This window comes from Callospermophilus lateralis, unplaced genomic scaffold (assembly GCF_048772815.1).
Source record: "Callospermophilus lateralis isolate mCalLat2 unplaced genomic scaffold, mCalLat2.hap1 Scaffold_124, whole genome shotgun sequence".
Lineage (NCBI taxonomy): Eukaryota > Metazoa > Chordata > Mammalia > Rodentia > Sciuridae > Callospermophilus > Callospermophilus lateralis.
Window position 1 is genome coordinate 1446365 of NW_027512424.1, and position 72089 is coordinate 1518453.

General features: G+C 35.0%; 1 protein-coding gene across 1 annotated transcript; it reads left to right on the forward strand.

Annotated features, from left to right (window-relative positions):
* The first annotated feature begins 22311 nt into the window (after nucleotides 1-22311).
* On the forward strand, nucleotides 22312-55361 carry LOC143640151 (transport and Golgi organization protein 1 homolog). The gene is made up of 17 exons (XM_077108055.1): nucleotides 22312-22472; nucleotides 23840-23864; nucleotides 42177-42281; nucleotides 43144-43252; nucleotides 44289-44344; nucleotides 44433-44523; nucleotides 44695-44833; nucleotides 49393-49494; nucleotides 50357-50417; nucleotides 50532-50567; nucleotides 50644-50711; nucleotides 50822-50922; nucleotides 51106-51243; nucleotides 52019-52087; nucleotides 52191-52267; nucleotides 53875-54037; nucleotides 55048-55361. The coding sequence occupies exons 1-17, from the start codon at nucleotides 22312-22314 to the stop codon at nucleotides 55359-55361; spliced, it is 1815 nt and encodes a 604-aa protein (XP_076964170.1).
* Nucleotides 55362-72089: the final 16728 nt, after the last annotated feature.

The following is a 72089-nucleotide window of genomic DNA, read 5'->3' on the forward strand; positions in this document are numbered from 1 at the left end:
TTCTAATAGTCTGATTTTCTCCCTAGTTGTTCTGTTAATTGTTGGGAGAAGAGAGTTAACATCTCTAACTGCTATTGCAGATTTGTCTATTTATCCTTTCAGTGCTGCTTTTTTTTTTCCTTCGCATAAATTCTCAGTTGTTGTTGGGGTGTACACATTCAGAACTGCTGTGTGTTCTTGGAGATTCGTCATTTTATCACTATTGTCTCCTTCTGCCTCTGGTGATTTTCTTATGTCTGAATTTTGTTGTATCCACTTTCTTTTGGTTGCTTGCTATATTTTCCCATCATCTTATTTTCAATGTGCTTAAAGCATCAGATTTGAAGTGAGCTTCTTGTAGACAGGTTATGATTAAGTCATGTTCTACCAATTGTCTTTTAATTGGTACATTAGGAACATTTATATTAATATAATTTGATATGTTTGGGCTTAGGTCTGTCATTTTATTCATTTTTCTATTCCTTTTGTTTTTGTATTTTTTCTTGCATTCCTGGGAATTAAGATGTTTTAATAGTTTATATTAATCTATCCATGGTATTTTTAGTGTATCTCTTTGTAAAGCTTTTTAGTGACTTCTCTTGGTAGTATAACTGTTACAGTTTGGTGTCATGTCATTTTACTAGTTTGATTCAACTGTGGAAATTTTACTTACATATATGTTCCTTAGCTGTCCTTGTATGACTACCTTAAATATTTCTTCCATATGCACTTAAAACTATACTAGGCAGTTTTATATTTTTTTTTGCTTTGACCTTCAAAAATGATTTAGAAAACTTAAAAAAGGGGAAAAAAGATTATTATAATTACCCAGAAAAAAAGACTATCATAATTTTCCCCCAGAAGGTCAAGAATGGGAATTTATTCTTATTTACATATTTTTCTGGGTTGAACCCAGGGCCTGGAGCATGCTAACCAATTGCTTTACCACTGAGCCACATTCCCAGCATAAAAAAATCATTTTTACATAAGAGATGCTACGGAATTGCAAACAATAATTTTATTATGCCTTCTGCCTAATTAAGACCTATTCAACATTTAAAAAGGTGTAGCAAGGCAAGGTGGCACAGGCCTGTAATTCCAACAACTCCAGAGGCTGAGGCTGAAGGATCAGAAGTTCAAGGCCAACCTTGACAATTTGGGGAGACCCAGTCTCAAAAAAAAAAAATAAAATAAAAAGAGCTGGGGATGTAGTTGAGCTGTAGCCTGCAATTGCGAGGCTCTGGATTCAATCCGCAAAACCAAAATAAACCAAACAAAACCAAACACAAAATGCCCTACTTTCCTCATTGAGTGAAAGACGGAAAGAAGATCGACAGTGCGCACGAGCACAAGGGTGCTCCAGAAAAGGAGGTCTGGATGCCAAAGAGAGGGAAGGCGTGGCTCCATCCTGGCCTCTCACTGGCTCCGCCCCTCGACGCAAATTGCAAATAACGTCACGAAAAGTCTGTACTTCCGTTTCCGGCAACTCACGTTTCTCTTTCTTCCTGTCTGGCTGGAAAGATGGCGTCCCGTAAGGAAGGCGCCGGCTCTACCGCCACCTCTTGCAGCTCCACCACCGGCGTAGTAGGGAAGGGCAAAGGCAAAGGCGGCCCTGGAGATTCGGCCGTGAAGCAAGTACAGATCGATGGCTTGGTGAGTGGACTTCTGTCACCACAGGCCCACGTGCGGAGCGCAGTTCCCAGCCTGATCCCGCTCGCCCTGTCCTCGCTGCTTTCCCTTTGGGTTTCGTGAGGCCGGTCCCAGATTTTCCCCTAGTTCCCTGCTCTTACCTTTCCACTTTTTGTTCGGGAGACAATACAGCCATCTCTGGCTTCTGATGGGGCAGTTGGGGACAGATAAGAAGTGTGAGGGTGTATGTGTGTGACACATACTTGGTCTTATTTTGAGATGTCTGGGAGAGAAGATTTGGAAAACAGGCTTCTGGGTGCCAGCAGTTGACGGAAGGTGTGGAGAAGGATTTAATACCCTAGTTTAGGGCTTTGAAAAGGGGAGAGTGATGGGAACAATATTGTTTCCTTGCCTGGGCTTCTGACACCTGTAGCTTCTCAAGAGATTTACCTTGTAGTCACTGTAGTGTAGTTCAGCACTTACCTGTAACCGAATAATCATAATGAAGTCTTTTGTGGTGGTAATTCTGAACTATATAAAATGCCTCGGAGAATAGCCTAAAATGTATTTAGTCGTTAGGATTTATGAACTAGGACATTTATGGAAATCTTGGTTAAGGAATTGGACAGATCTAGAATCATGAAATTTTATTTCTATTGTTATAACAAAAGTGCATTTGTAGGACTTTTTAGCTTTAAAAACATTCTTCCTGATTTTCTTAAAAAGAAACTTCCTCTCTTGGCTTCCTTCGTATTAGGTAACTTTCATGTTTTTAAAGGTTTGTTATTTTCTATTAGACATTTATAATAAGGAAGGGTTTTTAAATTCATGTGCAAGTTGTAATTTCAGGGGCTATGTTTGAGGAAATTACTGATCATTTCGATCCAGCATACAGCTGAAATTTTGAACTGACATAAGTAAACTGGTTTAAAAAAGGTGGCCTGGTTTTGAGAGTTCATTCAGTCTTCTCATCTCTGTCATCCACTAGCTCTGCGACCTTGGCAAGGTTAACTTTTCTAAGCCTCACTTTCTTCATTTGTCTAGTGGGGATGAGAACTATCTATGACAGGGTTCTTGTTTGGATTAAGTGAAAAAGAGTGATCTTCACTAATCACTTAAACTAGTTAGTTGTGGTTATCATTGAGTTCAGTGTCTTTGGAGGGCAGAGTTTGAAAGATGCAGGCAAAAGGATTACTTTGGAATGTTTCTTCATTTCCATAATATTTTGAATAATATATCTTCTACTTACTGATATCTTGGGCTTTCACTGCTTATTGGAGGAGAGATGCATGTTCTGGAATAAATGACATTTAAAAAATTTTTTTAGATGTTGATGAACCTTTATTTTATTCATTTATTTATATGTGGTGCTGAGAATCGAACCCTGCGCCTTTACATGCTAGGCAAGTGCTCTGCCACTGAGCTACAACCCCAGCCCCTAAATGACATATCTTTAGAGACTTCAAATTATTGGGTGGACTTGAATTATACCTGCAAAAGTAAATACCACTTATTCACTAGAGAAATGTTTAAGTCATTTCTTAAGAACTTATTTCTTAGTAAATTTTCTTATGCTTCAAAATAATCCTTTTAATTATTTAGTTTCCTGAGTTGAAAAAGGCAACAATATGTGGCATGAATCTATTTATTGGAGGTAATTTATTCAGCAAATATTTTAGAACATTCTTCTAAGTGCTAAGCACTTCTATTGAAGTCAAAGAGCCATCTGAATTTGTAATGTTTTATTCTTTTCATTTCACTGTTAGTAGAATCTGCCATCACCAGTTCCCTGAATTAATTAAAAAAAAGATCAATGATAACATTAGCAAGAGCTGTCAATGACATAAAAATATCAGATAGGCTAAATAATGTTTATATATATATAATTTAAATATTTACAAATAAACATTGCTAACTAATTTTCAACTTGGAAAATATAATATTGAGAGTATCTTTGAATCCCTTTTCATCTCTTCCTCTCCTTTCTCTTCATTTTATGTGAATCACCATTGTGAGCTTTCTTTGATTTTTTTACAACTTCACCAGATTATTTCTAAACAAATTAAGTTTTGACTATTAATATAAATAAAAGAATAAAGTATGAATTGAGTTGCATAGTTTCTCTTTCTCATGTTTTGAGTCTTGAGATATGTCTGTTTCATATCATGATTGTTAAGTTTTAGGATGCTTCTAGTTAGCTTTACTTTACTTGGTAGTGTCGTATTATTTTCCTAAGCAGTTTTACCACTTCACATTTGTCCCCAGTAGTATATGAGGAGACCCAGTGTTCTACACCTCTTTTACCTTTGGTGGCTAGACTTCTGTCCTTTCTACTATAATAAATTAGAATAGTATCACTCTCAGTTTTTCATTCCAGTAGACTTTTTGTGTCTCTTATTGTCTCCTGAAAGGGTCTCGTGTTTGGTATAGTGTTGTGGAATAGAAGAGTGGATTTTTATTCTAGTTAAGTGCTCTCTATGTAGACAAGATCAAGCTCCTTCCTGTTGAACTTTCCATGTAAAACCCACTTACTTTCTCAGAATGATTTGAATCTTATCCTTTTTCAGTTCATTAGCTCCTCTGTACTCCTAAGTGTGGTTCATGCACCAGTAAGATGCAGAACAGCATTGGCCTGACCTGAGAAGTTGTTAGAAATGCAGACAAAAAATATCATAAATTCTCAACCTCCTCTCTCGACCTGAATCAGGTTATATGTGGGATATTTTTGAGAAACACTTGGTCTGGTCCATATTGACTTCCTTTCATTGAACTTTTTATAAATTGATAGCAGCATGTATTCATCTTTGTATGTGATCAGACATGTCAGTTACTTCTTCAGTTGAATGATAATAACTCTTTTGTAGGCTGAGGTGTAAGACATTTGTATCCTCCATCTTTCCAGTGCTAAAAACCCATTGCCATTAAAAATTGTTACCTTTTAAAATGATAGGTTTGATGATGGAATATTTCTGGAAAACAGATTGAATAGTCCTGCTGTCAAGCACAAAGAGATTGTTGGAGTTCTTTTGTTGCGATCCTTCATTCTCTCATTTATCATGTGGTACCCAGTAACAGATTTTATTGTTTGTTAACACTTTTTATTTTGCAAGTAAAAAAGTCTGTCATGAATTAAAAAAAAATTATTACCTTTTAGGCTTTATTTTCCTATATTTGTAAGAAGTTATTTTACCATTTTAGTATATTGTTAGCTTATTGTTAGTGTCTCTTCCTGTGGGTTTGTAAATAAAGTCAAGTATATTATTAATTAATGGGAAAGCCTGAGTTACATATATCTCTGTTGTCATTTAGTTGTCAACTCATGTCTTCTCATTTGAGCCCTTGTTATTTTCTGAACCTCTCATTTGTTGCTTGTTTGTTTCCTCATAGTAGAATATCGTCTTCGTGAGAGCAGAATCTGTTTCAGGTGTGTTCACTGCAGTATTTCCAAGTGTCTAGAACAGTGCTTGACATATAGGAGGCATCCAAACACTGAATGAATTAATATAATTCTGTTGTGGTAGTTTTATTGAAAATGAATCATGAGAGCAAACTGAGTAAGTCCTTTGTAGGATAATACGGCTAATAGAATATTGGTGAGAAAGGAGCACACAATTGAGAATATTCAGAAACTAGTTAGTTTTATGAGCTTTGTTCATATTTCATCTTTTTATTCGTTGGACTTTCATCTTCAAAAAAGTCACTCATGTTAATTGAGTACCCAGTTTTTATAAGACCCTGCACAAGAATGTTTAACAGTATTTTTAATCTGGCTTTAGTGGAGAATAAATAGGTTATTTCACATATGAATTTTTCAGTCAGATAACTTGAAAGTCTTTCAAACACCAAAGCTTTTACATTTTAACCATTTTAATTATAAATCTTTCTGATGTATATTATGTAATTTTCTACTACTATAGGTGGAGAATATTGAACATAATCTCACGTTTTTGTGAGTTAGTATAATCATTAAGAATGTAAATTATTGACCCATGTTGGACAGTATTTCTCAAAAATAGGGTGGACCAAAGGGGAGGCAGGAGGGGCCGGTGGGAAGGAGAAAAACTGGGTAATGAAGTTGACCAAATTATACTAGGAGCAGGTATGATGTATTACAGTGAATTCCAGTTTAATAGATAAGTAATGCGTTGATTAAAAAATAATGAAATAGAAGGAAGACCAGTAGAGTAGAGATGGTGATCAGGGGGAGGGAGGAAGAGAAGGAAGAAGGTCATCTTGGTAATTAACATGGAGAAAACTATATCATATGCATTTATGAATATGTCAAAATGAACCTCAATATTATGTGTAACTATAATGCAATAAAAATTAAAAAAGAAGAAAAAATTCCAAAGGGTAGTCCTAGTCTTTGTATTTATATAATGATTGTCCTATGTCATTGAGTTTAGGTTGGATGCTTTTTGTTTGTTAAATTTATCTCTTATGACCTTGACTTCTAGCTTTTTATTTACTGTAGATGAAAAACCAGTTAAGCATTCTTGTTAGGATTATTTCTAACCTTAGAGTAAGTACACTCTTGAATGAGGGTTAAATTAAGTACACAGCCTGACGTCTTGACTGCTTAGTTTTATTATTTGCTCAGACAAGGAAGATGTTATTACTTGTAAATAATAACTATTTTATTTTATAAAAAGGCATTTGACATATATTATTGTATCTTGGTGTACCTCCATTAACTGATAGGACTAGTATTATTTGGATTATACATATGATTCATCCTCTTACAGAAGCTGAGTGCTTTTCAAAGTCATAATGCAGCCTATCCTAGAGCTTGAATTCAGATCACATCTTGTTATCCTTGATTCATTTTTCTTCTATTATTTCATCTGTTTCATACATTTTAAGGACTTGATGTTTATTTTTATGTAATAGGTACTTTATAAAGTGCTTCTTGACTTACAGGGGTATTTTCTCCTGGTAAACCCATTGTAAGTTGAAAATATGTTAAGCCCAAATTGCATTTAATAACACCCATTATACTGAACATTTGGATTAGCAACATAGCATACTGTAGCCTATTTGTTTATGCTCTCATGGCTGGCTGGCTGGCTGGCTGGCTGACTGGCAGTAGGGCTCACTGCTGCTACCCAGCATTGTGAGAAAGTGTCTCACCACATATCTCTAACTTGTGAAAAGATAAAAATTAGAAGTTTGAAACCAAACTGCTATCACTTTTTTTACACCATTGTACAATCGAAGATTTATAAGTAGAACCATCATAAATCAAGACTGTAGATTACATAGCATTGATGTCTTAAGAGCTCTGATGTAAAGAACCATTATTCCCATTCTATAAATGAGGAAATGCTGATAAACAGATTTATGCGACTGATTAATGTCAAAATGAAAGAAATAGAAACTAAGTTGAAGACAAATAATCCAGTGTTCCTTTTTTGGTCAGAACATATATTTTCTAAATTTAGGTTTCTTAAATCTGGTCGTATTTCTCACTTTTTATTGTGTCTGCCAAGCTTTCTTGGATGAAAGCTTCTGATTTTAGTATTTACATGAAAATTTGGGTGCATTTGCTTTCAATTCAAAATTAACTCATAATTTTGTTTTGGTAAAATATTTAATCTATCATGCTTGCGTATTATTTTATTTGGAAAGGTATGAGATACAGTTTCAAGGGAAGATAGCTTTGTTTTTTTTCCTGTAAATTACTTTTAGAAGATCATTCTATAAAGTGTTATACCCAGTGCAGTTTGAGTACCAGAGTACAGTGTAACATACATACTAATCTATTTGATGGTAAAGTGTACTGTTTAATCAAAATTAAAAAGGCTGAAATGGATACCTGAATATATTGGAGTAGTGTGCTGTATTTTTGTTAATATTGGTATCAAGCCCAAGCATACAAGAAAAAAATGTGATTCAGAAAAGTAGTGGTAACTTAGTATTAACTTAGTGAAAATAATGAATTATTTTTTTTTACTCTTGAGACTGAACATCCCCTGTATTTTTTCATCACCTTTATTTTTGATAAACTTTAAAAAATCTTGTTTTATCCCAAAATAATAAATAAACTAATCCCTAAATGGCACAGGTATGCAGGTATCCTGATGATTATATAAAAATTTTCTAGCCTATACTTTGTATAATTCTATCCCTGTCCACAACTAGTTTCATTGGATGTAAATGCAAATGTTTGCCTTTGATACAATACATATATGCTAAATAAATTTTTAGAAAGAAAAATGTACATCTATATTGTAAGAAAACTTAGGGAAAGCACAAAAATCCATAAGGAAGAAAGTTTTAAAGCTTTTAACATGAAATTAGGTAGCACCATTATGATTTGGTGGTTTATCTTTCTGGTGTTTTTCCTGTGCTTAACAAATACATAGACTAGAAAGTCTTTGTTTTAAAATTAAGTGTGCATGTTTGTATGCTTATTGTAGTGATTTAATTCAGTAAATATTTCCTTTTTCTTAGTGTTACCCCTATCTGGAAAAGTCTCAAGCTTCTGGCTTCATCTTTGATTGTTCCTTGGGGTTTTACTTAGATTCTCCTAAGATCACTTTTTTTTTTGTTCTTAAATTTATCATTGTATTGTCTGTGCTATTCATTTCTAGCTCTCCTTAACTATTGCAAAAGCCTTATGTTACTGGCCTCATAGGCTTGATTTTGTACTGAACCATCACACACAATACTACTGAGTAAATTATCCAATAGGAATAGCTGTAGCCCTAAATCTCAAAAACTCTTTGGAAAATCAGCATTCTATACAAAATAAAACCAAGTGTTATTGCCTGATATTCTAGGTGTTTTCAACCATCAATTGAGGAATTATAGGCACTATTTTTTAAAAATATATTGTTTTAGTTGTTGATAGACCTTTATTTATTTACATATGGTGCTGAGAATTGAATCCAGTGCCTCACACATGCAAGGCAAGTGTGCTACTGCTGAGCCCCAGCCTCAGCCCCTGTAGCCATTATTTTTAGGTCTGTTTTACTGGTAGCCCTTCAAACAGTTAAACTCATGATATTTTCCTTTTGGAGGACCCCCGCCATTTTATATTTTATACAGAAGTGTATAATCTTTTTTTTTTTTTGCATATAAGTATAAACTTTTTTATTTTTTATTTTATTTTTTTTTTTTCTGACTTCTTTTTTTTTTTAATTAATTTTCATTGTAGGTTGTTCAAAACATTACATAGTTCTTGATATATCATATTTCACACTTTGATTCAAGTGGGATATGAGAAATGTATAATCTTAAGTATACATTCTGAAGGATTTTTTGACCAGAAAGATGAATAGACCTTATGGACTTACTATATAGTGTCCTTTGTTTTTGTTTTTGAACCCAGAGTCGCTTAACCACTGAGACGCATCCCCAGCCTTTTTAAAATATTTTATTTAGAGCTAGGATGTTGCTGAGTTCCTTAGGGCTTCACTAAGTTGCTGAGGCTGGCAGGGATTACAGGCATGCACCACCATGCCTGGCTATAAACAGTTTTAATACTGGAAAGTAGAAGCCCTTTTAATCTATTAAGTCTGTCTTTAATTATAAAGACAATACACTGGGCAATATGGGCACATACTACACAAATCAAAATACAGAAGACAAGATGGTAAAAAGAAACTCCTACTGACTGTCATCCCTGTTTTCCAGCTACCTCTTCTCAGTCACAGTTTGTTTATGTATGTTAAGTATGAATTTATTTATTTATTTATTGTGGAACTGGGGATTGAACTTGGGACCCTTTACCACTGAGATATACTCTCACCCTTTTAAATTTTTTTTTTTTTTTTTTTGTATTTAGACAGGATCTTGCTAAATTGCCAAGGCTGGCGTCAAACTTGGGATTCTCCTACTTCAGCCTCCCGAGCAGCTTGGAAATTACAGGTGTACACTACAACAGCCCATAGTTATTCTTTTTTTTTTTTTTTTTTTTTTTTTTAGAGAGAGAGAGAGAGAGAGAGAGAGAGGGAATTTTAATATTTATTTATTTTTGGTTTTCGGCAGATACAACATCTTTGTTTGTATATGGTGCTGAGGATCGAACCTGGGCCGCACGCATGCCAGGCAAGCCCACTACCGCTTGAGCCACATCCCCAGCCCCATAGTTATTCTTTTTTAGCCCCCTGCATCTATTTTAGCAAATTCTGCCTGCTTAAAAGGCCTCCAAATCACCTAAAGGTTTTCTATTTAAGCAGTTGTCAGTGCTCCTGGATATAATAAAATCAAATGTGTTAGGAAATACATAATTTATAGCAGTTACGTTTTTTTTTTTTTTTTTGGAGAGGAAAATTTGTAGGTTGGTTTTCTTGTGTGTGTGTGTGTGTGTGTGTGTGTGTGGATAATAAACATGGAAACTTAAACATCTTTAGCAGTTAACTTTAAATTGTGATTGTGTATTTGTACATTTAATTGCATCATTATACTTTTCCTAAGTTGAATTTTTATGAGACAAGTGGTGTTCTTTTGAATTTCATTTTTTTTAAGAGAGAGAGAGAGAGAGAGAGAGAGAGAGAGAGAGAAATTTTTTTTAATATTTATCTTTTAGTTTTTGGCGGGCAGAACATCTTTGTATGTGGTGCTGAGGATCGAACCCAGGCCGCACGCATGCCAGGTGAGCGCGCTACCACTTGAGCCACATCCCCAGCCCACTTTTGAATTTCTTGAAACTGTGTTTCCCTTCTCCCTCTTTTCCCAACAATTATTAGTTGATTAAACTTTAAAAACGTGGAGCATCAGTGATCATTAGGTTCAAGAAAATAATAATGAAATGTGTTCTTTCCAAAATGAAATAATATAGAAGTGATATTGATTAAGCATACTGGAGCATTGTACCTAGTCCCATGTGTGTCATGGGCTAAATATCTTTTTTTTTCTCCTATTAAAGTTACTTAAATTTCTTTCACATCAAAACTTAGCAGCAGTGATTTAAATCCAATTTATTATTTGACTCAGCCAGTTATGAAATGGAACCCCTATCCCACTTGATCCATAAAATGTGTTAATTTAAGACTAATGCAGTTTTCTGCTTTTTGAATTTACATTTTGACGAAAACTACCTTCTTTGTTCAGTATTAGAAAAAATGATCTAGGCTTAACCAAATAAGAAAACTGCCAAGTTCACAGATCAGTCAAAAAAAAGAAGCCAGAATTAAATGAAAGTCTAGATATTGACTTTACACAATATGCTAAAGGGAGATTTTGTGGTATCACATTTTCTTTGAGAATAAAATTTATTTTTCTATAGTAATAGCTATTTTCTGACGATGATTGATGTGAGAAATTCATGCTATGGACCTTACTTCCCAGAAGCTATAAAACTGGAGTAAAACCAACTATGAATTGTGTATCCTGTCTGACCCCTTCTTCAACTAGCAAGCAACTGGTGCAGTTTGGGCTTTGATTTTTATTTCAAAAAGAAATAAGAAGAGGATCTTGGAATGGACCTTGCTCTTTCTTTTGAGATAATGATCTTTTAAAGGGAAATTATATACACATCCATATAGAATATTTTAAGTAAATCAGTTTAATTGCATTCTTTATCATTTTTTTATTTAATTATTTTGTTTATTTTTATGTGGTGCTAAGGATCAAACCACTGCCTCATCACACATGCTAGGCAAGTGCTCTGCCACTGAGCTACATATAGCCCATCCCAGTTTAATTCTATTCTTGACTTTTTTTTTAATGCAGATTTTAAAAATCTTGTTCTGACACTTTCTGGCATTAGTCTTTATAAGATTGTTATAAGAGATAACTCTAGGATAATTTTGTGTTAGGTGATTGACTTTTTTTTTTCCCTTTTTTCAGGGAGGGGGGTGCCTTGTACCAGGGTTTGAACTCGAGCACTACACCACTGAGCCACATCTCCAGCTCTATTTTGTATTTAGAGACAGGGTCTCACTGAGTTGCTTAGTGCCTGGCTTTTGCTGAGACTGGCTTTAAACTCTCAATCTTCCTGCTTCAGCCTCCCAAGTTGCTGGGATTACAGGGATGCACCATCATTCCAGGATAGGTGATTGCTTTTTAAATTTTTTTTTTTAAAAAATATTTTTAAATTTTGATTTGGTGCCGAGGATTGAACCATGTGCCAGGTGAGCACTCTACCACAGAGCCACAACTCCAGCCCATGGTGATTGATTTTTAATGTTATAATTTACATTTTAGTAGGCTGAAAATCTCTGAGGAATGGATAGTAAACATTCCAGTTAGTACCCCACATATCAGTATCCTGAATGTACTTAGCATATTTTAGTCACTTTTAAAATATTTATTGGATGGGCAAATGAATGGATAGTGAATGAGAATAGGTGCACTGTTTGTTGTAATAATAGCAGTTATTATGGTGGTAGTTAATATTTACTGAATACTTCTTAGGCATTGTATGCAAGGTACTTTGGATTTATTAGGTTTTAATCTGTGCAACAGTGCTAAGAGATAGATATTGTCTGCTTTATTCTATAGGAAGGAGGTGAGGCTAGGATAGATAATGTATTCTTAAGCCACAGAGCTGTCACTCAGGCTTTATTTTGTATTCTGGTATCCAGTTTCTTAACTTTGCTACTAGTTTTTACTGTATTTATGGACCAGAGGGCACAGTTGTATAGATAGAAGATTTTATTTTTAAGCTTTTAGCTAAAGATTTTTCTTTACTCAAACATTATTTTCACAAATAAATAAGAATTTCTAGAATTACTGTGTACTACACAACAAAGGTAGGATAGTGCTTAGAGGCTTGAATGCTAGGCTTTCAGCTGGGCTACTCCCTGGATGAATATTTTACCCTTTGTCTTAGCTGATAATTCAAAGGGATGCTCTGCTGCAGAAATAAAATTGTTTTTACTCCTTATAAATTAAAAATTTAAAATAGTATTAGAGCTGGGCTAGGGTTGTAGTTTAGTGGTGGAGCACTTGCCTAGTATGTGTGAGGCACTGGGCTCGATTCTCAGTACCACATAAAAATAAATTAATAAATAAAGTGAAGGTCCATCACCAATTTAAAAATTATTTAAAAAATAGTATTAGAGCTAAGGAAGTAATGGTCTTACCCTGTGGAGAGGTGTATGCCTGTCATCTCATAGAAATGCAGAAATATTAATCTCAGTTCTTCAGGAGGCTGTGGCAGGAGGATCTCAAGTTCTGCGCCAGCCTGGGCCCAACTTAATGAGATTGTCTAAAAAAATACGAAAGGGCTGTGGGTATAGCTCAGTGTAGAGCATCCCTGGGTTCAGTAATCAGTTACCCTCCCACACCCTCCCCCCAAATAAAGGTCAGAGAGAAAAACATGAGCTTGGTAGTAAAAACAATTTGATGTTCCCGTCTATTGATAATGGTGTATTTGAGAAACTTCATATTTGTGACATAAATTAAGATAAGTAAGAATTATTTACTTACTAATGTTGTAGGTTTTGTGGTATTCAGTGTGTGGGTTATGGTTTGTGAATGCTGGTCTGCAAGATAAGCATAGGATTGAAACTGAGTCATTAGAAACTTTCATAGCAGTTTCATACTGCTGTAATAGCCTAGTGTGACTGTTGCACACTGTTTCTTTAAAAATTTTTACTTTTCTAATAAATGACTTAAAACAAAATAAACTGAAGTATTGGTCTGTGATGGACTGGGGGAAAATAGCTTATTTACTGATAGCTTGGAAGCATTATTATAAATGATTTTTATACACTGTTTTAGTAATAGCTTCTTCCTGTAACTAGTGTAATAATATTTATAGAACCATATAAAAAATAAGCAGTTTCATGAGCCAGGGGTGGTACTTGCCTGCAATGTCAACAGTTTGGGATGGTAAGGCAGGAGGATCCTAAATTCAAGGTGAGTCTTGGTAAACTTGGCCAGATCCTGTTACTAAATAAAAAGAGAAAAGAGCAATGTTAGAATGCTTCTGTGTTCAGTCCCCTGTACTACTTCCAAAAATAAAGCAAAACAAAACACACAAAACTGACTAAAGTAGTAGTGTGGTCACTAAATACCACTAGATTTACTTAATTTTAGTTTTAGCATCTTAATTTGAGCTTTAAAAAAAAATCTGTGAACTATCTAAAAAGATGAACAAGTAGTTCAGTGCTTTGTTTGCTATAGCTATACCACACAGGTTGCACCTCTCAACATTCACAATGAGTTCAGTTTTATAAAAGCAGATTTAAAATAACAGTATAGCTTTGACAGTTTTAACTCAAGTCTAATTATTTTAGTTGGTTTTTCAACAAATCTTTTTTATGTCTATTACAGAGACAATAGCAAACCTGCTGCTTTTCCTAATGGAGGTTTAATATAAATAGTTTCATACAAAGTTGAATTGCTGTGTTGTTTAGAATTGGCACATTATATGCTTCTTCTGAACAGTTCTCTTGGCTTGTTGAAAACTGACTGCTACTAAGAGTTATGTCTTTTACATTGGTGGTATGTACAGTTACAGATTATGTGATAATTTGGAGATATATGTTCATTAACATCTGCAGTGGAATTGAAGAGCAACCACAGCAATAAGAGATTTGAATTCAGAGTTAACAGGTGTTGAAGATGATGTTTGTTCACATGAACAAACAACAGATTTTTATTGCTGGTTTTTAAATTTTTGAACTTTTTAGTGTTAAGGATCTCTGGACATTAGAGGAATGTCAGGGAACTTTGTTTCTGTCCTCAGAAAAAAGCCTTTAAATACATAGACACAAAATAATGCTGATGATTTTAAGAAATTCATAGATATCTTTAAGCTCACCCATGACCTTTAAGTGTGAATTTCTTTTTAGGGCTTTGAGTTTTTGATGTAGAGTTAATGGCTATTTTGAATTTATTTTAAAGCATTTTTTTGATGCGAGAAGGTAAATACTTGAATATCCAATTTCTTTGATAAACCAGTTTTACATCAGCAGCAGGTTTTTCTAGAAGCTGATTATTAGTTTCATTAAGCATTAAAATACTGTTTTTAGGTATCCTAATATAATTTAATATATTCTTGATTATCTAGTCTTATAAACTTGAGTGTGTATACATATGTATATGTGTGTATGTATGCATTATATATAATGTAGGGATATAATAGTGATTCTTAACTTACATTCTTGGACCTTAAAGCATTTTAGGGATCTTTGAACTCAGAGAGTAAAATTGGGAGTGGGTGCATATTTGAATTATTTCAGACTTTTTAAAGTCTTCATTTTTAAGTTAAAGTAATACATACAAATGTACAGTTTGATTGTAAATAGCTGTGTAACTGCCACCACAGTACTCTTCTGCATTCAGTATCTTTCTTCTCATCTTAGCCCCAGGCAACCACTTATATCCACTTTCTGTCACTATTGTTTGGCCTTTTCTTTTTTTTTTTAATATTTTTTAGTTATACATGGACACAATATCTTTATTTTGCTTATTTATTTTTACATGGTGCTGAGGATTTGAACTCAGTGCCTCACATGTGAGAGGCAAGCTCTCTGCCACTGAGCCATAACCCCAGCCCTGTTTTGCCTTTTCTAGAATTCCTTATAATGAGATCATATAGTACATAACATTTTGTTTGACCCCTTTTTTTGTGAAGTAGTATTCTCTAGCATGGATAAGCCAAAATTTGTTTATAGTTCCGCATTTGGTGAACTTTTGGGTTGCTTCTGGTTTTAGGCTACTGTGAGTAATGCTGTTAGGAACATTTGTAAACATGGCTTTATGTGGGTATATATTTTTATTTCTCTTGGGTACATTCTTAGGAGGAGGTGTTTGTCTCATGTGATAAGTTTATTTTTAACTATAAGATACTGTACAATTGCTGTTTTCTACCTTCTCACCAACAGTTTTTATAGAATTCAAGCTTTTGAGAAAGGTGTTAGTTCTTGAACCTTTTTGAAAAGATTTTAGTTTCCCCTTACTCAAGATGAATTCAAGACTCATTGGGCCCAGGCGCAGAGATTGGGGTACAACTCGTTCCTTGGCTCTTGTGGATTGTATGTGGACTTGCCTTTGGACATTGCTGCATTTAACTTGCAGGGTTTACATGTTCTGATTGTATTTCCTTTTCTAGCTTGGCTATGTATTTAAACTTTTAAAACACAGTTTATTCAACATTTCTACATGTATGTAGGGGTAGAGTAGGTTTGAGGTACTTCACATGGGCATATTACTAGGCCTGAAATTCTCAGATTCATTTTAGAATGGTTTCCTTTTTACTTCTGAACCTTACCAGAGTTATTGTCTTTTAGAAGAATGTTAGATCTTATCTTCATAGGTGTGTTTAGCAGGGAAAGATTAACCTTGACACCAGTCTTAGAAATATTGCTAATTAAAAGCCATACTAAATTTTTCTTGAAAGGATTTCATGAATATATTGTTTCATAACTCACTAATAAAATTATATGAAATTGATAATTATGAATTTATAATGTTATCTTAAGATATGACTGCTTCTGCCAACAGATTAGGTTTATTATTATCTATTGGTGCTTTTAGAAAAACATGAAAGAGTGCCATCCTTGTCCCAGTCCTTATCCATCTCTACGTCTTTTTGTTTCCAGAAAATAACAACTTGTGTACTTTATGAAAAGTAAATATTAAATTTTATTTAAACAATTTAAAATTCATAGTTGTTAAGTAATATCTGCATCCAGCTCTTCACAGTGCTGACTACTTGTTCTCTTTTGGGGTTTCATGACTAAGAGGTCTTTTCCTGGATCCCCTAGTTAAGGCTACTTAACTCCTCATTACATTCTCTCCTTTCTTTTCTTCCTAGCACTTTTCACAACTGTAATCACATCAGTTTTCTTTATTGTCATTTTAGAAGTTTTTTTTTTTTTTAATTTGAATACTGTAGTTTATTTAACCCTGTATAACCAAATAGTATCATGTCACCATGTAACCAAATAAAAGTATTAAGGTGATATTTTGCAATTTTTTTTAAAAATTTAATATATTTTTTATTCTAATTAGTTATACATGACAGTAGAATGCATTTTGACACATCATTTGTAAAGGGAGTATAACTTCTCATTCGTCTGGTTGCATATGATGTGGAGTTACACAGATCATATAATCATATATGCACATAGTATAATAATGTCCGATTCATTCTACTATCATTCCTATCCCAGTGCCACCTTCTCTCCCTTCCCTCTCCTCTGTCTAGTCCAAGAATAGAAGTTCTTAAAATGTGGGCATTTTGGACATTATCTTAAAGAATTTCCAATGTTCAGACTATTTTAATAATAATATGTAAGCATTTTTTTGCCAATTTTACTTTGATTCTTTTTCCAGTGTTTAATGGAGGTTTCCAGATGATCTGTGATTTGTGACATCAAAAAGATGAAATGCAAAAACAGATGATACCTGTTTTCTATTAAGCCATACATTAAAAAGATATACAAAACTGTAAAACATTGGGATTCTTCTGATTAATTTTTTAAATTTAATATTTATGAAACTTTGAACTCAGTTTGGAATCCTGATTATTTTTGTTTGAAAAATAGTTATTTTCATTAAAATGTAGTGTATTAGTATGTAATATGTTTGCTTTTATTTTTAAGAACTATTTTGAACATATTTCAGTTTGAGTTTCTTTTTGTGGGGGGGCGGTATTGCATTGAACCTAGGGGTACTTAACTACTGAGGATAGCATTTGTTGCTAAAGATTAAAAACTGAAACTGCATTTTATTTTGGAAATACTGGCAGTCTGTTTTTGATTTTATTTTACTTTCAGAGACCAGGGCACAGCAGTATGACCATGAGCACCATTCCCTCTTGGCCACTAGTCCTACACTGAGTTTTTCCTATTCTATGCATGAATCCCTTCTGCAGCCCCGATTACAAGGACTTTACAGAGCTGTTGACACTGCATCTTATGTGTTTCAACTTTGTTATAAACATGTTTGAAGCAGTTGAAGGTAATAGCAATTGTGAAGGTAACTAAAAATACCCACGGGGGTATGAGGTTTTATTTTTTCCCCCTTTTGTTTTGGTGCTTTATTGTAACAGCGGTGGCGGCTTGGGGAGTGGCGCGTGGAGTGGAGCCTGGGGCTGCAGCAGCTCGGGGGGCCTCGGAGTAGAAAGCCCCGGGGACAAGGAAGGAAGGCCAGGCCGCCAAGTCTCCCAGCGGCCATTCTCCTTGGATCTGGGGGAAGCCTGCCCCAACACCTCTCAGACGTCCCCCTTCCCCCCTGCCAGCCCCTGCCGCTGACGGGAGGAGGCAGAGGCTTCGGCGGGGCGGGGCGGGGGGGGGGGGGGCTGAGGGGCCCCGCCACGCCTCTGCCGCGGTGAAGCGCCCGGTGAAGCGCCCGTCCGTCCGGTGAGGAGCAGCTGGGTCTCCCCGGTGATGTCCCCCAGGCGAGCCCTGGGGTATAGGCCTAGCTTATCCAGCTTCCTTCCTCCTCCTCCTCCTCCACCCCTCCCCCTTCTCCTCCCCCCCTTTCGTCCTCCCCTCCCCGTCTCTTCCCTCACCCTTCCCCGCGCCCCCCATCTTCCCTCCCTCCCTCTACCCCACCCCTCCAGCAGTGATGGCAGAGGAACAACAGCAGCCGCCACCACAGGAGCCTGATGCCCATCAGCGGCTTCCCCCCACCGCCCCCAACTCGGGTGTGGCTCTGCAGGCCTTGTGCCCGGCCGGCCAGGACAGAGGCCAACGCGCTGCAACACAAGATCAAGAACTCCATCTGGTAAGAGGATCCTCCATCCTGGGGTGAAAAAGCCCAGGCACATTTCTGCTGCAAAGGGGGTGGGGGGCGGCGGATGAGGAGGCTGATGCATTCATTGAATGTGGGTTTCCCGACTTGGGTGCAAATTTGTAGGACCTCTGGTGGTGTGGGGAGTTTGTATCAACCCCTGGTCTCCTTAGCCAAAATATGCTTTTACCCAGTCCTCAATTGTGAATGCTGATAAACAAGTTATTTGTGTTTTTCACTCAGTATAGAGAAATATGGGTCAAAATTAAGTAATTATTGCATGATGATAACATGAATTTGTAACTGGGAATGTGAAATGTGTTTACTCCTTTTTGTAGTCATAGAGGGAGGAAGAAGTGCATTGTGAATTTTCACCTAACAGACATTGTGGGCAAGAATATTAATATGCAGCACAAAACCTAATGTGTCTCTTCCTTTTAGTTGGGTTAGCTGCTGTTTCTGGATGTTTTTGCCTCCTTTATTCTCAGGTTGAATTTCCCTTCTAGGGAGCTTATAATTTACATCGATTGTAAATAAATGCTTCTTTAATATGAAATATTTTAAAGTAGTAGTTTACACTGTAAAGTGAATTTTTAATTTACAAAGTGGGGAATCAAGTAAATGTCTTGCCATTTTGTGTAATTAAAAGAAAGAAAAAAGATAGAAACTACAGATGAAACATTCTTGCTGTTCCTGTGTTTTCCTGTATGAGAATTTCCAATATTTGAGCATTAGATTGAACTCTTACAGACTGGTAGCAATCTTAATAATTAAATACATTAAATTAAGTTCATCTTCTGTTAGAGCTATTGCAAATATTCTTTGAACATGAACTTGCATTGTTTTGTAGGATTTTTTTCATTAACTGACACTTTTTTTTATAAGCATAGCACTATTTTTTAAATGGAAAGCAATATTTGGAATTTGGTCTAAGAGATTGCTTTTAATAGAAGTTTAAAATAGAATTAAATGTCATGTTTAAAAAAAGGCTTAACTTTGAAAATGAACCTTGCAGGTCCATCATTTGAATATCACTACTAAAATAATGAAAACCACTTACTTTTATATTGCATTTTAAAAAACAAACAGACTAACTGGCATTGCACTTACAGTATTTACACATTTAAAAACAGTGAATTTTTAAATATAAAATTAAGGTTTGTGTTTTAGAAATTTTCATTATTTTCTTGGCATGCATCCATGTTGTCATGATGCTAGTATGAAGTAGGTCAGTGCAGGCTTTACTAGTTTCATACTATGCAGAAGTTGGCAGTTGAATATCTTACTTTCAGTTTTAATTTTAAAATGAAGTGTAAATATTTTAAAAGATTTTTTTTTGGCTTGCCATATTGTGGCAACTTGAATAGATCATATATATACTTCTCTGTTGGGAGGGAGCAGAGAAAGCAGGCTTTATTTTTCAGTGGATACACTCACCCCTTTTTAAAAAATGAATTACCTCCTGTCAAATGAAGAGATGGTTCTTTTCCTGCTTATCATCTGTATTTCCACAAAACCATGTTGTTTTGTACCAGTATATGATGTGACTTAGTGTCCCTGAAATCTGTTAATTGAATGAAATACCTTGGTAAAAATTTAGATAGGGACATCCAAGTTAAATTACTTAAGTCTTTTAAGAAAGGCAGATTTTTAAAGTTGAATTGGTAAGATATATTTTAATATATTATGTGTACTTATGAGGAAAGAATCTTTATACTTTTAAAATAATTGAATTGTATAGGCATTTAGTAAAATGTGTGTGTAATGAAATGATGATAGTAGAGTGCTTTTTTTAAAATAAATAATGCAATTTAATTATCCTTTTATAGATAACAGGACATGTACACATCCTAATTATGCTGACTTTAACATGAGAAAAACTTCTCAAGTAGAGTGCACTTCAGTTTTTGGTACTTGCTGTGAAAAACTAAATGGCAACAAACATCTTAATCCCCATATATACAATTTTGTATCTTTATTTTAAAATCATAATGACTAGCATTATTAGCATTTAATTCTCAATTTCAAAAATAATTTCCTTGTATTTAAAACTGAAATAATATTAATAATAAACATTATTGAATATACTTAATACATAGTGTCATACAACTGGATTTTTATCGTTGGCCAAATAAGTGTATAAAATAAAGGTGTTAAAAAATGAAAGGTCCTTCACTACCATCTTCTAAGAAATATGTACATTCTCAATATTTGAAAAATTTATCTATTTAAGTATATGTGTGTTAAATTTAAATCATTTTTAGTAGATATGACTGCACATCATTAGGTATCTTATTCACATTTTTGAGACAAGTCTTTTTTACCAGTTTTTTTGATCACCTGATAATGTTCTGAGGGATTATTAGTTTTCTATTATATCCTTTATCATTCTTTGGTACCATTAATATTAAGGATTAAAATTAGATTCAAAATACATGTGGCATTTAAAAATCATCAAATGAGTTTTTCATTTAGGTTGATCAGTTTTTAAATTACTGATCTTGCAGGTCACAAACAAGTCTGTACTTGTCCTCCTACTCTATAAATATAGTTTGTGATGTAGGCCTTTAGTTGTACAATGAGTTATTTATTATCTCAGTTCATAATTAATTTATTCGTTTTTAATAAATTAAAATGCTATTTGATGAAACTACTCCACTGTAATTTTAAATATTAAATAAGTCTTCGAAAAAAGAATAAGCATTCAAAGTTGAAACCATGACACTTAATGAGATTGATAACTTTCTTAGGAGTAGAAAATGTGTATGCTTTAAATTATTCAAGAAAATAAAGACAATGAAAATTGATAACAAAAATGCAGCACAAATGGGGCTGGGGTTACTCACCCAGCATGTGTGAGGTACTGGGTTCAATCCTCAGCACAACATAAAAAAATAAATAAACAAAGGTATTGTGTCCATCTACAACCAAAAAAAAAAAAAATTAATGCAACACATCTAAATTTATGTGAGCAAAACAATGTAGGCTGAAGAGTGATTTATTCCATTTCTAAGCTCCAAATTTCTCTGGCTTGCCTATTCTGAAAATGGAATTGGGCCCTTTAAATATTTTTCTTTGCCAACTGGAGGTTTGTCATTAGAGAGCACTAGAAGTACCTTGTAGGAAGAAAGTATTTTGCTTCCTGGTTTGGGTGTGTGTGTTAGGCAAGCTTCTCCAGTGCGCATGTTTGTTTTTGTTTGTTTGTTTTTTCCTCCAGGACCAAATTTCTGCAGTATACAGTGAACAGAGGCACTTTCCCTTGGCACCGGCCTCAGGTAGTTGTATAGCAGTGCCCCCAGTAAAACACCTCCCCACTAACATCTTTTGCTGCCACTCCAGAGGGTAGATTTCTAACACATTTTGCCTTTAAGGGACAACATCAAGGCCCCCCTCCAGGCCCCCTGCGCCATGCCCCGCACACACTGGTCCACGCCCCTCCCCCCACTCCGGGCCAAGCGGTAGGTGTAGTGCAGTCTGCGCTGGGCTGCAGTGCGGCTGCGCACACTGGGCTGCTCCGGGGCTGGCAGGACAGTGCCGGCAGCGGCAGCGGGCCCTGAGCGAGCTGCGGTGGTGGCGGTGTGGGGAGTGGCCTGGAGCGGAGCCTGGGGCTGCAGCAGCTTGGGGGCCTTGGAGTAGAAAGCCCCGGGGACAGGGAAGGAAGGCCGGGCCGCCAAGTCTCCGAGCGGCCGTTCTCCTCGGATCTGGGGGGAGCCTGCCCCAACACCTCGTCTTCAGATGTCCCCCTCCTCACCCCCCAGCCCCGGCCGCTGACGGGAGGAGGCGGCTGGGGGCTGAGGGGCGCCGCCAGGCCTCTGCCGCGGTGAAGCGCCCCTCTGTGAGGAGCCGCTCGGTCTCCCAGGTGATGTCCCCCAGGCGGCAGGTGAAAGCGACTTACTTGAGCCCTGGGGTATAGGCCTAGCTTATCCAGCTTCCTTCCTCCTCCTCCTCCTCTACCCCTCCCCCTTCTCCTCTGCCCCTTTCGTCCTCCCCTCCCCGTCTCTTCCCTCACCCTTCCCCGCGCCCCCCATCTTCCCTCCCTCCCTCTACCCCACCCCTCCAGCAGTGATGGCAGAGGAACAACAACAGCTGCCACCACAGCAGCCTGATGCCAATCAGCAGCTTTCCCCCAGCGCCCCCAACTCGGGGGTGGCTCTGCCAGCCCTTGTGCCCGGCCTGCCAGGGACAGAGGCCAACGCGCTGCAACACAAGATCAAGAACTCCAAATGGTAAGAGGATCCTCCATCGCTGGGGTGAAAAAGCCCAGGCACATTTCTGCTGCAAAGGGGGTGGGGGGTGGCGGATGAGGAGGCTGATGCATTCATTGAATGTGGGTTTCCCGACTTGGGTGCAAATTTGTAGGACCTCTGGTGGTGTGGGGAGTTTGTATCAACCCCTGGTCTCCTTAGCCAAAATATGCTTTTACCCAGTACTATACTTTAAACTTCTTTCCTGCTTAATTATGTAGTTTTATAATTATTTTATAACCCTTTAAGTGAAATGTATATATCTTCATAACATGTTGTAAATAGAACTATTCTCAGCTTGTTTTCTTTGTGTAAATATAGAATTGGAGAAAAGATTAATCAAGTAATTCCAGTGAATATGATGTTTTATAATGTTTAGATTTGTCATACTTATATTTAAAGAATCTGGTTTCTCAAATTGAGACCTTGATGATCTCTAGTGCATTTTTTTCAAAATGCCTTCTTGTTATATCATCCTTATAATCTGATTAGCAAAACTTGATTGAACTCTACATTCTCTTTGTATTATAAAACCAAAAAGAAATTCTGAAAGGGTTGTTTTGTTTTCATAGTAATCTCTCCTCCCCACTCTGCTCAAATATAGTATGCTCTGTCTCAATCTTATTGAAGAATTGCTCATGTATATTGCTTTAAGAAACAGAACCAAAATTATTTCCTCCCCTTAACCTGTATATTGGAAAAACTTGAGTTGCTGGGAGTTAGATTTTCATTTCTCTGATAGTGTCAATCTTTTACTCCCAGGTCAGATTTCATCTTTTTTCATCATTAATGTGCATTAAACCAGATCATATCTACCAATCTTGCTTTATTATCTGATCATCTTGTTCCCTCAGTGAGTCCAAGAAGGTCACAGTGGGGATCTCTATGCTACATGTTTGTCAATGCTTAATGGAAATTTCCTGTGATAAGCAGCACAGGATAACCATGGATTATCAAGATTCTTTGTAATTGGCTTTAATTATATTGGTCCAGTGTGGCAGTCTGTTTTCTGTGTTGAGGGGATGGATAAGGTTCTTTCCTCATGGATATGAGTTCAGTCTTTCCTATTATCTCTACTCTTCTTTCATCTCATTTCTATCATCTCATTTCTATCCATGCATTTAGTAAATGTTTATAAAACATCTGTAGAGTACAATAAGTTCTCTGAAACTTCAAGGAATCAAAGATGACCAGTGAACATTTTCAATGCTAATAGTTTTTCATAATCCACAGTTGACACAGATAAAAGCTTTCTTCAGTAGGGAGAGTATCTCATTTAAATACCATACATTTTATATATAATTATTTTATCCCCCTAGATTTCATTGTCTTTTAGAATATCTTCCCAGCGTCTCCCACACTGACTCAAGCAAAGTGAGCTCTCCCATTGAGTTTGAGAAGTATTTGTGATATGATTAAATGCTTGAACATGAGAATGTTGTAAATCAGTAGTAAAATTATTTACCAAATTATTCAGTGGTCACTTAAGTGGAAGTGTAAGAATTGATTTAGGAAACTATTCCTAGAGACAATAGTGCCCCCATGGAAAAAAGGCAGTCTTGTTATTCACTGTACCTATGGTGATAATTGGCATAAAAGATTTTGTTTTGATCAGTGTTACCAAATCCTAGGAGAGCCATCTGATTGTATACAAAGTGTTTTTGCTTTGGTGGGGGCTTAAAATTAAGTACTTTTCCTGAACATCAGAATGTGAAATTAGAGCAATTTCATGTCCTTACTAGAATTATTTGAACAGTGTTCTATTTTTAGAAGGGGTCAATGATCATAGATACAGCTCCATTTTTCCTGAAATGATCCTTTGATTTGGGAGGGATTCTTTAGAGTTTTGTTGAGTTGTATGTAATTCATTTGCTTCTCTTCAGTATATTTTCATTACACTTTGTCAGTTTCTGATGTGGGCTTCTTGTAAGTTCATTTTCTTTTATACCAAAAGTGAATATATCTGGTTTTCCTTACTGTGTTGTAAACCTATAAACATGTAGTTATATTACTTCTTCGGTAATCAGATGGCAAGAAACAGGTAGCTTTATCAAGTCATCAGATTAGAATCAAAATCACATTTAACTTCTGTTGTTTCTGCATTTGACTAAAGGAAAAGAAGGTCACATTTCCTTAAGAACTTTCATTGTTCCAGGCACTATGCAGAATGCTTTTTAGCTTTGTTCATTTAATCTTCATAACCCTATGTGAGAGGATTTGCTGTTGTTTTTAAAAATCTTTGAAACTCAGTGGGGGTTTTTGCTCATTCTTTTTTATTACTCTCTGGTAACCATCATTTCACTCTCTGCTGCAGTGTTTTAATAATTATTTTATAAAGATGGAATTCACATACCCTAAAATTCATTCTTTTAAAGCATACAGTTCAGTAGAGCTTTTTCTTTTAGTGCATTCAGAGTTGCACAATCATCTTCACAGTCTAATTTCAGAATATTGTATCACCCCATGAAGAAACCTGGTACCTGCTAGAAGTCAGTCCCCATTTTCCCCTCCACCCAGCACTGGGCGGCAACAGCTAGTCTTTCTGTCTCTAGGGTTTTGCCTAACTCTGGACATTTCATATAACTAGGCTCATACAGGTCGTCCTTTGTAGTTAATTTTCTTTACTTAGCATGTTTTAGGGTTCATCCATGTTGTAGCGTATTTCAATGCCTCGTTTCTTTTTATGACTGAATAATATTCCATTTTGGGGGTATACTACATTTATTCACCAACTGATTGAGATTTGATTTGTTTCTGCTTTTTGGGGGTTCAAATAATGTCAATATCGACTTTGTATACACATTTTTATATGATCATATTTTCATTTATCTTCTGTATATATAGTAATGCATCACTTAACTATGGTGTTCAAAGAAATGTATGTTCTGAGAAATGTGCCATTAGGCAATTTCCTTGTGTGCAAACATCATATAGTGTACTTATGCAAACTTGTATGTCATAAGTCAGATCTGTCGACGGGACCAAGAGATGTGGTAAATGCAAGATGTCTGAAGCTGCTGATGGTATAACACCATCTAATCTACTCTTATACAGTGAACTTTAAAAAATATATGTACAGTACACTCTAAAATAATGGTAAAATATATATAGTAAATACATAAGTAAATTAGTCATTTATTATTATTAAATATCATGTATTGTCCACAACTGGATTTTCTATACTTTTATATGATTGGCAGCGTAGTTGATTTGTTTATACCAATGTTACCAAAACCTATGAGCAGTGTGTTGCACTATAAGTTTAGGATGGTTATTATATCACTTGGGGATAGAGATTTTCTGGCTCCATTAAAGTCTTATGGGACTGTTGGCATTGTTCGTTGTTGACTGAAACATTATTATGTGGTGCACAACTGTACCTAAGTGTGGAATTCATAGATAATATAACTATATGAAAAACTACCAGACTATTTTCCAAAGTGGATCTAATTTATTCACATTTTTTTTTTGCCAAAGTTTGTCTGTTTTTCATTTCAGTCATCCTAGTGGGTATGAAAACCTCACTGAGGTTTTGATTTGCATTTCTCTTATGATTAGTAATGTTGACTACTTATGTATCTAGTTTGGAGAAATATCTGAGGCTTGGTGACTAGATAAACTTAGTTAATTGGTATTTTTTTTTTTTAATATTGTTGCTGATGTTGTTATTGAATTGAATAAATTTTCTTTGGATCAATTTGGAATGCACTGTACCTAAATAAAAATAGGACTGTCATCTATACTTTAACCTTTCTGAGATAAAAATGTCTAACAGATGAAATTCTCAATTTTGGGTGAATATTTTGATGTCTAACCACCAACTGCTATTTCAGCTAAAATGGTTGAACTCTGGTTTCCAGATGATAGTATTACCATAAAATGGACCTGTTTTAAAATGTAGTTTATGATGAACAGTACAGCTGACATGCTTTATTGACCCTGTTATTTTTGTGTGGATTCTAGACAAACAGCATCTGGAAATTATGTGCAAATTAACTTTAAAAAAAAATCTTGTTACCACTAACTAGAAAGAAAAGGTAGAACTTTCAACAACAAAGTAGAAACTTCTACTCTTTTGGTAGGATTTTACTAATTAAGGTTCTCTGGGATGTATTATCAGGAGACCAATTGAAGAGCACATTGACCAACCAACATCTGCAGTTAATTATTAGTTACCATAGAGAGCCATCAATTTTCTTGTGAAGTACTAATTTTTTAAACATCAGAGTTGGTATCAGTACTGTTTATAAACTGAGTTTAGAGCATTAAAACTATTCTTCTGATTTTGAGACTCTCAAGCTAATGTATTTTGTTAAGAATATTAAACAATAGTGAAAAATTTAGTGCTTGCTGTGTTAGTCTTGATGCTAAGTACTACATGTATTAGCTCATACAGTCTTCACAACAACTCCTGACCTTTAGATATTGTCTTAGTTATTATTTGTGTTCTTCAAATCAATATTTTGAAAAATTTAGGTAACTGATTCAAAAGTTACAAAATTATTAAATAATGGAACTAGGGTTTTTTTTCCTTTGATGGGTGCTGGGGACTAAACCCAGGGCCTAGCATATGATAAATAAGTGCTGTACTACTGAGCTACATCTTCATCCTATTTTACAAAAAAACATGAGATTTGTCAATATTTTTTATTCAAGTATAACAATTTACAGAATAGTGGGTCTCATTGTGGCATATAACATACTTTGATCAATTTCATTCCCCAGGATCTTTCCTTACCCTTCCCTCAGCCAACCTCCTGATTGCTGCAAAGGGGGTGTTATCAGCCTTACTTTGTTTCAGTGAGAAGAGAACAGTTTCCAGAGTAGGCACTATCTAAAAATGGCTCCTTAGTGATGAAAGCATTTATTGCCAAGACTTTTGTTGCTTTGTCAATTGTCTATATTGGCTGTAACAGCCAGGATTTTGCTGTTTAATTATTTAAACCACATAAATGGGCAATCTTTCATATATTATCTCATTTTCTTCTTCAAAAATGAACAATACAATTTTAACTTTGACCCATATTTGTATACATGAAATATCTTGAGACTCAGAAAAGTTAATGATTTGCCTATAATCACACAATTAGACTTCTGACTGTTACTACAATCCTTTTGGCTATATTCCTTACTTCTGCTGTTGTTCTGGTAAGGAAGTAATTTATATTTCTGAAAACTAAATGGATCAAGCCAAACAGTGTGGGGCTGGGGATGTGGCTCAAGTGGTAGCGTGCTCGCCTGGCATGCGTGCGGCCCGGGTTCGATCCTCAGCACCACATACAAACAAAGATGTTGTCTGCTGAAAACTAAAAAATAAATATTAAAAAAAGCCAAACAGTGCACTGTGGAAATTGAGATGTATAGGCCACATGTCCCCAATATCTGTTCTGCATTTATTTCAACACACCAAATATTTGACCTCCATGAAAAGAATGCCAAGGTAAATTAGGCAGAACCAGAAACAGGAACTCATATACATGCCATATATTAGTGGCAATTTCAGATGTTTGAGTTTCTTTCTTTGTACAGTTGAAAGTGGAATAATATTTGTCAGGGCTAGACAAACAGTAGGTGCTGGCATAAGACCTTGCCTTGTATATGACTCACTCCCATTAGTACAGTACACTTCGACATGACTTTTTAATTGTGGGGAATGCCTCAGCCCTACTGGTCATGCCCGGCCTAAACCTCCATCTTCCCTGGATTTAAGGACAAGGTACTTGTTTAAATTCCACTTAAGTTATATGATCCCTTTACTTAAAGTCTAATATTTTCTGCATTTTTATTCTATTAAGTCTAAATCCTTATGCTTGATTTTCAAGGAATTTCACAATCTGACCTAAGCACACAAATATGTCATCCTTTATTAGAATCCTTTCCTCTTAGCAAAATGAGGTGTCCTTACTGTCCTTTAAACATATTTCTTTCTGCTGAGTCTTTCTTATGCTGTTTAATTCACTTGCCTTTTATTCTCTTTTTAGAATCTGAATCCTATGTACTTATCCAGGTCTAACTCAAATACCAAGACTCATCTCTTACTTTTAACTTTTTAGTGTTTACAATTTGTACCAAAATACATTTTAGCATTTATTTTGTGGCAGGGTAGGGCCCTTGCCACCCTCCCACTACACTAACTCTTACCAAAGAGGAAACTGGTGTTACCAAGAAAGACCTGTTTATTTTTTAGGAGTTCCCACTCTCGAGATTATAATGAGGATCTAGAGTCACCTCCACCCTTGGAGATAGATCCAAGATTGGGGTCCTTAGGCACAGGTGTAAAGGTTGATCCATTGCCTAAACCTCTTACACTGGCACAGAAGATGATGTACACACACACACACACACACACACACACACACACGCCAAAACTCAGAAATGAAGGAAGGGAGGGAGGGAGGGAGGGAGGGAGGGAGGGAGGGAGGGAGGGAAGGCAGGGAAAGAAGGAAGGAGACCCTTTGAAATCCATTGAGAAATGATATTGTTCTGGTCAACCTGAGAGAAAATGGATATATGTTGTCATTTTCTGACTTACCATATTGTGACCAAGCATTGTGCTCTTATTTTTATTAATTTTTTACTAAGACCTTTACTAGGATTCACCTGGTTTATAACTTTCTACATTTAAATATAACTGAATGTGCTGGGAGGTGGTGGTAGAGTCTGTAATCCCAGATATTTAGGAGGCTGAGGCTGGAGGATCGCAAGTTTGAGGTAAACTTGGGGAACTGAGCCAGACTCTGTTTCAAAATAAAAACTAAACTGGGCATGGTGGCACACACCTGTAATCCCAGCGGCTCAGAATCGTGAAACAGGAGAATTGGGAGTTCAAAGCCAACCTTAGCAATTTACCGAGGCCCTGAGTAACTCAGTGGGACCTATCTCTAAATAAAATACAAAAGAGGGCTGGGGATGTGGCTCAGTGGTTGAGTTCCCAAGAGTTCCATCTCTAATAGCAAATAATAATAATAATAATAATAATAATAATAATAATAATAAATGAATAAATAAAATAAAAAGGGCTAGGGATGTAGCTCAGCAGTAGAGCACCCTTGGATATTTGTACTAGGGAGTACCAAAAAAAAAAGAAATTTTCAATGCATATTACTTTTTGTCTAGTTTATTTCATTCAGAATCTCCCTATTTTTGCTATTATCAATAGTTCTTTATTCTTGCTAAGTATGTTTCCAAATTTTATTATCTATTTTCCTATTGATATACATTGGGGATATTTTTTAAGGAAACCAGGTTATATTTATACAGTGGAAAATTATTAAGCAATGAAAATAAGAAGTACATTCACATTCAACAACTTGGATAAATCTTATAAAAATACATATGGAGCTAAAAAAGCCGCACACCAAAGAACACATGTGTATGATTACACTGAATGAAGTAACAAAACAGGCAAAGCTAATCCTTGTTATTAGAAGTTAAAATAGTGCCTAACTCTGGGGGAGCGGAGGGAATAATTAGGGGAGCAATGAGAGAGGGCTCATGAAGGTGCATTTGATGTCTAATTTCTTGAGCTGGGTTAGGGTTTAGTGGATATGTTTACTTTGTGATTATTCATTGTGCTATACGTGATTTTCTTTTGTCTGTTATATTTAATAAAAGAGAATCTCTATTAACAATAAAAAAATCAATCTCTACATTCATGGAATAGATAGTAATCAAATGCCTACTATATGGTTAATATGAGTATAAGGGTTCTGAGGCATGACATGTTCCCACAGTCCAACATTGGGGATTTTTTGACTATTACAGATAAAACCACCATGAATAGTTGTGCACAAGTCTCAGTGTGGATGTATACTTTTATTTCTCTGGAGTAAATATCTCGACAGATGTGATTTAATTTTTAAAGCAACTGCCAAATAGTTTTCTAACAGTTTGTGCCATTGTTTGTACTACATGGTATAGTCTGCAGTTCTAAGAGAGATACCATAGTCTTCATCTTTGTCAACATTTGTTATGATCAGTCTCAAATTTTGTCCATCCTACTGTATGTGTAATAACACTGCAGTTTTGATTTACATTTCAAATTATGTTGGATATCCTTTCATGTGCACATTCACCATATTTGTATCTATTTTGGTGAAGAAAAAAATCTTCTGCCCATCCTTTCAAATTGGGTCATTTTTCTTATTAATAAGTTGCAAGAATCATTTGTATATCCTAGATATCATTCTCTTGAGAGATATATGTTTTGCCAATACTTTGTCCTAGTCTGTCAGCTTACCTTTCCATTTCCATAACAATGAATATAGAATAGACAAAGTTTATTGTTGTTGCTGTTTTTAGTACTGGGGATTGAACTCAGGGGCATACCACCACTGAGCCACATCCCCAGTCCTATTTTGTATTTTATTTAGAGACAGGGTCTCGCTGAGTTGCTTAGTGCCTCACTTTTGCTGAGGCTGGCTTTGAATTTGCAATCCCCCTGCCTCAGCCTCTTGAGTCACTGGTATTACAGGTATGTACCACCACGCCCAGCATGAGACAAAGTTTTTAAGTCTGATTTATTTCTGAGAGGAGAGAGAGAAAAAAGAGAGCATGAGGCAGAGAGAGTCTCTGCCAAGCAGCTTTTTATATTTTCTTCCAGAAGTTGTAGAGGTTTAGCTGCTACATTTAGGTCTGTAGTCTATCCCTACCAGTAGTGTGTGACGGCTCCCATTGATCCACATCCTTGCCAACTTATTATTACCTTTTTGATTATAACCGTCTTAATAGATGTGAAGTAGTATCTCACTGAGGTTGTACATTTCCCTAATGGTGCTGGGTATTCTTTCATTTGCTTATTGGCTTTTGCTTATTTTCTTTGGAGAAATGTCTATTCTAATTTCTTGCCATTTGTCTTTTCATATTGAACATTAAGAATTGCTTATATATTCTAGGTAGTTATATTCTAACTACATGAATTGTAAATATTTTCTTCTATGATTGTATTTTCACTTTCTTCGATGGTAGCCTTTAAAAGTTTTAAATTTGATGAAGTTTATTACTTTATTATTTCTTCTTTTGGTGCTTGGGCCTTTGGTGTCTTAACTACGAAGTCATTGTCTACTCCAAGATTTACTTATGCTTTCTTACATTTGGTTTTGGTTCTTACATATATATGTGTTGTCCATTTTGAGTTCTTACATTTATGTCTGTGGTCCATTTTGAGGTAATTTTTATGTGGGGTAGGGTTTAACTTAATTCTTTTGCATTAAAGACTACATCATTTTGAAATATATTTTCATTTGGAATGCAATTCTAGGATGTCAGTGTTTTTTTCTTTCAGAACTTGAAAATATTGATGTACTGTTTTCTGGTTTGCATGGTTCTTGAATGAATTTTGACATTTTACTCTCACTCCTTTGTACATAATGGTATCTTTTTTCTGTAGATGCTTTTCAATTTTTTTCTTAGCACTGGTTTTAAGCATTTAGTGTATATTTATGTCATCTTTATCATTTTTCTTGTTCATTGAGCTTTTTGAATCTGAGTGTTCATCAGATATGGAACATTTTTATTTATTATTTCTTCAAATGTGTTTTTCTCACCTCTTTTAGGAACTACCGTAACACATATATTGGACTGGTTGAAGCTGTGCATACTGATGCTCTGTTCAGTTCAGTCTCTTTCTCTGTGTTTCATTTTGGAGAGTCTTTATCACTGCATATTCATTTTGCTGATATTGACTTCTTCAATGTAGAATTTGCTGTTAATCTCATTCAGTGTAATTTTCACCTTAGCCATTGTTTTATCTGAGTTTGAATTAGATCATTTTTATTTCTTCTTTTTTCTCCTTTACATGCTTATGCTTTTCCATAGCATCTTGAACATATGGTATACAACTGTATTAATGTCCTTGTATAATAACTCTATCACAGTGTAATTAATGATCATTTCTATTAATTTTCTTTTCAACATGGGTTATATTTTCCTACCTCTTTGCATGCCTCATACATTTTTATTGGATTCCAAACATTGTGAATTTACCTTGTTGAGTATTGGATATTTTGTATTCTTTTAAATATTCTTGAGCTGTGTACAGCTTTTTGCTGAACTATCTTGGAAACATATTTTGTATTCTTTTAAATATTCTTTAGCTGTGTACACCTTTTTTTCTGAACTATCTTGGAAACATTTTTATTCTGATAGACAGGAGTTACCTTCAATTTTGGGCTAATTTTTGCCTTTTATTGACTGTTACTTGATGCCCTTTTATTATAGATTTTCCATTCCAGCTGGTGATTACAAAAATTGATCTCCATGCCAACAGTCACCACCACCTTCCATCCTGTTCCTTTCTGAAGATTCTTTCTCTGGCCTTACATGTGTGCCCATTGTTACTTAACCACAGACTTCAGGGGGACCCTCCATAGATGTCTAGAGAGCTAGTACATGTACACACTCTCTCTCCCTCTGCAGTTCTCTACTCTCTCCTTTACTCTGATCTGTGACTTCTAGCTACATCGGTCTCTTCAGACTTTAAAATCCATCTCTTCAAATCAGGAGATTTTCTATTTGAGTTTCCCTTCTCTGAATGTGGCCTGAAAAATTCTTTCCAGGGAGTAAATTGGGATGATCCTAGCACTCATCTCCCATGCTTAACTTTATCTTAGAGGTCACTCTTATGCTGCTCATTATCTAATATCTGAGAACTGTTGTTGTTTGTATTTTGTCCACTTTTTTTTCCAATGTTTCATATGCGAGGGTAAATCTGTTGCCCCTCTTGGAGAGATTTAGTCCTCCATAATGTTTAACACTATTCTCTGGCACATCATTTACAATAGATGAGGTTCTTCCTGGTAACGGCAGCGTTAGGCCTTCTGAATGCTCCTAGGCAAGTGCCTTCACAAGTTTCCAATGGTATATGTTATTATGCTGCCAATTATTTGTTTCAGATATGTTTTTCTTGTCTCATTTAGATTGTACTCTGACATTAGGAACCCTTTATACTTAGAATTTTATGTCCCCTCCACCCAAACTGGATACATTTACCTTTAACAATTACTCAACCCTTACTCCGTAAGAATTCCCTTTGAGGTATTAAAGAATAATGCACTTGAGATTATTTATCTCCATGCCAACAATCACCACCACATTCTATCCTGTTACTTTTCTGAAGGTTTTTAACATAACCTTATATTAAACATCAATGCCACATATTTAAATGCTATGAGTAAAAGTGAATGCTGATTCATCCACTAATTGTATATATCCTGGTAGAAAGAACTACCACTACCTTATTGTGGCCAGTTGAGAAATTTTCTTCTCATTATCCACCTGACTAGTTAATATGTCTTTAAGGCAATAAGTTTAAAAAATAATACTGATAAATAAAAATATTGAAAACTCTACAAACTAAGCAGCTAGTTCTTCAGTAACTGGAAGCACTAACTATGCATATAAAATTATATCTGATTATGAGTCAAAGTAAATATCAAGAAGATAATATGCAATTAGATCATTTTGCTATTCTGATTTTTCCACCAATGAATTATCATTAATCTCTATTCTATAATAAGAAAAATTCTACAACATACCATATTCTATAAGAAAAATAAGAAAAAATTAAAACTAGTTTTTAAAGATCTGCTTAAATATTCCAGTATCATGTAACCGAACAACTACTCTCCACAACAACTATGTTTTTATTCAACACAAACATTCAGGGGTACATTCCTGGAGTTGAGGATGCATGCTGCTGAGAGGTGGACCTTAAATGCCTTGTTCTCATAGCTTATTTCCTCTCAGTACTATTTATATATGGGGGCTTAATAGTTAATATATGTGTTTAGGTTAATAGTGTAGTATATTTATAATATCATTGAAACCATGAGTTTATCCAACAAATCATTTGTTAACTCTCTCATACATTCTAGTCATTTCCCTAGTCACTGATGTAACAGTAGTGAACAAAACAACTAATTTCCTGCTCATGTTGGAAATTGTGTTTGAGGTTGGGTTGGAGCAGTCAAGTAGATAAACAAATGTAAGGCAAGTAGTAAGAGAAGTCTAAAGTGGTAAGGCAAGTCTGAAGAGAAAGAAAGGCAGGGTGATGGGCTTGATAGTCATTGCAAGAGGCTCTATTTTGTGTAGGGTGGCCAGGGAAGGCCTTTATCACATGAAATGCCACTGTTACAAAGACATGATAAAGTGAGGGGGTAGTTAGCTAGTCAGATGATTTGGGGAGTTAAGGTTGAGGCAAAGTTGCAAGTGTAAATGCTCCGAAGCAGGGGTGGGCTTGGTGTATTTAAATGGAACTAACAGAGCAAGAGAAGAATGTTAGGAAATGGGGAGAAAAGGATGAGGGGAGTCACATTGATTAAGAGCAGTCCATAATAAGGCAGGACAGTCCATAATAAAGTCATGGCTTTTTTTCCTTTTTTTTCCTGATACCAGAGATTGAACCCCCAGGGGCACTTAAACACTGAGCAACACCCACAGTCCTTTTTAAAATATTTTATTTAGAGATAGGGTCTCACTGAGTTGCTTAGGGACTCACTACATTTCTGAGGCTGGCTTAGAACTCAGGATCCTCCTGACAGCCTCCTGAGCTTCTGGGATTACAGATGAGTACGAGCAGGCCTGGCTAAAGTCATTGCCTTTTATTTGGAAATGGGAAGCTATAGGAAGATTTTGAAAAGAGAGACACAATCAAATTTATATTTAAAAATATCTAGTTGCCATCAGGACATAGATATTGGGGAAAATGAGGGCAGAAGCAAGGACAGAAGAAGGCTATGGAAATTATTCATGTGACTTATGATGTGGGTTTGGCCTGTATATTGGCTTAGCAGATGCAGAGGAGTGGTCAGATTCTGGGCATGTTTCAAATGCTTACTTGGAAAGAAGGAAGTCAGACAAATAAATAAATAAAATGCTGTATAATTTATATCAAATTCTAGAAAATTCAAAACAATCTATAATGACAGGAGATGTTTGGAGACAGCCAGAAAAGGAGAGGGGAGGGATTACAAAGAAGGATGAAAGACTCTTTTGATTTTGGTGATAGTCTCATGGGTATATTCATGTCAAAACTTATCAAATTGTACACCTAAACATTTGCAATTTATTCTAGTTCAACTATATCTCAATAAAATTATAAAAATAAAGACATAATATTGTCTAATGGACTGGAGTTGGAATGTGAGAGAAAAGAGATCAAAGATGGTTTGTAAGTTTTGGGCTTTGAGCACCTGGATAATGGGAATTAAATTGTCATTCTTATTTCTGAGATAGGGAAGACTGAAAGGAGCAGATTTTGAGAGAAAAATGAGTTCAGTTTTCAACATGTTGTTAGAGATGCCTACTAGATACATTTTATAACATAATAAATACATGGTAGAAAAGAAATGAAGAATGACTCAGACAGTTTCTCTCTATGATCCACTGGTTCTCCAGAAAGCGCAGAAGTACACTGGACCAACGGGGACCTCTCATGGCCCCTGTAGACAAATGTTTGTGCACACCTTTTTTCCATTGTTTTCTTTATTTAACATTATGAACATGGTGGACTACATTCTTTTCTCTAAGTTTTAAAGATTCAGTTAATTTGGGGAAACAACTGATGGGTTCATTGTTGGAGGTTGATGAATAACTTTAGCAGAGACTATAGTAACAAGCCCTTGGTCACAGACAAATGAGAATGGCTCCACCAAGGATGGGAGCATTGCAGACACTCTTCCTTGGGCTGGCTAGCTTGTGCCTTTCCCCCCCTTAACTGTACATATCAGTAATTCAGCTATATTATGATTTAAATCAGATTTTGCTCTTCTTGTCAGAAAGTACAACATTTGCTTGTTAGTTGATGGGTTGTGATGAAAAGGAGTCTACTCCTTGGGTTTGAAACCTAGCTCCATTACTCACTGGATGTGTGACTGCCTCAATTTACTCTAAAATAAGGATTGGAATAGGACCTACTACTACTGTAAGGTACTATTGTTATGAAGATTAAATGAATTGATATGTATAAAACCTTCAGAATAACAACTGGACATAAAGAAAGTGTTCAAGAAATGTTAGCTAATAACTTTCTTCTCTGACAATCGGTTTTGACAGTTGGTTCCCACTAAGTTGAGGACTTTTTCGGACCAGGACCAGATATCTTGTCTTTTGATTTTCATCCACTCCCACACCATGCTAGGGCTTTGTCCAGCATCTGGCAAGAATGGTAGCACAAAATGAAAGTTAAAAATATGCTGTTGAATTAAATGATTTCTTCCCTTATGGATAAAGATAAGAATCTCAAGATCTTAGCCCGAAGACTACTGTCCATCTCTCTGCCCTCACTTGTCCCCGCCTTAAAAAAAGCAGGCCATAGTCTCCAGTTTACACCCTCACTCACAGTTCCATTCACTTTCCCACTTTCCCCTTTCCTAATCAGAGGGATCTTGGGGTGGGGCTTCAAGGAACCTCTAGGAGTTTGAAGGGGAGGGAGCTTGGAACTAGCTGTGACAAGTCATGGGTGGGATTTGGTAGTTCAGAAAAGGAGGTACCAGACCAGGAATGGGGGATGAGAGTGATGGTGAAATGGAGTAGGCTAGTTCAGGATGGACCAGAAATGAGACTGTTGAGGAAAGCCAGAAAGTACCGGTTGGCGGAGTGGCGGGGGATGGGTGGGTGACAAATGGAATCACGCAGAGGGTGGCTTCTGAGGGCACAGAAGCAAAGGCAGGTGATTGGACGAGAAAGAGAGTCCTAGTTGCCATGGCAGCGACTAGAGGAGAAGGTCTTCAGTTGATGAGAAGGTCTCCACTAGAGAAGGACGGGGAGCTCTGGCTCCGTGCGTTCCCCAGTAGAGCCAGTGCATCGACCCCCATATATCCCTTCTGACGTGTCAACCGGGAAAGGCTGAGGCCTTCCTGGGCACCGCCCCTCCGCGCCTTGCTACCCACCCGCCCCCTGAGCCCCGACGCCCGCAGCAGCCTACTCCACAGCGTCACCGGCTCCCCAATGTGACCACAACATGGCTGCAGCAAAAACTAAGATTTAAATGTTGATGAACTGCGTGTTAATATAAACCCATATAAACAGGGGGAAATGCTACAAAGAAATACAGTAAAATGAGAAAAAGGAGATGAGATAATTTTTCCAGTCTTTTATATATATTTTTCCCAGATTTTATGATTTGATCATATGTTCAGAAAATACCTTTTTATTTGGAAGTATAGATTATGTGTTGTCCAAAAATCCATTAAATGTTTTGTTCATTAAGTCTTTTTTTTCTGAGCAGAATTAGTCTATCTCTGTGTATGTGTGTACACATTTGTATAAGCGTATATATATAAGCTTATACATACTTATGTTTGTACTGTAGGTCATTCTGTTTCATAGTTATTTAACATAATTGGAAGAAAATTATTTTAGGTAAATGGACTTTGCATATGAAAAGCCTAACAGTTAAAGAGGACAAAAGCATTGGATATAAATCTTTTCAAATCTGAGTATTCTTTTTCTGATTTCTTAATTATATCAGACATATCATTGTTAAGATAAGTTTCCTCTCCTTGTACAATTGAGTGTAAAATCTCTTAAAAAGTATTCCCTTCTTAAATAGAAGAATCATTTGCCTGGATTCCTGTGAGGAATTTTCACAGTTCAATCTCATTGAACTTTTTCTCAGCTAAAAGAAAAAAGTAAATAGAAGCATAAAGAGAAGGGAAAAACATGAAAACACTTTATATTTCTCTCTTGTTTCTCATTTCAAGAACCCCGGGACCTGTTTCTCTTTTCACTAGGTTATGTGGGATCTGGTTCCTAGTTGTTGCTCCTCAGTTTCAGCATTTGACTTTGGAGCTTTAGTCTCTTCCTTAGATGACTGCTTTTATGACACCTCCCATTTTCCTCTGTTGTCATTTTGAGTAAAAGGTTAGCAAGGCTATGACATTAAAGAAATGCCATTTCTTTCTGTGTTGGAGTTTTCTGAATGCAATTTCCTATTACGAAGATCCCATGGATGATCCATGGACACATCTGAGTATCCCATCACCATTTATAACATTTGAAAGGACAAGTATATGCTAAGTTACAAAGAAATTTAGTGATGTTTTTTAAAAAATTTCTGCTTAGGTTTTATTATCAGGCAGTTTATTGCTGTCTTTAGGAAATGATTGTTTTTGTCCTTTCCAGAATATGTTAATTGTCATTTCTCTTGTTGCTTGTGCATTTTCTTCTAGCAGTCTTCCCTTTCAGATTTCTTGATATATATTTAGTGGTTTGTAGAAATAAGATGATGTAGCCTCTTAGTTTCTAAATTCAGCCAATAGCCAAATTTAAATTGGAGTTCTAAGATGTTTTCTGGTGAGTGAAAGTGGCATATCTTAGTATAAAGATAATGCCTTTCATATTGTTTCCTCAGATTCCTTTTGAATAGTCATTGTTTCTAGACTTTATTCTGGTTATTTAGAATTCTCAAGTAAATGATTTTGAGTACACACACACACACACACACACATACACACACATCTTTACTGTGAAATAAGGTACATATCTTAGTGTTTTTATGTCAGAGCCTATTTATGAAATATCACTACCAATTAAATTTAAAATGCTTGTTAACCTTTACTTATTTTTAATCCTATAAATTTATTATCCTGAACCAGAATGTTATTAAATTCTCACTTGGTTATGATTCTGACTGTTGTTTTAGGAATGCTGTTTCTATTGAGCAGATGTTTGACATCAAATTTAATCTTTTTTCTCTCTTCTAGGTAAAAGATAGAGTATATCAAGGTAAATTTTTAGGTTTCTTAAACTTGTATTGTATTGGTGTTTGATGTGTGTTTAATGTATGTTAGAAGTAGATACAGTGACTTTTAATGTCTATTACTTTTTTACCTCCTGAAAATTTTACTATTCCTAGGTTGCTAGCATGGATAATAGAGTAGATGATGATGGTTCCAACTCTGAGATAGGAGATAAAGAGGAGGAACAAATTGTGGATAGGGAGATGATAAGTTTTAATTTGGGGCAGATTAACTTTGAATATTGATGTAATGCAGATGTATTACATTTGAAGACTATTTCTATGCTAATGATTTAATCATGCATTAAGTAATTGAGTAGATAATTTAAAGAATGGTAATGTGAATCAGTATGCTTTCATTTCTGTTTTTCTTTGCAAAGAATTAAATGATTCCATTTTCTGAAAAGAAAGTGTTTTGAGAAGGGAAGAATATCAAGCTACAACAATTTACTGTATTTCCCATCTGTGAAATAAGCTTAAATTGAAATATCATTTTGGGTGGGAGGGGTACCTGGGATTGAACTCTGGGGCACTCTACTGAGCCACATCCCCAACCCCTATATTTAGAGACCAAGTCTCACTTAGTAGCTTAGTGTCTTGCTATTGCTGAGGCTGGCTTTGAACTTGGGATCCTTGTAGCTCAGTCTCCTGAGCCACTGGGATTACAGGTGTGCACCACCGCGCCCAGCAAAATATCATTGTTCTTATATTTTTCTTAAATTTTAATAATTTTTTGCTAATAAGCATAGATTGCTTTTTAAAAGCATAATAGTTATGCTAAGAAGTATTTCCTCATAGTACCATATAACATGTCTTTGCTTTTAGTAGATTGAGTAATTGAATTTCATTTAGTGATTGTAATAATCTTGTGTATTTCCCCCTTTTAGTCACTGAACAGCAAATTTCCCAAAAGATAATCAATTTCATGAAAGAAAATGAAGAACTGATGAACAAATTTTCAAAGTATGAAGAGAAGGTATAATTATTTTTTTGTTTCTTTCTCCCTTGGTTCTAGCTTGAATCATTTCTACCTGTTTTAATTTAAAAATTGTATTTTAAAATTTTTGTTTCATTATTTCCAAAAATCATCCAAATTCTAAGCAGTCATATGTATTAAGTACTGCTTTCTTCTGGAAAGGGTCACTTGTCTGGAAGTAACTTCTATAATAGCACTATAATTTGTGTATCTTAATTCTGAATGCTTTATTTACATAGATGAAGGAATCAAAGAAACAGGTTCAAGAAACCATGAAACAAAATATGATTCTTTCTGATTAAGCAACTAAATATAAGGTAAAAATCCCTTCTTTGGGGGGAATTACATTCTAAACTCAAAAGTAAATGTAATGAGTGAGTAATCTTGACACCTTTTTCCCCAGGATAAAATAAAGCTTCTTGAAAAAGCTAAAGAATTTCTGGATGAGAGAACTAAAACTCTTCATGTTATGTTAGAATCTGAAAGAGAACAGAAAGCTAAGAATCACGACTGGGTAAGAGTTTTGCTGCTAAGTGTTCCTGTAATTTGGCTTTTGAAATATTTTGTAAAATTGGTTAAGTTGAACTTAGTCTAGCTGTTAACTAAAGTAAGATTAGGAGTCAAGGAAGTTGAACCCACTTCTGTGCCCATTTTGTGGAACTTTTAAGTACTGATACAACAAATTATTTTTATGGGCCTAGGAAATATTTTTATTCTCAACCTTGGATAATTTTCATATTGCTTTGCTCTGCCCTTGGAAACATGCATATCAACTAAAAAACTATTGTCCAATTGAACAGTATTTGTTTACTTTTTACTTGAAAGAGTAATGAATTAATCAATTTTCTGTACTTAAAAATATTTTACTTACATATTTCATTTTCAATTTCTATAAGTTTCTGTAATTACATAAAAGTTGCAAAAGATAGTAGAGAGTGTGTTCTGAAATATCCTACCCCCAAGTAAGCTTGATCACCTAGCTGAGGTAGTATTTATCAGATTTCTCCACTGTAAAAATTCTTTCCAATCCTTTTCATATTATATTCTTTGGAAGTTACCATGCACAGCCCACAGTTAAAGTATGAAGAGTTACGAGCTCAGGATGCAGCTCATGGTAGAGCACTTGCCTAGCATGCATGAGGCCCAGGATTCAATCCCAGGCATTGCAAACAAAGATTGCAGAGATATGTCCACTTTCTTAAGGAGCGAATATCTTTATAAATTTTGGGGAATTCTTCTGTATGTGAGATTAGTCTATTCTCCCTTAAATTTTATCATTTTTTACTTCAAATGAGAAAAATTTAAAAATGATCTTGGGAAATATTTTTCTCTATCACTAGAAAAAAAATTATTAATTTGAACTGTTTATTTGAAACAGTAATTAATTAATTTTCTGTGCTTTAAAACATTTTATTATTGCATTATGATTTTCTATACTTTGACCTTTTTTTTCTGGTTATCTCATAAACAGTAAGGTTGTGGATGCCATGAAATATTTATGACTTCATTTTCCCTCATCTCTTTCAGTTCTTGATTTTTTGCTTAGTCCAAAGCTGGATCCCCTGCATTTACCTGAAATGTAATGGGATGGCTTGACAAATATTTTATTGTGTTTATCTTTTTTAGTATATATATGTGTGTACACACACACACACACACACATATCACTATTTCTACTGAAATCCTAATGCATATTTTGTGTTCTGTTTTCACCTGGCAGATAATGGAAAATAAGAAATCTATAGAGAAGCTTAAAGATGTCATTTCAGTGAACACTTCTGAACTTTCAGAGGTAAAGCTGCCAACTCTTGCTAACGGGATATTAATACTACATCTTAGTTTTGTTGCGGACCAAAAATTTGAAGTGTGCTAAAATGTGCAAAAAATGAGAACTATATGATGTGTGGTTTGGGAAAGTATAACTTTGTTTTTTCTTTGGAATTAATTCACTAACTGTAGTGTTTTGCATTAGCTTCAAATTGTCCTTAATGAAGCTAAGCTTCATGAAGAGAAGGTGAAGTTGGAATGCTGTCAGCTTCAGAAAGAAAATACCGTGCTTAAGAAGACGAAAGAGCAGGTAAAAAAAATTTGATGTCATACATAATGTAAACTAGAGAAGTGAATATCATTATCTTGTATCTTTCTTGGATCTGTTTCTGAGGTAAGGAATATTCATGTAGGACCTTTTCTAGATATGCAAAGTTTAAACATGCTCCCTAAATTGAGTGCATCTATATGTTCTCCATCTGTTTTGGATCTTTGGATTATTGCTTTTCTTATCAAATGTCAATCAGTTATTAACTTGCATAGCCTCAAAGAAACTTTTAAACCAGAAAATTAAGTATTTTATGATCCTCTTTTGAGTAGTTACTGATTCACCGGCCAAGGGAAGATTACATGATAAGGAGTCGAAATTTAGGAGACAGTCATATGTGCCCAGCCATTCCTGCTGGAGGTAAATTATTTGAATTGGCAGCAATTTTCTGGGGAATGCAATAAACAGGGTCAACTTCCTGAGAGCTCTGATGTTCTTACTCCAGCTGTGAGAGTTGGGGCCACTCTGCCCTCTTCCTTAACCAAGGTCTCAACCCCCTCGATTGAGGCAGGCCACCAAGGAGTATGGTTCTCTATTTCTTTGTCTAAGTCTTGTAGTCCTGATGTATCCAGTGCAGAAACCCCTCCCTAACCCATAGGAATTCATGTGTTTTGACTTTTCAGTTGCAGCAGGAAGTCAAAGACTGGAGTACATCACACGCTGAGCTCAGTGAACAAATCAAATCATTTGAGAAGACCCAGAAAGATTTACTTGTAGCTCTTAATCACAAAGATGATACTATTAATGTAAATTTATACTCCAAATACATGTTTCATCTCATGAATTCTCCTGAAATCTTCTGAATTAAAATCGAGAGTCTTCCAACCTTTTGCTTCTTTTCTAGGCTTTGACTAATTATATCACACAGTTGAATCGGTTACAATGTGAATCTGAATCTGAGGATCAAAATAGAGAAGATGAGTCAGATGAATTAACCAACGGAGAGGTAGCAGGTAAGATCAGTCTCAGGGAGGTTGAATCCTTTTTTTGCTTTCCTGTCTTTAATTAAGTATTTATACAGATGCCACTTTTCAGCTGGCTGATTTTCTTCTTAAGCTTCAGGGTTGTAGACACATATCACTGGATCTATAGATATGTCTGTTGCATTGGCAGAGGTGGGTTGCTGGGGTATAATGTAGCAATAGGCATGTGAAGAACACTGACTTTTTCTATCCCATTGAAAACTAGTAGGTACACTGCAGCTACAATAGTCAGATCCTATACCTCTAAGTATTGAACATTGTACAGTAAGAGAAATTTGTTTCTTAACTTATGCAGATGATAGTTGATTTTGATACTCATCATCTCTATGGCTCTGTGGTTTTAAGGTCCACAGTCAGTCTTAAAAGTCCGGAGGTAGTTGGAACCATAAACTAAGGCTGTGAGAACAGAGGCTAGAGACTATCAGAAAGCTAGAGAGAGGGAGTGTAACAGTGTTTACTGATGAGGAAAATATTTCCAGATGTTTTCTCCCAAGTTGGATATTGCTTACATAGCAAGTATTTCAAACCACACCTGGTAGTAGATTCAGGGAGAAAACAGAGGATTCAATCTTTCTAAATAAGACACTTACTTGCCCATGTGAAGATAGATCTGAGAGAGAAGAAAAGCTTTTATCTTACAAGAATAGCATAGATAACATTTTAGTTGTACAAACTAGAAATTCACCTTTTTTTGTTTTGTTTTTAAGACAGACACAGTACTTTTATTTATTTTTATGCTGAGGATCAAACTCAGTGCCTCACACATACTAGGTGAGCACTCTACCACTGAGCCACAACCCCAGCCTGAAATTCACCTCTCTCTCTTTTTTTTTTTTAAATCTAAGCTTGCAATTCTCTTAAAAGTCATTAGTCTAATCAGTTTAGTTATTTAATTGATTTTTTTTTCTTCTGGTGTTTGAACACTATCATTATTTTGTTGGGGGAAGTTAGGAGAATATAGAGTTAAAAGTAAGGAAAGAAAAAGCTAAAGTCTTTTGTTTTTTAGGTGATCGAAATGAGAAGATCAAAGATCAAATTAACCAGATGATTGATGTCTCTCAGGTATAGTTCTTTGTAAGAGTCCCATAGTGCCTGTGAATTCTTCCTGTGCCTCACTTTTAAGAATACCTCTCTTTTCTGCAATTTTTAGACACAAACTACAATATCAGTAGTTGAAGAGGATCTAAAACTTTTACAACCTAAGCTAAGAGCCTCGATGTCCACAAAATGTAATCTAGAAGGTGGGTTCTTCTTGAGAAGAAATTGCCATGTTGGAAAGACTTAAAATTTTATTGGAAAGATAAAGAATGGCTTCTTGCTTTCATGCTTCTTACTTTTCTTGGCACTACTCCTTCAAACAAGTTCTTAAGTCCTTGTACACATATAGAGATAAGCTGTTTTATCCTTTACAGACCAAATAAAGAAATTAGAAGGTGACTGCAATTCACTACAGTCTTCTAAAGTTGGACTGGAAGAAGAATGCAAAACTCTAAGGCAGAAAGTGGAGATTTTAAATGAACTCTACCAGAAAGATGAGATGGCACTACAAAAGTAAGATTTTCATTGTTTGTTATTGTTATCACTGTGTGAACTAATAGATAATTTTATCTTTTCTTAAGATTATTTACAATTTCTTCTAGTTTTAATAAGTAGAGATTTGTCTTTTTTCCTTTGTGTTTTGTTTCCTATAAGTTGCATTTTTCTTTCCACCATCAGTCTTAAGAGTCCTGATGTAGTTGGAACCATAAACTAAGGCTGTGAGGACATCGTAATCAATTGTCAAATTCATATGAAGGCAGGAAGTGGTAAAATGGTATTAACAGTCACTAATGTGGAAATACCTCTCAAAGTTCTAGACCCTTTCTATGATCCCCCTATTTATTTTAAGTACCTTTCATTGTGATCAGTTATGTAATTCTAATGTTTTGAACTTATATCTCTAACTCTGGATCTTTAAAAATACTGAGTGATTTGGAATGACATGTTTTAGTAGAATAAAAACTTCAAAAAGGAATAATATTTACTTATTGATGGTACAAGTTTTGGACTTGAATATCTCAGATGTTCACACAAAATGGAACTGTGGCAAGGACCTTAGGAGTTATGATTACAGAAGTACTTGTTTGTAGTATATATTTATATATTAATCTTCTTAGTGTGGAGCTAGTCATTTTTTGTAAAGCAAAGACTTACCTTCTTGCAGACCTAACTATTTTTAGGTATTTTGACTTCTGTTGCCTAATTAATGCATTAAATATTGAAACCTTTCCATTAACTTTTCTGAAATTCTGTGATCTCCAAGCGACCTTTTTAGAATCTCAAATTTTTGTTCAGGCCAGTTCTAAATTCCTGGCCTGTTTCAAAGAAGCATTTCTCATTTTATCACTTTTTTTAAAAAGAACACTTGTTTTCTCTGTCCCTACTAGTAATCTGAATGACCTAAATGGCAATTAATTTTCTTTGTAATGCAATTAAATTGTAGCACTATTTTTTTCAACTCCTCCAAAATTCATTCAGTCATCATCTTTGGTTTGTACTTTTTTTACTCATCCCTAGGTACTATGTTAGTTCATGCCTGTGTCATCTTTTCTGTTTCTAACCTAGATCATCTGTCTTCATTCTCCATTTTTTATATTTGTATATAACTTTTTTCAAATTCTTAGTAGTTTTCTCTATACCCGCTTGAGTGGACTTTCTAAAATATAAGTCTGTCCATGTCAATATGTGCCTGTGGTTTATGAAGAATTTGCTTTCTATTTGATGACCTGTTCTTTTTTTCTTCCTTGTATCTTTTTAATAGTTTAAATATTTTTAATTATTTTCCTCATCCCCTGTATAAGCTCGTTGTAATCATAAATTATAATGGAATTATAATTATATAATTATAATTTTATTCATCTTCTCATAATTTAAAGGCCATGGTATATATTCTGGATTTAATAAAAACCTGACATAGATTAATATGTTTATTATTTTCTTTTTATGGGCTTTAAGTAGCTCCTGAATCAGATAACTGTTGTGGCATTGTATGTTAGTACTTCATATACTGTGAACTCCACAAGACATTCATTCAATTTATACACATATTTAAAGTTTCTGTAGTTCTGCATTCTACACTGTTGGTTTCTTATTTGAAATTATTTTCATTCTATTTGAACATTGTCCTTTAATGATAGATTTGATTAGTGTATCAAAGGTAGTACAAGGATAAACAGAGAATAGTATTTTATCCACTAAATATTGCTACCTGTATAATCTGTATTAGGTTGACATGAACTTCATGATTAGAGTTAAAACCAGTTTCCATTTTTAAAGGATCTTTCTTTTGGCTACTGAATTTTGACTGTTACTTAGTTTTAGCAATTTAAAAATATTCAATTAATTTTTCTTTAAGGAGTCCATTATCATTGTTGTTTGGTCTTATCCCTCCCCTAGTTTCTGTAGTCCTTTCTCTGTTTTTATAACAGTTGTATTGGGAAGTGCCTAGGTGTAGTTTTCCCCACCCCACCCACTTTTCCTCTTGCAGTTATGTTGCTTGGGACCATTAAACACTTCTTGAATTTTCGAGTCTTTTTCTAAATGTTGATTTTACCTCATTCTCTCTGCTGATTATAATAATGCATATTAGAATTTGATTTCCCCTGCCTCCTACATTCTGGATTTACTTCTTCTGGATATTTTTTTCTGACCTGTCTTAAAAGCGCTAGGATTTATTTTACTTCCCAAATCTGCTGCTAAAATCATTCATTGAGTTTAGGATTTTAAAAAATTCAGGGTTTAAAATATTATTTTAGTTGTAGATAGACACAATATTTTATTTTTTATAGGATTTTTTTTAAGAGAGAGAGAAAGAGAATTTAAGTTTATTTTTTAGTTTTTGGCAGACACCACATCTTTGTTTGCATGGGGTGCTGAGGATTGAACCTGGGCCGCACGCATGCCAGGCGAGCATGCTACCGCTTGAGCCACATCCCCAGCTCGACACAATATTTTATTTATTTTATGTGGTGTTGTGGACTGATCCCAGTGCCCCACACATCTGGGGCTCGTGCTTCACCACTGAGCCACAACCCCAGTCCTATTTCAGTACTACAGCTCAAACCCAGGACCTTGAGCCATGTGCTCTACTATTGAGCTACCTCCCCAGACTCCTTGCTCTTTCTCATAAGGGAATAGGGTCTTAGTGCTTTCCAAGCTATCTTTAATCTCATAATTCTGCCTCTGCCTCCTGAGTATCTTTGACTGTAGGTAGGTCACCACACCCAACTATTTCTTGGTTTTATAGTTTCTAATCCTTTGACAAAATTCGTGATCTTTTTTTTTTCCTCTTTTGTGGTGCTGGTGTTTGAACCCAGAGCCTTGTGCGTGCAAGGCAGCACTTTACCAACTAAACTATATTCCCAGCCCTGAAATTCATAATCTTGACTTTACTTTTTTGACTATATAAAGCACAGTGATTTTAAAACATGTGCGGATAACCCCATTCGGTGGTTTCCTTTTCTGTGGGATTTTTTCTCACAGAATTTTGTCTTATGGAGTGCCTGGTCAGTTTTGATTGGCCAACATTGTTGTGATAATTATAGATGAAATTTGAGGACTAAGATGAAGTTATCTTCTTATAGAAAAGTGTTGAGGTTACTTGAGTAAGATTGTCACTTTAAACTTAGTCAGCAGTTAAGATAATTCAAAAATGACTTGTCTTTTCAATGTTTCAGTATTGTTCCTTTTGGATTTTTTGCCTGTTCATCACTTAAGTGTGCAGTACTTTCTAATCTAAACTCAAAGACTAGGGCTTTTATTTAGGGTCCCTTTATTGGTAGCCTCTTTTTTCCTCTAAGCCCAGGAATTTAATGAAGGCTTGGTTCAGACTCATATCTTTGTGTTATCTTTAATAGGAGAAAAGTACCTTAAAGTGCCAGCCTTACTTGTAATTCTGAGATTCCTTTTTCTAATGGATCTTGGCCACATACATATATCTTCACTGACTTTTTAGCTTGGATCCCTTCAAACACAATTTTATATTCTTATAAAGATGTTTTGATTGTTGTTAGTGCTCTCAGACTAACTCTTTGATAATTGGAAACAAAATTCTCTCTGTCCTTCAAGATTCAGTTTTCTCCATATTCCTTCTTTAGCCAGTGGGGAAAATTATTATATTCCTTTAGGCATCATTTATACCTGAAACAGTGAGCTCTTTTATTCTTTAGCATCTTACAAGGTAACTAGTATATTATAGCCACTCATGAAATACTTGCTGAAGAATTAAATTAGAAGCTATATAAGAATATATAATCCCCTTTTTTTATTTGGTATCAGTAATCCTTTTTACTGCAGTTACTTCTGATTTATGGAAGATTAAGTTTCAAGTTAATTATCTTTTGAATTGGAACTATGGCTAAAGTAGTACAAGGATAGCAGGAAATAGTATTTTTTAAATCATTAATTGTGGCTACCTTTGTGTCAGTAGATGAACATCTTGAGTTTTATGATCAGAGTTAAAACTTGTCAGTAGATAATACTCTGATAGTGGGTCAGTTTGGCTTCTTTTTCTGGTTGATAGACATTATCAAAACTCAGATTTGTCTTTTTGCTTAATTTACATTTCTTTTGAAATAGATATCTAAAGTGTGAAAAATGTTCTGTGGTTAATTGCATAGCTAAAAGACATATTCTAGAAGATTTTTTCTTTGACTATATCTTTATTATGGTACCAGTCTTGGATTGAGAAAAGAGTTCCTCCATGACAAAGATATACTTAGTGTCCTACCCATGGCAGAAACGAGAAAAGAATTATCCCCTGCTTTATCCTAATATGTTTAATTATGTTAGGTTGATCAGTCCTGATCATCCACATTGAAGTAAAGTGAGTTTTTATTATCTTACACACAGGAGACTTGCCCTTGGGGCACATGTTGTTTTCACATTTATTTTATTTACTGGTAAGTAGAGAATTAAGAGGAGAAGTTAGAAAATGTAAGTGATTTGCCAGAGTTTGATTTATGAAATTGCAGGTTTGAATTCCTATTTTATGTGCCTAAGCATTTTATAGAATTGTGGGAAGTGATATTCACAAAGAGAAACTTTTGATTTGATAACTGGCTTTATTTTAGGAAACTGAGTCAAGAAGAATGTGAGAGACTAGAAAAAGAGCAGCAGCTGTCAGCTGCAGATGAAAAGGTGGTTTCCGCTGTACAGGAAATTAAAAATTACAAGTGAGTTCAGTTTCTAAAGGAGGGTGTCAATGTCTAATGAATTAGTGTTAGCTTTCTTTTTAATCATTTTTTTACATTATGTAGATAGAAGAAAATAGCATGGAAGTATAAATAACAAGAGAATATGAACACATTCAATTCACACAGGAAAAAAAATAAATTTCAACTTAACAAATGAAAAATGTTAACAAAAATTTACTTGTACCCAATGGGCAAGACCATAGGGAACTTGGTCAATGCAAACAGTTCTGGGGGTTTTGTATGTTGTAGTAATTCTTTAAGAAATCAGTTTGCTGTGTGTTATATCAAGACCCACAAAAGTGTGGCATTTGATAGACCTTGGAAATCTTCTATGGATATAATTTGAAAAAAAGAAAAAAAGTTTTAAGGAGGAAGATATTTCTAGCAGAATTACTTGAGAACACACTGATGAATAGTTAAGGAAATTATAATTTATCAATTCAGAATCTCTAGCAATTAAATGATAAAAAAGTTATTAGTATTAGGTTTTTATTTTATTTATTTATTTATTTATTTATGGTGCTTTACTACTAAGTTACATCCTTAGACCTTTTTTTTTTTTTTTTTTACTTTGAGACAGGGTCTCAGTTGCATAGGTTCCCACTTAATTGCTGAGACTGACCTCTAACTTGTGATCCTGCTGTCTCAGCTTCCCAATCATTGGGATTATTGGCATGTGGCATTGCACCTGGCCTGTAGTATTAGTTTTGATCACACTGGATTCATATAACTATGAAATGTTTTTCTTATGTATGATAAAAGTCTTTAAAAGTATAGCTGATGGAATAAAGGGAAAATGGTCAGAATGTTCCAAATTTTATTCAATTGTTGTAATTCTTAGGCGGAGAATTGAAGAGATGGAAGAAGAATTACAGAAAACCAAGCGCTCATTTAAAAACCAGGTAGTAATTAATACTGTCCTGTAGTTGCAGAATTCTTTGATATCTAATACAGACAATTATAGGCTATTATAATGAGTCCCTAAAAACATTTTTTTAATGTGTTGTCTTTTTCAGATTGCAATGCATGAGAAGAAAGCTCATGATAATTGGGTAAGATTTTTTCCCCCTTTTCTTTATTTTTTGCATAGCCTACCGCAACTGAATTTGAATATTTTCTCTTTAATAGCTCAAAGCTCGTTCTGCAGAAAGAGCCATAGCTGAAGAGAAAAGGGAAGCTGCTAATTTGAGACAGAAGTATGTAATTTTTATATCTTACTGTATGTTTTATAGTGTTTTAAGGTTATGCTAGATATTATCTATGATTGCTGTTTCATAATTCAGCCCATTCTTTCTCAATATTCAAGACTACTGGAAATGACCCAAAAGATGGCAATGCGGCAATATGAACCTGTGATTGTAAAACCAATGCCGGGGAGACCAAATTTACAAAATCCTCCTGGGAGAGGTAGGGGGCACTTTGTAAAAGGAGCTATTTTATTTCTTGGTGCAGAATGTATGTAAATTACTTTTTATTTCTGTGTGTAATGGTTATGAAATAATCTGAATGATTTGCTAAAGCGGGAGGTGTCGGGGTTGGTGTCAGGGAGAAGGCTGCCTTAAAGTAGTAACACGGCATTGTTATCTTTAGGTCCACTGAGCCATAATGGCTCTTTTGGTCCATCCCCCATGAGTGGTGGAGAATGTTCCCCTCCACTGACAGCAGAGCCAGCTGGGAGACCTCCTTCTGCTACTCTTAATCAAAGAGATATGCCTAGAAATGGATTTGGTGAGCATTCACATGTTGCTTTATAGTAAACTGCTTCAAGGTTTTGGTTTTTTTTTCCCTTTTGAATATTCTAATGAAAACATAGAATTTGGGCCTGTACAATATATAGAAGATGATTTCTTACTTTATCTTAGTGAATGTTTTCTGTAAAATCTGTTCTAGAATAGAAAACATTTTTTTTTTCCTGGAGGTCCCTGTATTCTTTTTTTCTTTTAAATTTTACACTGTGAAGTGTAAACCTTTATCTTTAAATTAAATCTCTATGGTGTTCCTTTCCCAAATATTATAAAAGTAGCCTTAAACTTTATGTGGCATACATATTTCCAATATGAAATACTGAGTCTTATTTCAAATTCTAAATAGGACTGTAGTCTTGGTAAGATTGGAAGTCAGGTTATACAGACTAAAGAAAAGCCAACTACACATACTTCAAGTCTATAGCTTAAAGTTTAGGACCAGTACGTATTAATTTGCTGTTCTATCAACCCAAGGCAGTTCTTTATTTTACTTAAGTCTCTTCATAAATTGTGATTTACGTATTGGGCAACCCATTTTTTAAAAAAAATATTTTTAATTGTAGATGGTGTGGTGCTGAGAATCAAACCCAGTGCCTCACGCATGCTAGGCAAACACTCTACAACTGAGCTATGACACCAACCCCTGGGCAACCCATTTTTAATGTTGCTTTCTAGTTATTTTTGAACCCTGACCTGTCCACCAGTGGTTTATTTCTTCTGAAAAATACATACAAGGGCTCTGATCTTTCTTTCCCAAGGGTCAATGGATGGACCTTTACCTCGTACTCAATGGTCTTCTGAGGCATCTGGGAAACCCGTTGCCTCTGGTAAAGAGACCAAGTAATTTCAAAGAATCTGTAATTGTGGATGCAGGATTTTTATTCTTTTCATGTTAGAATAAGTCTGAATCCATTCTTTGATCTCTAACAGACCCAGGATGTGGTCCAGCTCACATGAACAGCAGCTCCAGAAGTTCTTCTCCAGCTAAGGTGACGGATGAAGGCAAGGTAAGTTCTCTAGTTACTGTGAATCACGTGGTCGTGCAGGAAAATGTAGCTTTCCTACAGTACTTGCTCTTTGCTTTATCCTTCTTTGTGTTCTATTTGTATTATCCCATTTGTTTTTTAAAAAGCAAACTGTTCCCCAAGAACCTGAGACCCCCTCAGTTTCTACCATTACTTCTTTGACTGAGCATCCAGTTGAAGTAAGTACTTAGAGGTTGAGAACTCAATTGGGTTTTATTCTGTGCATTTCTGGGAAGGATATTCAGAGCATGACACTGATCTTGTTTGCTTTAAACTGCATGCAATATTGAGCTTACTTTTCTCCTTAACTTGGAAATATGGCTTAAGTGTGTACAACTATAATGAACTACAGAATGTGAAAAGTTATCACTCTAACTTTATATGGTGTTTTGTGTTGAATGTTCTAAGGCAAAGTAAATTCATTATGAATTATATAATTCATCATTTTTATTTTTGTTTGGAAGAATGCTATTTAAGAATTCCTCCATTTGTGCAAACCCTATTTTGAGTGATTTGAATTAGATTGGTATCAGATTTTCTGAAAGTGAAATACTGTTTCAGTGCAACAATGATAATCTGAAATGACCTCTTGAGCCAGTCCCAAGCAATAGTCTCATTTGTTCACATAAGTGCATTCTCTTGTAACTGTGTTGCTATTATATCTGGTAGGTCTTCTGCAGCTCTATAATAAAATAAATTTTTAATTGTTTAGTTTCAAACTCACTACTCATAGGAAATGATAAATCAATATCTCAAATGGTGTACAGTAAATGAAAGTAAATATTAAAGCCTTGTCTTCCTAATTTGTGTATATAGCATTGTGTTGGAAAATACTTCTCAAGTTCCAGTGTATACATATTCCAGGAATATACATCTCTGGAGCAATCTAAGGGCAGCTTAGATAAGACCCCCAAACCCCTTTGTAGTAGAAGATTTAAAAGAGAGCTAAGACCCGTTGTTAGAGAGGAGTAGAGGTGGGAAAAGCATGCCTTGGAGGCAAACCTAGGATTGAGATCCTTTAATATGCAGTGTGGCCTTCAACAAATTATGATAATCCATTTGCTTTTGTTCCCTCTTATTTCAAACAAGACAGTCTACTTAAAGATCTCAGAGGTTGATAATATATGAAAGACTTACTGAAGATACTCTGAATAAGTAGCTATTATTACATGGGTAGAGAATGGATTTTTCATTTTATTCTGTTCTTTCTTAATATGGAAGTAATGAGCTATTGTGATGAAAGGGAAGTGATGGGGAGGGGGGGAACTCCCTTTGAAATAGGTTGTAGTGAATACAGCATGACATACTGGTCAGAAATCACCTCTGTTAATAACCTCTGCCAGTCCTCTTGCCTTTCCCTTTCCTGTGCAGATATAATCAGTAACAAACTGCTCCCTCTTGTGGAATCCTTCTAACTTCTGTAAGCTGTCAGTGGGAATACACAAGAGGGGTGGGTAGAGTTTTTTTGCACTGATGGTCTTCTCTGGACAGGTGCCTGTTTTGGGTTTTAGCTTTTATCAGTGTTGGTACTTTGTCTTAATACATAGGAATTTTAAAACTTTTAACTGCTTTCAAATCTTAAATTGCAGGTTAATATGGCTTTGAAAGGGCCCCCTCCTTTCTCAGGGGTACCCTTCATGGGCCCCCCTATGGGACCCCCGATGGGACGGCCTCCACCACCTCCCTTTTGGTATGGACCGCCATTTCAGCTCGGTGGGCCTTTTGGGCCCCGGCCAATTCCTCCACCATTTGGTATGATGATCTGAACAGTAGTGATTGACTTATAAATCACATTCATCTTTCATTTCTATTGCTTGCTAAAACAGTTGGTTGCTATCTCAGGTCTTAACAATGAAAGGATACAGCTGAGTACATTTTAACTTTTCCTCCAGTTTTCTGGGACATATGGGACACTACATAATCTTATACTGAGATAGGCAATAGCTATCTCATAGACAAGGATAAGGGGCTATATAGAGAAAAGCCAGAAATATTACTTCTGCAGATGTTTGTTGAAAATATGTTGATATGCACTGCAATAGATGGAAAGGTGGATGAGACACATGCCATAACTTAAAATTTTGTCACAGATATGAAAATCCTATAACATAAAGTTTGTAATCACCCATAATGGAAGCATAAGCAGTAGGTTATAGAATATAGAAAAGGAAAAGTCAAACCCTCCTTACCCTGAGAAAAGTCAGAGGGAAGTGTTAAAGAGGAGGATTTAACAGTGACCTAATAAATGTTGCTGATTTAGTTAGGTGGCTGTGGAAGGCCTTTTCCAAGAGGGCATGCACCTTGATTCTGATGGCATGTGTAAAGTCCATGCTGAAATACTTCATGAATTTTTAATGGATACAGTAATAAATAGTGGGATTTACTTTTATCAAAATTTCTTTGATGTAGTAAAGTTCTTATTTCATAATCTATCATCTTGTCATGGTAATATAGTACTTCCAAATATAAATGGAGCTCTTGTGAGATAGAAATAATTCTGCAATTATATAGTAGGGAAAGAAAAAAGATAAGCCTGGAGCTAGGTAGAGCCATGTTTAAATCCTTAATATGTTGCTTCATGGCTGGTTGGCCAGGCTATAACCTAAACTTGTTCCATTTCAGTTTGCCTCATCTGGCAAGTCAGGATGTTCACCAGTTGATGTTCTAGGCTTGGGAGAAATTAAAGACTATATTAACATACTTGAAATCACCCAAGTTCAGAAATTTCTGGGTATTTACATAACTTCCTTTTTATTTTCCAGGTCCTGGTATGCGTCCACCAATAGGCTTCAGAGACTATGCACCAGGTGTTCCACCTGGACAACGCGATTTGCCTTTTGACCCTCGTGATTTTTTTCCAGGACCTGCACCATTTAGACCTTTAGGCTCATTTGGCCCAAGAGAGTACTTCATTCCTGGTGCCCCATTACCACCTCCAACTCATGGTCCCCAAGACTATGGGCCACCACCTGCTACAAAAGACTTAATGTCTTCAGGCTTTAAAGATAAACCTCCACCTACACCCGATTCTCAGAGTAGTGAGGGCTGTTCACAGGCCTTAAAACAGGGCCCATAAAATAACCTCTGACACTTAGTCAGAAAGTGGACTATTAACTATTCATTTTGTTGAAGGATTATTGGCTTCAAAATATAAAAGTTTACTTTAAATGGTTTATGTTTTTAGAATGAAGCTGCCTTGGCGCAGTATACATTTGGAGCCAAAATATTTTCCCCCTAAATATCCCCCACTTAAACTAGAGTATCCTTCCAACTTTAAAATGTGCAATAAGGAATACCTTTGTTTTAGTTAATGTAGCATATACAATTGCTAAATGATTTTGAATGTCATAATTACGGACATTTCCTGTGGAAATGCTTTAAGAACATGTATTTCCATTATCCTATTTTTAGTGTATTCCAGTTGATAACAGAGAAATGGTGTTTTGTAAGCTTGATTTTTCTCTTTAAATATCTGGTCGCAGAGACTGTTACGCTAAAAATGTTTACTCAAAGATCATAAACTTCATTTTCCTTCTTGCTGAAGTTCTTTGTTGTAATAGTTCATAAAAAATTGTTTATTAATATTTCCCAAGTGTCTGTTGGTTCATTGGATCGTCATGAGACTTTGTGCCATTGGGGAAGCATGTAAACTCACTCTCAGAACTGAAGATGGTGACTTGGCAGCATATTTCTTGTTGCTCACTGTTAAGGAGGCTGGACCTTGGTCAACTGTGGACTTATACAAAGGAATTTCTTTTACTTGTGAGAAGTCTTGTGGCTCTATTTTTGTAGCACATTCATGTACTTTTTTCTAACCACTGTCCATGTGAGAATGGTTTTCTGAGAATGAGTTTACATTAGTAGCAAGAGTTGTTTGACCTGAAGTTCTACTGCTTTTGCCATTATTGCATTATAACAGTAAAATATAGGGTGGTATGTTGTGTCTATAAAAAATAAGGAAATTTCTTTTTAAAAAAAATTTACACACACACTCTTCTCTTTCCCATACCTTGCCACTGATTTTCAAGGAATATGATAAAAAAATTAGAAAAGTATAATCCTCTGAGAAAGAATGAATGAAACTCTAAGGCTTATAATGTCTTTAATCAGCAACTATGGGCTGAATTAAATTCTTTTTTTTTTTTACAGATACTCAAATATATTTTATTTAAAAATCAATTAAAGCAAGTCCTGAATCTGTAACTACTGTCTTTAAAACAATGTTTCTAAGAACTAGCTCTCCAGAGCTGTAATTTTAATTACAGCAATTTTAACAGTACATTTTAAGAGGTTTAAGATTTAAATAAAATTATAAAAGCCTGGTACTTTTGTTTACTGCTAGACCATATTCTTACATTCTTTAAAGTTCTAGAAAGTAATAGGATTGTTGGAACCTAGAACATATCATTGTTCTTTTTATGTCCCCTAAGTATTCTCAAAATAGGGGCAAAAGCTTCAGTGTGAAACAAAATCTCTGTGAAACAAAATCTCTAAACTACTGAAGATGACTCAGAATCAAAAAGAATTTGAGTCCGTTAGGAAGAATTCAATCTACATAGCCTCCATTTAATGTCAGAAGCAGCAGCTGTGTGTAAGAGGAAAACCATATAATAGCTTATGCCATTTTTAACCATGTAAAATAAAATTTAAGTCACAAACACCAATTTTGAATGTATCTTTCAACCTCTACAGGACACAAGGCAATGCTGAAGTTAGTATAACTTCTAATTTTAAAATAGCATTTAAATAAAGGTGATGTCAGCTAGGAAGATAGATTTTCAAGGAAAGGCAGATTTATTTTTTTATTCAAAGCAACAGTAGTTTTCCCTCTAAAGCCTTTTTTGTATTTATTCTATTAGTAAGCTATAATGCGTTCTACGTAGTTTATCTGAGCAGTTCTGAACCCACCCATAGTTGCCTCTCCTTACATCCATCTGATTGTACCACTTCTGTAGCAAAGCCCAAGATAGCTGCCCATATACCGGTAGTGAGAGAATACTGTCCCTTGATTCAATTATACTTTTGTATCTCAGAAGTTTTAGAAGTCCTCTTCAGCAAATTGTGTTTGAGTTTAGTTACTAAAATCATTTCATTTGTGAAGCAGTAGTGTTTCAACCTGAAAGTATTACTGCTATAGTTGTAATTATTGTCCAGTGACTCATCCCCTCCCACAATAGAAAGTAAATTTAAACAACTAATTTGTGAGATACAGATTGTTTTGTGTTAATTGCTTCAAGATAAAACCACCTTTTTTGGCGGGGGAGGTTTGGTCATTCAGGTCTGAATTAAAGCTAAGCTGATGACAATGTTCAATTTAAGTTTGCTTAATGCTGATGAAAGACATTAATACAAAGCATCCTCTTTTTTTTATATAACCCCATTCTTTGGTTGCAGCTGGGGTTGTGGCTCAGTGGTAGAGTACTTGCCTAGCACAGGCAAGGCCCTGGGTTTAATCCTCAGCATCACATAAATAAATAGAGGTTAAAAAAAGCATTCTTATGTGAAGGATGCTAAATGTTTCTTCATATAAATTATCACTTTGAGGGGCTGGGGTTGCGTGTGAGGCACTGGGTTTGATCCTCAGCACGACATATAAATATAAAGGTACTGTGTCCATCTACAACCAAAAAAAAGGTTTGTTTTTTTTTTTAAATTATCACTTTGATATACATGTTTTATAGTCTATGAAAAAACAGGAAGAACAATGTATCAGTTTTGCTACATTTTAATAGTAGATTTTAAGGGAGCAACTTCAAACATCAGTAACATCAAACAAAAAGGTACTGAGTACTCCACAGGGTACAGAGTGCTGCCAAGCACCTTGGAAAGTTTACATGACATGGAGAAGATGAGGCCCTTCTCTTGAGAAGTTTACAGTCTGGAAATTTTGACTACTCAGAGTTTCAGTTGAGTGAACATTTTATTAAGGCAAATTCTTCATTTCCTAGAACTACTGTAGACTGAACTATTTTTGCACTTGTGAAATTAACCCAATCCAGATGAAAGAAAAGACTAAATTTGGTTGAGAATTCTTTCAGGCTCATATAGTTTTATTAACATTCATCTAGTAAACAAAATTGACCTAACAGACAACTGAAAAATTAAAGACTAGATCTCTTGAAGTGCAAGGGCTAAAATAACTGTTATTCGTTTTAAAAAGCAAACAGATGGTATGATTAGGGTTTACACTAGTTTAAAAATAGGCCAAGTATTGCATTCCCTTCATGCATTGTTCATTTAAAATAGTGAATATTAAAATACATGGGTTCTACATGTAACCTACAAAAAAGCTCCTCACAAATCTTTATGTTCTGTGTATCAAATATCCACCTTGTGTACTATGAAAGTTTTATTTATGTCTCATCATTAAGTTAAAAGTAATGTAAATGGTGAAATTATAATAGGCTAATGACCTGCATATTTTCATATGAATGTCAATATATCTAAATAGGAAATGAATGGCAGTTGTATCTATCTATATTAAAAAAAATAGAATATCTTTCCAGATTTTGCATACTCATCACTTTATAAAGACAAGGTATGCAGGTTTTAAGGTTTCACAATCAGTTGTCAGAAAAACAGCAGTTGTTCCAGCAGTATCTCATTAGCATCTGACTCAATTATTTTTAGATGACATGATTTAAACCCACCCAAAAATTTGTAATTATTCTGAGAGAGATGGTTTTAATGTTAACCCTAGAATCATTAATGTTAACCCTAGAAACAATAGCAATGTGATGTAGAACAACTAGTCAACATGACTAAAAATACGCTCACTTTCAGAAAAACAATCTGGTCATCTGGAAAAAAATCACAGCTACAATCTGGGGGGCACTCCCATATAAGATATTGATCTGGTCAAGGCACACTATTTCTAAGTAGAACTGTCAGATGAGGGTGAATTTAGGCCAGCTCTAAGGAACAGCCTATAAGACAGACCATAACTGATCCAATTTCCTTTCAAAGCAATCTGGTACTATCCTACCCACTTCAATTCAAAAGTTTGAAGTTAATTCAAATCAAAAGACCATATTGGAGCAAACGTGAGCAAATGTGTAAACTCCAGCACATTCTTATTGCTGTATTTTAAAGTTTGAAGATGAGCATACCTACCACAGCAGTATTGTTCCAGGAAGCAGGGTAGGAACAGTGGTGAATTAGGAAAAAGACTATTAATTGCACAATTAATAGAAAAGTAAAAAACATGTTTCAAAATCTACAATAAACCTTGTATCCAAAGGAGTCATAACAATGAGGTGCTGGACTTTAGTTCTGTGGTACAGCTTTGCAATGGACTCACTGGCCTATAGGTACGGCTCACTTCCTGCCTCCTGAAGGATGAATATGCTACCCAGAGCTATGATGGTTTCTACTGAGTGGTAAAATTCACAGAAATTCCACATTACTCATGTCAGAATCATTCCTTGTGCAAAGTTTGATGTAGATGAAGATAAAGTGGTTTCTTGGTCAATAACTGCAATTTCTTTCTTTTAAAGTCAGTGGGTTTCTTGTATCTGTAACCACAATAGAAAGATGATTGTTTAAAATACTTTGATGATTGATTTACTCCAATGTTACATTCTAGATAAGAGGGACTAAGAAGAAACATGAACTAGTAACCGTTAGAACAGTATGAATCCTATATGTATATCACTTACAGTTCTGTTACAATTGGCCCAGGTTTAATCTCATCCATCTCCATGAAAGCAAAACACTTAGTGCTGGTAAACCTTTTTTTAGGCTTGTAGTGTTTGAATTCAAAGAAGATAGCTGCACCTAAGGAATTAAAACAAACCACATAAGCCAGCGACCACACATTTCTTATGTGTCACCCGAAGCCTATGATTTTACAAAGTAACGTGTCAAACAGTCTGATGACACAACTGTTGATAACTCACTGTGGCTGTCATTCCAAGCTCTTCTACCATGTCTGAGTGACATTTCTCTATATCATTTAATTCTACACAGTACAACAAAAGTGTATAGCAAGAATGTAAGTTATGTACACAGGTAGAATCATAACCAAAGAATATAAAATATTAAATACCACAAGAAAAACAGAAGTTACTTAAGTATCAGCAGTACCTGTAGAAATGGTTTCAATAAGCACCTATATTAGATAGAATAGAAATTTAAAAGAGTTCCATTGATATTTTATTTCTCTCCCTCCTGAAACTACCATGCCCAGATTGTCCTTTCCATATTCTTACAAACTAACTGCCAGTTATAGTATCTTTTTACCCAATGCATCTTATTGAAAGAAAAAAAATAATTCTTTAACTGTTAGAAAGTAATCATTAGGTTCCTAAAAGGACTTAAGGTAATTATTAGAGAACCTGCTTCCTTAACTCTGTATTATGAGAAAAACTTCCCTGTCAAATAATATTTAACCACATTAATACACAACTAGGTAATGCAACTGCTAATTCTCATATTTTATAAAAAAATTGTTGATTTGAATTTCTTTAAGTCAATATTCATAACTATGTGACATAAGATCTTGTGTTAAGTACACTGTCAACACAAACCCAGGTAAGTACTGTCCTTAAGAAGTCCTTAAGAAGTAAGTAACTGATAATTACAAACCTTTGATTAATTTTTCAATATGCTTCTGGAGCTCAATGTCCACATTAAAATGAACATATGTATCTTCTTGAAGCCACAGGACTATCTTGCACAGGAGTGAAATCTATGCCATTCAGATCTGGAGAAACAAATAAGTTTCTGCTTATGAGCATTCACATATACAGACAGAAAATCTAGAAACTGCAAAGGTTACAGTTCGTAAAGAGTCATGGAAAGAGCTGAGAGGAGATTCTCATCCTAAGAGATTCCTATTTGGTGTGAGCAAATATGTGAGAGTTGTTGAAGTTCATGGGGTATGTGGAGAGAAATGAATATAGACTGGATAAGAGACCTCATGAAGGGGACAAGGAAGCCTTTACATGGCCAAGTGGACAAAACTTGATCTTCATAGTGAAGTGGTAAAAAGAAGAAACATGTTTTCCTTAGGAAACAGCCCACTATATTTTTCTATGCAAAACAAAAAAAAAAATCTGGAGTATATAATTTGCCACAATGGAGCTCTGCCACCAATTTCTAACTTTGATCAAGTATATGGCTTATTTAGAAAAGCCTTTAAACCTAACCTTATCATAATTTCCCTGTTAAGAACCAAAAGTGGATGAGAACAGCCAACAAAAACCCTTTTGTTAATGAATAATTTTTCATATATATTATCTAAATTCTGCTTATACTGTTTACAACATACCCTGAATTTACAACAACCAGATGGTACGTTATATATAGTTTTAATTTTCTGGGTTTTAAAATCTCAGTTTAATCAAATTCAACATGGACTCATTTAATAACTCCTCAGTGTTTATGTGTTATTCATTTATGTATCTCAAAAAGCTAAAAACAATTTAGTACATTTAATAATTAAAAAATATTTACATAAAAATATTTCAGTTTAACATATGCAAAGGTAACTTAACATTTACAACATCATTAAATATTTTTGTGTTTTAAGTATACTTTCTGAATGAGTATGCAGTTTTACAAATGGTCTATCAAACAATGTAAATATTTTCCACTACACTATATATTTGATAACTGGTAACATCGGAATTTAAAAGTGTACCAGTATTAGTGCTGTGGATTATGTTCTTTAAATAAATCTTTTTCTTTGTGGTCATATTTTTCTTTTAATTAGCACTAATGAACCCATGGATCTGACTTTATTTCTGCAATTGATAAAAGTTCCTTCATTTAATTTCAGCACCGATCTGTTCCTTTGGTGCAAAACTACAGATTAAAATAAGCCATTTGTACTAACTATAGTTATTTCTGTAAAATGGTATAATTTATTCCTTAATCACATCATCATCCCACGGAATTGCTTTCAGGGCATGGATGTTATGGACACACCCTACTTCCCTGTCCCCTGATTTTCATCTGCCTCTGTAGGACTCACCTATGTAGATACCTCAGTAGAACAGGAAGAAGAGGGGCTGAAGCAGGAGAGATGGGAAAACAGGACATAGAGCTTTGTGTAGAAAACTACACACCCATGGAAGGTGAGGAGTGCTATTGTTAATCTACATCCCGAAGGCTGTAGCTGCTGTTAAGGACAATGTGTATGTTTAGATGGAATCTGAAGAGCAAAAATCTATACAAACTCAAAAGCAAGTAGGAAATATATTTTGTAAGTCTTTCAGAACTATGTTCTGTTATGATCTCTTCTAGGATTTTGCCTCATTATAGAATGCATTAAAGTAAGTTGTCACATATACAAGACCATCCCCTGTCAAAAACTTTGTCCCATATGAGAAAAAACATAATGCAATTTGCCAGTTATTCACCCTTTACACTAACTGTAATATAGGGATCGATGCACTGTCCAGCATCTTTCAGACCAATTTTCTCAATCCTGATAGTGAGTAATGTCATTCCCGGTTCTGATGGCAACCTTGGTAATAAAGTACCTGGCAACAGAGAAACCTCAATAAAAGTTAGCTCCACCAATAATTCAGAGTAAATACTTTGACAAACAGAAGATATAGCCTACCTCTTAAGAACTAGCTAGGCATTATGTATTTTTACTTCCAAAATTCATGAACATCTGATTTATACTTTTTTAGAAAAATATTTAATTTTACACATAATATATCTGCATTTCCCAACCATACAATCACCTTTACACAGAAATAATAATTTCTATAACAATAGTGTATAGTATGTATAATAAAAGTTTGTTAAAAACATCACTTGAGGAAGCCCAATTATACATAATAGTATAATATGCTCACATAATATTTATATTCCATATGTACTTCTATATTATACTGAGCATCTTAATATGAAGTGGTAGAACAAAGACAAGAAAAGCTTTTAAAATACTTGTTATTCTGTTCTAAAGTCTGAGACATTTAATATCAGAGTTGTTCAATACATTCTTTCCTTTAGTTACTTCTAATAAAGAATAATTTACAATTTGATATTTATGTTTTAATATAACTATATAGTCTAACTTCTATTCTTCATTTTATTTTGTATGATTTATTCTCAGAAATTAGTACTATACAGACTGCCATATAAAAGGGCCATTTGTATAACTGAACATTTTCCCCAAAACCAACTAAAATTTTTAAAACTAAAAACCCACCCAGAACAACATGACAACATTCACCCACCAAGAACATATGAAGGAAGAAATCAACTGTTCAGTATGTTCCCTTTTTTGAAACTACCAATAGAGAACAGATGCAAATAAGCTGATTTTAATCAAGTATGTATACAGAACCTCAAAATACATTTAACAAAAGATTTTGGTTGATGTTTTTCAAGTTTCTATTCATCAATGTGTTATGCTACTTTTAATGATGAGTTATTTGAAATACATGAAGCAATCAACACACTATATTTGAAAATACACATTTGATTGATGGCAAATGTGGCTTGAGGAAATTTGGGGAGGTGATGGGAATGTTCTGAACTTGTATAGTGATGACAGATGCAAAACTCTATAGAGGTGTCAAAAATCAATGAATTTTATTCTTACAGAAGGGAAATGTTATGATATACAAATTATACCTCAACAATGCTGTTAAAAATGTATTACTTTCTAATTTAAACAAATATGAAGACAATACAGACAAATGCAAAAATGGGAAGGCCTGGAGGCTGCATTCCACTGTTGCATTAACAAACCTAAATGGGCTCAGGCTGATATCATTAAATATATACATAATACCTTTTATGCATCTTCTTTGATTGACAAATGAGGGTACTTTTAGAAGAGGGGCTTGTACCTGGACATCTGGAATGAACTTCTGAGAGCTAAGAAACACCTCTGAAATTTTATGAAAAATGTGAATATGTATACATTTCTATTTATATACATACATATTCACATGTATGTATATCATATATGAATTTTTCTGCAGAAAAGTTCTTTCTATTATGTAGTACATGGCTGTATAAATATGCTACAGTTTATGTACAAATTCTTGTGTTGATAGATGTTTCAATTACTTCAAGTGTTTGGATATAGTTAACAAGGCTATTATAAATACTCTTCTGAACATCTTCTGGTGCCCATAAGCACCCATTTCTGAAACAGAGGAATCACTATGTCACCTGGCATGTTACCTCCATACCTACTATGTAACGACAATCCATTTCCCAAGGTGGTTGTGCCAATTTTTATTCCTAGCCCAAGTGCAGTAGTGTTCCCATTGCTCCACATTCTCACTAGGTACTGTTTTCTCAGATTCTTCATGTTAGCCAATTTTGGTATAAAGAGATCAATCATTTTAATTTGCATTCCTCTGAAGATTAATAAGGTTGAGCACCTTTTCGAATAAATCAAATAAATGATTTCCTGTTTTATGAAGTGTGTTCAAATATTTTGCTCGATTTTTTATTGAGATGTCTATCTTATTGAGCTGTAGGAGGTCTCTATTATTTTTCTGGACAAATGTTTTACAAATAGCTTCTTAGTAGTTTTCTTTTATAAAGGCTTTTTGTTGAAGTAGAGCATATACATTTTAAAATGTACAAATTGTTAGCACAGTTTGCTGAACTTTCACAAAGTGAATACACCTGTATAACTAGCATTAGATCTAGGAAAGATATGATCAGCCTCCTGGGAGTGTCCTTCCCCACACCCTATCCAATTCACTCTTCCAAAAGATAGCAACCGTTGATAACTTCTAACACCAAGTATTAGTTTTGAATATAAGAATGACTTTTGTCTGCCATGGTGTCTTCTGATTATGGTAAATACTTACTGCTAGTAATATCAAATTTCTTAATATCTTCCTTTACAATCAGTGATTTTTATGTTATATTTAAGAAAACTTACCCCACTCCAAAATCATAAAGGTATTATCTTGAAAGCATTTTATTGTTTTGCCAGTCACACTTAATTCTATATGTCACTCAGAATTATTGTCTATGGTGTAGTAGGAGCTTTAATTTCATTCAGTTTCACATAAATAGTCAATTGTCTCAGCACTACTCATTAAAAATACTGACATTTTCCACCACTGATCTGCAGTCCCACCTCAATCATAAATCATGTGGCAATCACTTTCTGAGTTTTCTGTCTTACCGGACTGTTCATCCTCTTATCACTAATACAGTATCTTAATTCTATAGCTGTTTAAAAGGTCCAGGAACTGCAATAAAAATTCAGATGAGTTTCAGAAAGAGTCTATCTTGATAAATTGCTTCTTCTAATTTATGAACTAGTATATATCTTTACATTTTAAAAATCATAACATTTATTTAATAGAACTTTATTTGACCTAAAAGCCTTCAGAAATAAAGACCTAGAGATCCAGGGAAAACTCCTGTTTTTATGTTTATGTTCCATGAAGAATGGATGGCCATGTAGAAATGACTGGAAAGGGGGTGTGAGCTAATGGTAAAAGCCTGCCAGGGTCCTAGCAAGCCCTGTCTGGTCAGATTCTTCTTGGCCTCTCTGTATAGTCTTCTTTCCTTCTGGACCTAAGGCAGGTCCTGTCTGGAATGAGGGTTTTTAAGGGAGGGGGGAAGGGAGGGTAAGGGGACAGGAAGGGAATAGCAGGGAGGGTAGGGGAGAGAGAGAGAGAGAGAGAGAGAGAGAGAGAGAGAGAGAGATTTGTAGGTTTTATGAGAGAAGGCTTTGAAAGAGAAGGGTGAAGGACAGGAGGGCAGGAGGAGAGCAGAGGCTTTGCTGCTGAGGTTGCTTTCGGGATTCCAATCTCCTTCAGTTAGAAGTTCCCAGCAGGCCAAAACCCCACCCTTTGGGCTATCATATTCTGATATGACCCTGCCCACCTTCCCCCTCTCCCTCCCTCCTCCTCCCTTTCTCCTTTAAAGAAGGGAATGTGTAGATCTTTCCATCTTCTAAGATCTTCTTTGATTTCTCTGTTTAGGGTTCTGTAGTTTTCATTGTATAGATCTTTGACTTCTTTTTTTTTAAAGAGAGAGTGAGAGAGGAGAGGAGAGAGAGAGAGAGAGAGAGAACTTTAATATTTATTTTTTTTAGTTATCGGCGGATACAACATCTTTTGTTTGTATGTGGTGCTGAGGATCGAACCCGGGCTGCACGCATGCCAGGCAAGCACGCTACCGCTTGAGCCACATCCCCAGCCCCAATCTTTGACTTCTTTCGTTGATTCTCAAGTATCTTATTTTTTTTTTGAGGTTACTGTAAATGGGGCAGTTTTCCTCATTTCCTTCTCAGAGGCCTTGTCACTGATATACAGAAATGCCTTTGATTTATGGGTGTTGATTTATATCCTGGTCCTTTGCTGAATTCATTTACTATTTCTGGAAAGATCTACCTTGCTCTTGGGATAGGCAGAATTAATATTATCAAAATGACCATACTACCAAAAGCACTATATAGATTTAATGCAATTCCAATCAAAATCTCAATGGCATTCCTCATAAAAATAGAAAAAGCAATCATGAAATTCATCTGGAAAAATAAGAGACCAAGAATAGCTAAAGAAATCCTTAGCAAGAAGAGTGAAGGAGGGAGTATCGCTATATGAGACCTTAAACTATACTACAGAGCAATAGTAACAAAACAGCATGGTATTGGCACTAAAACAGACTGGTAGACCAATGGTACAGAATAGAGGACACAGAGACTAACCCACAAAATTACAATCATCTTATTTTAGACAAAGGTGCCAAAAACATGCACTGGAGAAAAGGTAGCATTTTCAACAAATGGTGCTGGGAAAACTGGAAATCCATATTCAACAAAATGAAATTAAACTCATAGCTCTCACCATGCACAAAACTTAACTTAAAATGGATCAAGGACCTAGGAATTAAGCCAGAGACTCTGTGTCTAACAGAAGAAAAAGGTAGGCCCTAATCTTCATCATATGTGTTAGGCCCCAACTTCCTTAATAAGACTCCTATGGCACAAGAATTAAAACCAGGAATCAATAAATGGGATGGATTCAAACTAAATAGTTTTTTTCTCAGCAAAAGAAACAATAAATGAGGTGAACAGAGAGCCTACATCCTGGGAGAAAATCTTTACCCCTCACACATCAGATAGAGCACTAATCTCTAGCGTATATAAAGAACTCAAAAAGCTAAGCACTGAAAAAACAAGTAACCCAATCAAAAAATGGGCCAAGGACTTGAACAAACACTTCTCAGAAGAGGATATACAATCAATCAACAAATATATGAAAAAATTTTCAACATCTCTAGCAATCAGAGAAATGCAAATCAAAACTAAGATACAACTCTAATCAGAATGGCAGCTATTATGAAGACAAACAACAATAAGTGTTGGCAAGGATGTGGGGAAAAAGGCATACTCATACACTGCTGGTGGGACTGCAAATTGGTTTAGCCAATCTGGAAAGCAGTATGGAGATTCTTTGGAAATCTGGGAATGGAACCACCATTTGACCGAGCTATTGCTCTCCTTGGACTATACTCAAAGGACTTAAAAACAACATACTACAGGGACACAGCCACATCAATGTTTATAGCAGCACAATTCACAATAGCTAAACTGTGGAACCAACCTACATGCCCTTCAGTGGATGAATGGATTTTAAAAAATGTGGCATATATACACAATAAACTTTTTAAAAAGAGAATAAAATCATGGCTTTTGCAGGTAAATGGATGGCATTGGAGAAGATAATGCTAAGTGAAGTTAGCCAATCCCCCCAAAACAAATGCCAAATGTTTTATCTGATATAAGGAGGCTGACTCATAATAGGGTAGGGAGGAGGAACATGGAATGAATAGATGGATTCTAGATAGGGAAGAGGAGAGTGAGGGAAAGGGAGGAGGCAGGGGATTAGCCTCCTAATGAATGTGGAATGAATGTGATGGACATCATTATCCAAAGTACATGTCTGAAGACACACTGAAGACACAAATTGGCTGTCAACCTACTTTATATACAAACAGAGATATGAAAAATTGTGGTATATATGTGTAATAAGAATTGTAATGCAAAAAAACCCCAAGTACATGTATAACGTGAATTGGCGTGAATATGCTTTATACAAAGATATAAAAAATTGTGCTCTATATGTGTAATAAGAATTGTAATACACTCCATTGTCATGTATTTAAAAAAAATAAAATCAATAAAAGAAAAAGAAGGGAATGGGGAGTGGGTAGGGAAAAACTGTGGAATGAACCCAAACTAACTTTCCAATGCACATATGTGAATATACTATAATGAAACTCATCATTTTGAATATCTATAAGATGCTAATTTTAAAAAAAATGTAAATAAATAGATCAGTAAAGTGGATCAAAGGGAACAGTGGGAGGGAGGATGGGGAGGGTGCAGGGACTGAATTGGAGCAAATTATATTCCATGCATTTATAATTAGTCCAAATGAATCTAATGTCAAGAATAACTATTATGAACAAATGAAAAAAAAAAGAATAATGACTACTTAGATATGGTATCTGATAAAGATCAATTAAAAAACTCAAAGAAATATTTATAAAATGGCACTGATTTATAGATTCATGATTCTCAAATTCTGAATCTCATGATTTCCAAACAATAGTTCAGTTTTGCATATCAAAATGAGGATGAAAGGAGAAATGTGTTATTACAGAGAATAGTAGTAACATGTGTCCTTTACTACCAAGAGAGGCAAATAAGTTAGGGATTGGGAGACCAGGAATCAGAGAAGAGAGAATGTACAATAGGAAGACAAGAGAGCAGCTACAGAAATCAAGACACTCTGCTATAAACCTGTGCTGCTAACCACAAAATAATTGTTCAAAATGCTGACACCCCACTTATTTGTAAAAAAACACCTGACCCCATTTGAGAAGCAGCACACTAATTATGCTATAAAAGAACATTAAAACAGAAAAAATCTTACATAGGAAAAAGTTAAATGTAATGGTTGAGAAGGGTAAGAGCTATGGAATTAAGAAGATTCAAGTAATCATCCTGAAAGGTGAGTCAATTAAATTTTGTTCTTTTTGTTTTCTCTACCTATTAAATATTTATTTTAAATGTTTGCTGAAAAAACAAGTTTTATAATTTTTTATTGGAAATTTCAATAGACACACTGGGTAAAAATATGCACCTAAAAATAAGACAGTATTTGTAAAATGTATAGATTCTAAAGAAAAAAAGAAGAACTAACGAAGGACACTACAAAACACTGTTTTTTCATTATGAGGTTCAAATCCAAAGATGCCTTACACAATCTAATACTATTTATTGAGAATGCAAAACTAATGTTTAACATATAAAAAGACTCACACATGCAATAGGTATGAGTTCATAAAATGAGAACCTAATATAAAAAGGATTAAGTCATTGTTGTGGTAGAAAAATTATCCAAACCTTACAATAATTTCCTCAGCACTACCACCACATCTTGTTCCCTTTGACTCATCTGTATGATGATAAAATGTATCATGACTGTGAAATATAGATGCATAAGAAATTAACCGTTGCTTCATTCTTACTCGCTTAGAATTAGTCCTGAATACAGCCACTGTAGAAGGACCAACAGTGCTGCTGAAAAGCTCCCAACACAAGCACCTTTTCAAAAATATGTGTGGATATATGAATTAATTTATACTTACCACTTTCTTAACTTCTAGACAAAATATGACAGGCTGTCACTATAAACATAAGATCATAAATTTATAAAACAAATTGAAAGAAAGGAAAAAAAACATACTCTGTCAACATACACTGGGAAAAAAAATACCTACCTTCTCTTCTGAGGAAATGGTAAGTTTGTCACTTGAGATTAAGCTGCACACTTGTTCAATGCCCAGGTTGAGAAATTCTTCACTAAGTATGACATCTGCAAAATGTTGCTCTGTTTGGGAATTAAAATCAAAATTAATGCATTTATACCAATATCCAATTATGACAGTTTCTTAACTTTGTCTAACCTACAAATAAGAAAACCAACTGCACTTCCTCCAAGCAAGAACTAATGAACTTCACAAACTCAGTTCATGATACAGCAAAGCAACAGCACGTGTGGAAGGCTGCCTTAATGGACATTTAGCTGTATCAATTCTGTTCTATACAGTGCACTTTGGAGTTAAGCATGTAATCCTTTTCATGGTGATGACCCAATTAGTATTTGCATTTGTAAAACTTTTTGATATCAGAGTTGTATCTGATAAAAAATAAGGTTTCAATAATTTAGGGCTGGGGGCTGGGGTAGTGGCATAGTGGTAGAATGCTTGCTTAGCACATGTGAGGCACTGGGTTTGGTCCTCAGCACCAGATCAAAGTAAATAAAATAAAGGCATTGTATCCATATCCAACTAAAAATAGTGCTTATTAGTATTATCCCTAAGTTCTAAAGTAAAAACTTGCTTTAAAAATTCAGATTATCTTCTTCATCCTCACAATTAACTACATCCTAATACTACATAAAAAGATTTTTTTTAAAGATTTGCTTCAAATAAAAAATGAATATAAACACCATAAAATACCATAAGAAGAACTGACTAGTTGGCTTCCGCTTTAGAACATTTGGAAAAATCTACTTTCAAAAACTTCATGAATAACTATTCACCTTATAAAAGGTTCATCACAAGATGATTTTAAATATAATAAGCAACTCTGGAGTGATTATGAAAGATTGGCTCTACAAAAATCCAAGAGATACAACTTTTTTCTAAACTCAGTCTTGGTTAAACAAGGTATCACACTGAAATAAATACAAAATTGAGACAAAATGAAAAATCGTGAAAACAACATATCAATAGAACAGAATGGAGAGCCCAGAAGTAGCACTACACAAACTGATCTTTGACAAACAAAAATAATTCAACACAGAAAGGGTAGTCTTTTTAACAATATCTGAACAGCCGATCATCTACGTGAAAAAAAAAAACGAATCCAGGTAAAGACCTTATATTTTTCACAAATATTAACTCAAAATGATCCATAGAATTAAACATAAAACACAAACTTTAAAAATCCTAGAAGTTAACAGAAGAGAAAACCTAACAGATCTTGGGTCTGTCTGGTGATGACTTTTTAGATACAATACTGAAAGCATGATTCATGAAAAAATATTTGATAAATTGAACTTCATTAAAATTATAAACTTCTTCTCCCTGATACTAAAGATATAAAATGATAAGCCACAGTCTGGGGGAAAATATCTGCAAAACATATATCTAATAAAGGACTATTATCCAAAATATATTAAGAACACTTAAAACTCAAAGAAAATGAGTAACCTAATTTTAAAATGAGCACCAAACAGATCTGAACAGACACTTTATCAAAGAAGATGTAAAGATGGTAAATAAGCCTATTAAAAGATGTTCAGCATTTTATATTCTCATAGAGTTACATGTTAATAAGATTTATACATTTACTAAAACAACTAAAATTCAAAACAACTACTGGTAAAGATGTGGTGCAACAGAAACTCTCATTCAATGCTGGTAAAAAGACAATTTGGCAGTTTCTTCCCAAACTGAATATACCCTTACTATACAATCCAGCAACTTCACCCCTTGTCATTTACTGGAATGAGTTGAAAATCTATGATCAAACAAAAATCTATACATGATGTTTATAGCATTTATAAACGTTAAGTATACAAAATAGGGTCAGTTGTGTCACATCCAACTGAAATATAGCCAAGACAAGCATATGTATGCCTGTTTCAAAAACTGTCTTGCAAGCCCAAGCCACAACCCTGAGGGCCTAACTCCAACATTACAAGTCTTACCTAGCAATTATGGTCACATGCCAATCAGGACACTACAGCACCAAGGAACTCTCTTTCAAAAAAAAATGTAT

What these genes read in the sequence shown, in the direction of transcription:
- LOC143640151 (XM_077108055.1), top strand. Translation starts at nt 22,312, where the DNA reads ATGGCAGAGGAACAACAACAGCTGCCACCACAGCAGCCTGATGCCAAT. An exon ending in ACAAAATCCTCCTGGGAGAG is followed by an intron (nt 50,923 to 51,105) that starts GTAGGGGGCACT and finishes TGTTATCTTTAG; the next exon opens with GTCCACTGAGCCATAATGGC. An exon ending in AGGTGACGGATGAAGGCAAG is followed by an intron (nt 52,268 to 53,874) that starts GTAAGTTCTCTA and finishes CTTAAATTGCAG; the next exon opens with GTTAATATGGCTTTGAAAGG.